Source organism: Dendronephthya gigantea, unplaced genomic scaffold (assembly GCF_004324835.1).
Source record: "Dendronephthya gigantea isolate DGI-Jeju-01 unplaced genomic scaffold, DenGig_1.0 000029F, whole genome shotgun sequence".
Taxonomy (NCBI): Eukaryota; Metazoa; Cnidaria; class Anthozoa; order Malacalcyonacea; family Nephtheidae; genus Dendronephthya; species Dendronephthya gigantea.
Window position 1 is genome coordinate 1,011,313 of NW_021163039.1, and position 55,401 is coordinate 1,066,713.

The window sequence follows — 55,401 nt, forward strand, 5'->3', positions numbered from 1 at the left end:
ACCATCAACTCAGCACGTTGCAGCTAATCACGCAGGAGATATCTGAAAAATATTCTCTCATTTGAAATATTTGTGGCCCATCGAACCGCATGGGAAATTTTGCTTGCGGTTATCCACACAATTCTATTATCTTTGACTGTACTTCACAGTTTCCCGCAATTAGTTGCGCAGACGACAGGTTATCGATTAACAGGCTTCCTCCAGAGCGCTGCAGATTTACAGGCAACTGAATTTGCTCATAAAGTAAACAGATAATTTATCCCATCATAGAGAATGAGCTATTGTGCTTTGCATTTAACGTGGTAGTATATTATTACTTGAATGATGTATATTTTTTGTTAGTTTATCCAACTTGCAAAGTCATTCCAGAAATACCCGCACGTGATGTTGTTTACACTTGGGAATAAACTAAATTCTAACTGCCTTTATTTATTCCATTTGCGCGGAAATTACACAAAAAATTTGTATCTCATTCACCCGGAGTTTGCAAAAACGGTACGAAATTTGTAAAGTTGTACGTTGGTGTTTTTATACGCTATCTACGCGAACGAAATACGAAACTGGATTGCTAATTTCTAGGAATTTGATCCGACTATAAAAACCTGAAGTTGCATTGATGCAACAAACGTCTACAAAAGGGCGAGAACGCAATAAAAATTGGCTTGCACGTCTTTTCGATGGCAGATCAACTCTATTGTGTGTTGAAATATTTTCTCAGAATTTCAACAACAATTAGTTCTCAAACGTAGACCACCGATTAAAGACTGTCTCGTGCCAAAAACCGCCGATCATGCTCTGCATCATTGAAGTGGGATTAGGTATAATCACATAGTTTTTGCACTATATATTAACAGTCAAGTATCCCTGATTACAGCCAATCATGTAGTTCGATTTTTCTCAGGTACCTGGTACCTTGCTATGCACGCGCCAGACATATAACTCGATATGAAATTTTACTCAATTTCCCGGACTTAATTTAATTCTCATTAATTCAAGTATATCTCTGAAATGTCATTTACAAAACCTCAAAATCGCGATCCGCCTATTCAGTTTTAAGAGGCTGTGGAGAACAGAGAAGATCCTTTCTACACAATGACACAGCAGAGTTGTAAATGAGACCACTTGTCTGCAGACTGATGTTATGATTTATGAGTGTTTTTGACACTTCTTCTTGTTGTCCTCAAATTAAAAAAGCCGGTGCGTGGTAAGCCTTTCATATGATAAATGAATCAGCTATCTAATTTTTCTAACACAAATCTCGACTACAGGCAGTTTACATATGCATTTAACCGGCCGTTCAGGTTACTGACTATATTGATTGAAATATAGGTGATATGAATTTGTATCATTCTGCAGTGGTGTATATAGCTATATATATCTTGACAATAGCATGTTTGATTTTGCAAACTTCACTAGCTCAAAAAAAACAGTCAAATTCATACTTAATTCAGGCAAACAGCAAGTAATATCTTGGAGTTTATACAGACGTTGATAACTTGCACGACAGACTACGTTATCGACAACCGAAATCCCTGTAGTCTGTGGAGGTTCTAATAGTGAGGATAAGCAGTTTTGAAGCCCGAAAATTCTTTGCAATTCTGGACAATTCTTAAAGGAAAACATGCATGCAAATATATTTATTTGAAATGGCCAAACGGTCCGGCATGAAGCAAAGGTTGTCTCTGCCAATAATTATTTGGAATATGTACGTAAATACTACGATGTCAGAAAACATGCGTTATAAAATAGGTCGGTGAAGCTTCGTGCAAGGTTGATTTTTGTTTGGTGAAAATCCATTGTTTTGAATTATGTCGTGCAAAAAATAAAACATCTAATATGCCCCCGAAGTAGTAAATTGCATGTTTTAAAGCTTGCTTTAATTTAATTTAGCCGGTCCGGATAACTGCACGCATTTCGTGCATGCATTGTTATTGTTAAAAACCCATTTATTTCGTCAGTTATAGTTTTTATTTTCTAATATGTGGAAAGAGGATTTTCAAAGCGGGCGGGCTGAAAACATTCCTCTGCATGGGAATTCTTTGTAAAACGTGTATACCGCCGAATTGTAATTCCCACTGACCATAAATTTTCCAAATAAGATCATACTTTGACTGTTGGCGGGTAACTTGGAGAAAGTTGTACTTTCTTTTGTGCTGCAAGGTGATAACATCAGTGGGTGATAAGGACCGCATTTAGGGCATATGAATGATCAACATTGCTACTGTATAAATGTATGATGTTTCATATACCAAGCCAGTGCCGGTGCATGTGCAAACGGTTTAACCAAAGCGTTTGTTTTCAAGCCTTTAGCAATAAAACATTATCTTGAAAGAAAAATTTTGTTTTGAAACAGATCCTTCGAAAGGGAAAAAGTGCCTGAGACTGCACATTCTTGCTTTTTATAATGCAGAATGTGATAATGTTTTACTGAATAACAAAACCGGGTCAAATTGAATTCGACAGCTCAGTAACTTCGGGAAGCTGTTGCAATGCATCTTTTAGCTTTTATAATGCATGATAATAAAAAGTTTTTGGTCCATTCTTACTCATTTCTCAAGTCGGTCGGTTGTAACCAAAAGCTTGAAAGCGCTTTCCACCGAATGATAACTTTTCAACCGTTTTAAGATTTTTTAAAATGCAATAAAACTACGAATATAATATCGTCTTAACAAATTGAGACAAACATTACTTCAAGAATACTAAACTATACATTATAGCTATTTACGGGAAAACGCTATCCAGTGGATTACGCGATCAGGCCTTCGTATTACCGCTGTCACAGGAGGATACTATACAAGTCTATAATTTTCTTTCCTCAACCGAGAGATATAACCCTTCGGTATGGACTGACATTTTGTAACACATGCATACATAACAACTCCCACGTCCCTCCTGCATTTTGAAAGTCCCTTCAAAGCTCTAAAATTTTATAGTGGGTCAAAAAATAGGGTATAAGCAGCGTGCAAATCAAGTGAAGAATGTTGGAACGTTGAAATAAAAAAGTTCGGCTAGAAGAAAGCCTCTTGGGTGAAAGAAAGCCTCTTAAATGAAAGAAATGTACATATATAGTTGAATTTTCTGTTCCATGACAACAGGACTAACCGGCAAGCTTTCATTTCATTGATACATAAGATGTATCTCTGATTATCTCGGTCGCAAACGATAAGCCAAAGACGAAACAACCAGAAGAATGAGGTGATAATAAACCGCAAACCACGTGACTCGTTAAATAATCGTGCATATACGTAGATCACCGACGATGTTCCGATGATTTCCGAAAACCACGACAGCTGGAACGAGAGACTTTCTTACGTACGCAACTCATCGAACTTTGAACACAGCCATATTCGGTAAAGATGATAGGACTGAAATGCCGACTTTGTGTGCAAATGGATGGTAAATAGCTAGGCTTGTACTAAAAACGAAATGAACCCATGTCTTGGGTGCGGGTGTAATATTAATACAATCGGAAACGAAAATTTAGCGAGGGAATCGAAGCCAGTGCTTTTAATATTCTTGTAATTTTGCATATTGCGAATAACAATATAACATTAACAGTCAATTTGTAGGTACACAACGAACATTTATTATTGCAAAGCTTGGTACCTTAACCATCAAACTGATAGTTATACAGTGTGTTTTACTTTTTCGAGATTTCAACCGGAATAATTAATATTGAAAGTTGTGTTTTGTATGAAAATTAGGCTATCGTGAAAACTCTATTTCGCGGGCTAATTATGGACTATAGTGATTTCAAAACTATTTGAAAAAGGAATTTCATTTATAAATGATACCTGTTTAATAGCGGATGTTGTTTTATTTTCAAATTATTCATCTTTTAGCTATCAAAGTCCTAAAAAAGTGACAATTTCCTATAGCTTCAGGTTGGTATAAACAGCACGACATTTAAGGTCAAGTATTTCAGCTCCAAGTCAGAAAAACTATTTGGCTCTAGGCAAATATGGGCATCGTATGTTTATCACAAGTTATCGTTCCAAGTACCTTGCTACATAATGCTGACACTTAGGTCTTTGCTGTTCGCATTTAAGTTGATAAGGATCGATTAAATACATGACAGGCTACAAAAAACCTGTCAACGTGCAATGCCTGTGATATGGTCTTTACAAATGGCAAAATTGTCAGTCTTAGAGACGTTTCTCTGCGTGTTTGAATCGATTACGTTAGTAAATTCGAAGCTTTTAATGTTTTCACAACAATATAGAGTGAGGATTGATTTAGCTTTTGACGAACATTTGTGTCCGCAAACCAACAGAAGTCTTCCGAGTTAGAAAAAGCGAGTTGTCCCCGTGCGAAAGAACTTGTTTACATTGCTTTATAAGCTTATATTTAATTACTAACTTTGCAAGGAATTCGGATTTCAAGGTCGACATGGATATGCCGCCATCTTTTTTTTATAAATTTGAAAAATTGCTTCCGGCTAAAAGTGTGAAAAGCTTTACAAGAAAGAGAACGGAAATAATTAAGTTGATCCCACTATGGAGATCCTTGTGTAAAAAATACCCTCTCAGTCCGAGATCGAATTAAAATTCATCAAAGATTAGTTGAAAAGACTAACAAGATTCATAAGTCGTCACGTCTAGAAGCTCTTCGGTGTTCTTTTCTTTATTTACCCCCCTCGGTAATAACCCCCCAAGACATTTTTTAAGCCTCACCTCTCTACAAAGTTCACTCAAAGAGGTGGGACAAGAATAACACCTCTTGTGGAGAATACGTGCTTTCAATTTTTGAAATAAAAGGAAGCTTTAGCACAGAGTAAACAATGGATACAGCGCTGGACTAGGTGGCGAATAGTAATTAAATATGGCATTTTTTGTACCCGCTTTTATTTTAGTGCGCGTGAGCATAAAGTGACCAACTGCGCATGCTCGGAAGGTGCCTGAAATGTTCAAAATGGCATGGATTTCTTGCTCAAATATTTTTGATTAATTTGAAGTGAGTTTTTGAACGTTCGAGACAGACGTATAGGGTAAGTTATCCAAAAATGTCTAGAACTATATTGCTGACAGCAGGGGTAAAATATCAAAAAACGTATGATTCAGGCAGAGATTTTTCTTAGGTGCAATGATAATTCATCTGTGCCGTGATAAGTAAGATTTGTGCAATGATAAACTAATTTATCATTTTAATTTAAACACTTTGCACACATCGTTGTACATAAAAATGGATACACAGTCTAATATCCAATTCGAAATTTTTGGAATAAAGTCGAAATTTACATTCTCAAACTTGCCTTTGCTTGTCTTGTCTTTTCGGAATTGTTTTACTTTTTTTAAAATTGTCGACTGTTCATAGTTACTGATCTTCCTACTTTAATTTTAAAAGCTTTCGAAATCACTCCTTCGTGCCCCAAAACAACTTTACTGTGCTCTTCAGTTATTTGATTGTCGAAGGAGCAAAATTATCATCAATGGCATTCTTACCAACCAAATGTTACACATATCTGCAGATGATGGGGTCAAAGACAAGCTAATAAGGGATTGATTAAAGATAAATTCATTTCACTAATTGAAGATTACTTGACAATACTGTATTTAAGCTTATATTTACAACTTGATACTTTTGTTGATTGGTGCATCCTTTAAACCTATATATAATAGAAATATTATTCGCAAAGCATTCGTTAATTGGATTCTTCTGTTATAAAAGCCTTTGGCATCTGTAAAGCCATTTGCCACGTGCAGCAATTGATATGTCGCAAGCTTAAATATGACTTGGGTAGAGTGAAATTAAGACTGAAAAAAGTGTCTAAATTTCATATTCTCATATTCTTCATGCTCAAATTTAAGCCTCAATTAGGGAAGGACCGTTTGGCGGTTAAATTTTGAAGGACGAGGGGGCATGATCCCAAGTGAGATATGTGGGAATCTCCGAAATAGAATTTTCAGTGCAGAGCCCGGATTGTCCACACTTGTTTTGTATTACAGATCCTGCCAAAAAGTGTTTTAGCTTTTTAAGCTTATAAGCTTTTATCCTTTGGGGAGTTTAGTGTGCCAACTGCCCAGGCTAGCTCAGAGCCGAGCTTTTTCCGAAAACTGGGAAACTTAATGGCCACAAACAGCATTCACTAATACGTCCCTCCTGAAATCAGTTTTCAAAAATAGTTTAAACCAGTCCTTGCAATCCCCCAGAGGTTGATTTTGGCTCAAAGTAACGTGTTAATGTAGCCTTGTTCATCTGCATAATACACCTGCTATATTTTAATATATAGACGTTTTTGTAAAATGGAATTGAGCTCACGAGAAATGCCGGGATCTTAGTCTTAGCCCATATGGAACTGATTATATTGAGATGAACGTATTGTATTATGAATTATATTGCATTACTTTAAGTCGATGTAGCTGGAAATACAGCAAAGATAAACTGATTACGCCACATGTTTCTTGTAATGCCGGCACTCATGCTAGCACTCATCAGGTAAACATCACGCACACAAATTCTCGTGTATTCCCGATGATAAGGTGACCAACAATTGTCTCGAAGTACTGATATGGCTGGAGAAGTGGCTTGCATCTCTTCTGATTACAATCAGTTCACTTTTATCAACTCACGTCAAGCGTCTCTTTATTGGTTAGGACAAGTAACCACAATTTACATCATGCGATAACGCTAAGAGACCTGACCTGGCTGACCAAATGTATTATCTGCTGTCCCATATCTTTTGGTCAGACTTTGCACCGCGATCTTCAATCGTGCACGAATTCCCGGTCACAAGAAGATGTCAAGATATGGATTGTTTAGCAGGAGTGGCGCCAGAGAGGTGGAGAGGGGGTACAACAGATATAATTTGATTTTCGATAGTTCAGCTTCCAGCCCCTGTGTCGGGGACCTTAGCCCCTGTGTCGGGGAAATCTCGGCGCCACCCCTGGACTTTAGCTTATGACTTGACCTGAGTTGTCCATCTTTTTTCTTCTCTAGTCTCGTGTTTGTCTTCTGTATCGGGTTTCCCAGTAGGAATCCGAAATTGACAGAGAACAGAGCGGATCTGTGTTCAAATATGATGTTTAATTAGCGTTTCCTAAATTTATACTCTTATTATCTGCGTATAAGAATCTTATTGTTGAGCATTTGTTAGTGAATTGTCAATTTTTGTCTCGTTGGGTAATGTCTTCATTAGTATGACGTCATTAGCATGGCTATGTCCACACTTTGTTTTTAGCCCAGGCCACATGACGTCATAAAATATCATCATCATCAATCGCCAATCGAAAAAATCAATCTACACTCTACTCTAACTTTACTTCAGGTTTTCAAGATAACAAATAGATTCAATTTACTTATTTCTTGCTAATCTCTTATTCATTTTGAATGTCTTTGGAAATTGGAAAACCAGTGTTATAAATAATCACATCGATCCTGTGGCTTCCTGTCTTATCCTATTATTTGACTATAATTTCCTTAAATATCCCTCCGTATCCCCGAAGTTCTTGTTCTCGTTTTCAAGATGGCGTACATTAGCCGGAGATTTGCTTCGCAGTTGAGTTCGGGACAACGCATGTTTAACGCATTTCGCGAGTGGTATGTGAATGCTTGTGGCTATAGACAACTAGGTGAGCGTTTAGAAAATATATTTGTGTTAAATTTGTGTTAAATACCTAAGAAAATACCCGTTTTCTAAGCAAGTTTAACCAGTAATTTGTGACCATTTTGTCAGAGTTGAAAAATCGTAAATTGTCTATGTTAAATAGCGAAAAATTTAGCTTCAATCGGATATAATCACATGCATAAACAAGATATGTAAGAACACTTTATGTTCACGAAGTCTTTTGAGAACTGTTTTCAAACATCTTTCATGTAATTTAAATAGAATTATTTTATGGAAAATATATCTGCAATTTCTTCATGACATACATGACATATAAACGTATAAACTATAGATATATTCGTATAGTTGACCAATATCATAATAATAGTCATAATTCCAATGCTATTCATAACAATATGTCATTCAATGAAGAATTTTTTATCCACCAGGTTTGCGTAAAGATGATCTCATGAACGAAGAAGACACACCAGAATTGACTGAAGCTGTCCGACGTTTGCCTGAGGAGGAACAGAACTTAAGACTGTTCCGCATAAAGAGGGCCCTAGACCTCTCTATGAAGCATCAGCTGCTTCCTAAAGAGGAATGGACCAAGCCAGAGGAGGTATATTATGTGATGCCCAACACTACCAATCTCTGCACATGACTGCCTTTATTTAAATTAGTTAGAAAATACTATAGTCTACTTTAGGTAACTCCAGTGTAAAAGCTAGACATTCACATAAAAGTATCAGTCCAACTGTGGACGAGGTGATTTACGGTCAGTGAAGAAAAGAAAAGAGAGGCTTTGTTTACATTTTTGAACTGCAATTTTTCAACATACTGAATACTGTATCTTACACAATATTGGTTTAGTATTCATCCAAATATAAACTAGCTATGTCATGTCTAGTAGGCTGTTGCGGTATATCGTAATATTTGACTAGGACAAAAAAATTGTCTAGAGAGAAATGCAATTTTGGAAATTTGATTAAAATTTAAATCTTAAAGCCTCTCATTTTTGAGTGCAGAACAATCCTTAAAAATTGCTGTAACCTTATCATTCCCTATTTAAGAATGCTATCCAACCAAACAAGTTCATGAAACATATTCTGTTTTTATTTCCTGAAGATTCATTTTACATTGGTTTGGGGAAGGTATACCCTCAAATGTGAAGACCCTGTTGGGTTTAGGGGATCTAGAGTCAGGTTTTGCACAGTATTGAGCTTACCTTTTGTGCAGAGTTGAACTACAGTTGGTGTTTTTTTAGGATGTAGAATATCTGTCGCCAATTCTCGACAGTGTCATTGAAGAAAGAAAGGAAAGAGAACGATGGAATTGGAAATAAACTTCTTATTCTTAGACAAAAATTGGTGTTAAATCCCATGGAAGAGAAAAATTTGTAGTTTGACTTTTGACATAATTGCAACAAAGTTATATTTAAACAAGTTTTAAATAGTTAAATATATGATTAGTACTTTTGTTTTCTGCTTTTTAGTGTGACTTATTCAAGTTTTAGCGGCTTTATTCTTTTTTGCGGGGTTTAAACAGATGCAATAATGTTAGTCAAACAAAATGCGTTTGTATGTGTATTTGTTAAAACGTGTTAAAAACTTAAAATGGGAATAGAAAGGCATGTTTAATTTTCTTGGGTTTTTTGAATGAGCTCATTACTTAAGGATAATAAGCAGCAAGCACCTTACAGAGTTAGTATAACTTGCATGGCTGGTGAGGCCGTGAAGGCAATTGGCTTTAGATCAAAACGTCGTATTATTTTAGTAGTTATATTTTAGTAGTTATATTTTACGTATACTTTATCATATATGACAAGTTATGAGCAAAACGGTTACAGAAATCAACGAAATGAAATAGCGATTTACATTTAAATATCAAAAAAGACTATAGTATTTCAGATTTAAAAACATCGCATGAATTAGGTTGTTTTTAACTGGGCTTTGATATGTTCAATCGGCAAAACATTCTAAAGACTAAAATCCAAACAAATGCCGACGACTAGACAAACTGGCGCCAACTAGAAAAATGGCTTCCAAAATATGTAACAAAACTACGGAGTTTGCTTTTTATTTATTCGTACATAAAATTGGTAAAAAAATTATATTATATAAGAATCTGATTTATCCTGCGATAGTCCAGGTTCGTTCAGTCACTTGCGCTTTCATACCTTCGGAATACAAAAAGTCCTCCCGCAGTTGGAATTTCTAATTTTTGTTCTAATTTTCTTTGTCGGTTTCCGATTTTTATTCTTATTGAATCTTGGGAAACTTATTTCAAGGTCTGATTTCATGGGCGAAATGTTTCAGCGAAATGCGAATTTTTTCTCCTGTTTTGAATTGTATGTGATCAATCATGTAATAATAGTCTATTCGAGCGGCGCAATTGACAGTAATTTAATAGCTCTAATTCTGAAAAGGGTTAAATAACCATCACAAGCATCACAAAAAAAACCCGATTTAACCGATTATCGCAACCTCTTTTTCTTAGAATATAATCAAAACTCTGCCTTAGACACTAACCACACACTGGGGTCAAATTTATTCTTCAAATAAAAGAAATAAACGTCGGAAACAACTGCCTTACAGGCTGTTTACACCACATTTTCTCGGACCCATTATCAACAACAGTACTGCGTGGGTTTTTAGTTGCTTTGCCGAAGAGAATTGAATCCAACAAAATTGGGTCGTGTAAATACACCTTAACAGTGTTAACACACCGTGGAATGGAAAGCAGCGTGATGTCAAAATGACAGAAAGCTATTTTTTATCATTTTGATACTGCCTCATATTGTGTTTACTGCTTGAGTGATCAAACAAAGTCCGTTCGAAGAAAGTTTGTCGTCAAGCTCAGCAGGAATTCAGCGACGAAGTTGGTTTAAAAGCCTAATTTATGTTGGAATTACTAAAGCTCATCAAAGGTAAATGTAGTGTGCATGTAATTTTGATTTTACTGTTGGGGAATTCACTGTTCTCGATTTGCACGGTTTAATCAGGCGAGGAACTTTGAACGACTTGTATCAATATCTCCTCGAATATCTCTTCTATAATTTTATCTTTCCTCCGAGTGCATTGTCAGCTATAAGTTTTATTAGCACTGACACTCGGAGCTAAGTTTTAAACTGATTTAAACTGATTTCTGAGCCTTTGGCTTTGCGATATTTTCAATCTGCCATATATCGGGCAAATACTCAGTGAAAATGTGAAATGCCAAATGGATTAATGGATATAAACTTAGTATAGACTAGTTAGTAAACGCCGATGAATAAGGGAGGCTGTCTGCAATTATATTTTGGAAAGCATTTCAAAGGCTATGATAAGCACAGATTCTACGGGTCTTTATGGCTGAGGCCTTTATGAAGGACGTGCTCCGAGCTGTGATTGGCTGGTAAAAATAGGACCAAAGCAAAATTTTATTCTACGAGAACACACGTCCCGAGCCAGACTAGTCCCTAGTCCTCTTTAGCCGCGCCTTGCATTCTTGTGACGTTACCGTGTGGGCCCCCCTAGCCTGTACGTATAATTAACAGCGCGCGCTTACGAGGCCTGGGACTAGGCTGGTCCCGAGCCAAAACGTCCACGCGAATGATCAAATGTTCAAGTATCCGCCCCCCGTCCCCTCTTCCCCCCAATTTAATGTCATGGATTAAATGAGCAACATCTAAACATGTGTTAGATCTTCGCAACAGATCCGGGGGGGCAGAATGGTGTTGTTTGCCCACCTGTCTGAAAACTTTAAAACTGATTGTACCATGTTCTATGGCCCATGTTTTCGTTGTCAAAGTTTGATAACAGTTGGAATTTGGGGTTGAAGAATTTTCTGGAAACATTAAAAGTGACTTAAAGGCTAAATTATTAATACCATGCAATCTTCCATAATTATTAGTAGTTACAAATTCTTCATGATACGTCACTGCCAAATTGTAACAAGGATTTGACATGAAAATCTGGCCGGGTATAACAGACTATCAGTTGTACGAAAATCATTGACCCAATACGATCAAATCATTTGAAAAAGACAAATATTATCAAATTAGCGGTGTCCCCAATCCACACTTGGTCCAAGCCTTGCAATGTTGAAAAAGGATTAATTCACCGAAATAAAATGGGAATGCTTTTGAAAATTTAGCGCAATTAATGCGCCCCATCACGATTGGAATTTCCGGGTGCCCCCCTGTGATGCCCGAAATATAAAATGTGCTGCTTTGCAAAAATCGTAATGCTGTTTCATGAAGTGGCGAGTGGTCTAAGTGCGTTCTGCTGCGTAGAAAGTGAATTTCTGTTGGATGCATGCATATATAACCGGGTAGCTTCATAACTGTGGTTCGACACAGTTCTATAAACGGCAGGTTTTAGTCGAGTTCCTTTCCACAGGAATAAATTTCGAATAAAGAATATCATTGGATATCAAGCGGATATCCCCGCGCAGCGGCTGAAGTTTTGTATATGAACCGCGGCAACTCTTTGTGTGTAAACAATAATAGAAATTCTTCAGAAAATGAAAACACACAAGTGCTGGCATGCCTATATAAGAAGTATCAAAACAAAAATGAAGATCACTTTCAGCTTTATTTCTTTTCCAGTTGGATGTATAACGTAGTATTTTCATACTTAACACAATTTTAATCGACATTAAATCGACTGATTCAGCATGTGTCTATTTGACAAAACAACACGAGAAAATATTCAATAGCTCCTGCAAAGAGTTAAGACTAGTCAAGACATATACTGACATGTCTGTGTCGTAATTGTGAGAACATTGGAAACCATTTTAATGAATTTCCTTGCTGAACTGATATCTATTAGGTCTATCATAAAAAAGATATATATTCGTCTTATAACTCTTCTTCCGTTGGGATTTCCATGAGCAAACTACTGTAACTTTGGATAATTTTCATTCGTTTTTTTCATCTTATCCGGCTGTGCGTTGGCTGTTTCTACTCAGTCGCGGCGAAGATTTGATTTCGTTTCTTTGCGAGTAAAGATTTACTTCTCGTCTTTGGTAAAATCATTGAGAATGTTTTCACTCAAATCTGACTCTTAAGGGTCGAGCAGTAATCCCCTTTTTACAGCGCAATGCCAAGGTCTTTATCTTCAGTGCTGGGCAATGCTATGCCTATGGCCTCATTCGGTGTGGACGAGACGAGCTTATTCTTTATCTGATGCAGAATTTTAGACAGCAGAGCGGAGACTTCGTTCGTTTCCTCTGCAAAATTTTGCGGCGTCTTTTCCACAATAGGGTCGCTTGCATCCGTCGAGGGCTTCAGGTTTGCCTCGCTAGATTGCTCGTCCACGCCGTCTGATTGACTTTTGTTCGGCGTACGGAACACGCGAACGTACTTCCTACCATTACAACGTCTCACTTCGATGTTCACAACACGATCGTCTTTCTTTCCCTGTGATAACGTCAACGGCTCGCTCTTGTCCAAAAGCCTCTTAATTCCACGAGTCATTCGTTCGTACGAGACTGGGAAATCACTGCTCGCCATTTTCATGGGCATATGTAAATAGACGCAGAACACAAAGAAAAAATGTTACCGGCAATGTAGGTTTATTATATAGCCTTTGTGGTCTTTCGTATGTTTCTGAATGACTTCAAAGCAAAAACCATCGAATGTCGACTACCCTTCACGCAAATCTTCTCAACTCCGTGCAATGCTTTTCATCGTGAGAAGAAGGTGGATTAAAGAGTCGTATCAGAGTTAAAGACCCTCAATATTTATATTGCATGCTGGCTCGTGTATGTTGTGACATGCCCGTGGTTGCCGTGAAGGCTTATCTATAATGAGCAAAATTTGCATTTGAAAAGCAAGGGTGTTTGTACTTGCGTACGAAGGAAACGCGTGAACGAATGGGCCAGAATTTTCCTCTGTTCATAGAAACCCTCATGTTGGCCAAAGCATTACGTCTTCAATGTCTAAAAGTAATATTTTCTAAACGTTTTGAAACGAACAGTGGTTCAGAAACACATAAACTGAAACACTTTTATAATAACTTTCTAAATCATTAATTTAAATAATTATAACCATGCATGGTTAACGCTAACCTAGCATTGAACAACTGGCCTCTGGTATGACAATTCAACATTTTAAAAACCGTGTAAAAAGAACGATGACAAAAATTTGATTGTCGCTGACTCAACATATGGTGGTTTTCTACTGTTATGTAGATGAGACCACTGACCTATATTAGATACAGGTCAGTGGATGAGACTCCCATGTGCAATGTGCGTGTACAGATTCGTCAGCCAGATGACGTCAGGGCATTTAACATACGGGAAAAAATGACGCAAAGAACGAATTCTAGTAACAAGTCGCGTAAAATTGTGAAAAAGCGTCATGTCCTGCCTGTTTTTGATGGAATTTAAGCACTTTTATGCGAATGTGTGTGTTCGTGCGTTTGGACTTTGGAAGAAATCGCTGTGATTTTCTGCATTGTCCGAACTTTATGACTTGTTACGCATTAGCGATGCACGCATATTGTTGGTGGTCATTGATGAATGAAATGTTTCATTGTCTCTTTGACAGAATGATTCAAATCTTTGACGAAATATTATTCAGACACGAAGAACGAAATGCATCACGACTCTGCTTGAAAGAGAAACTTAATAAAACGGGTACGATTGCAAATTCTTTCACTGAATTTTGTACTGAACTAGAAAAATGGACGCTGTAAAGTTTGCAAGAATTTGTTGCACGGTTTAAAGTTTGGCCTGTTTACAATTGCGATTTTTGCTGCGATTTTCTTCCTTTGATAGACGTTGACGATCATCCCTATTCGGATAAATTTAAAACTAAAAAGAAGTTTATCAGTACAGCCGGAAAGGGCGTACCAAAATTAGTCAAATCGGAAAGGTGGAAGGGGTCGGTCATAGGAATAAACTTTCTAAAACTTCTCTCGTCGTCGAAGTTGACGCCGTAGATCTTAAGGTGTTATTCGTGTCGGAAAACCTTTTCCATCAAGCTTCTAGTGGCATAATGACGTGCGGTGGAACACAATGATGTCTTTATTTTCACATTATAATTATTCACAAACTCGCAATCAATCATTACAAAGGGTTGTATAAAATTTCAACTCGTACTGTTCTTCATAAAATCATTACAACTTTACAAGTAACCTTGCATCCATGTTCAATGAATGATGTATCGCATTAATCCAGTTGGCATACTGCGTTTTTTTAAAGAAAGAAAGGCTCTAATTTAGGTAATGAGACAGAATCCACAAAAGCCAATATTGACTCTGATATTTAAAGTTAGTAGAGCTACAGTGGAGGTATGATGGACTAGAAACATCCGCCTGATGACCATATCTACCCATTTCTTTGATAACGAGTGTCACTTATTATTGAGGCATCGTTCCCCTTCTAAACGTTTAAGACCACGCCCTTCCCGCAATCTCTATTACATGGGGGGGGGGGGTATAACCCCAGATGCAAAAATATTAATTCTTTTATACTTCTGAAGTTAATAGGACTATTAAGACTTGCATTTGAGACACCTTATTAGGACTTTGCTGGTTGAAACACAATATCCCACAACCCTTGCAGGAGTATTTACACATTGCATAGTCATAGTTTAACTTTCCGTTACATTTCTCTAATAACCATCGACCATTCATGCATAAATGTCCAATATCTAGTCTTCTAATATATCAGCTTCGTAGCAACGTGCAAGCATTCTCTACCAATTCGATGGCGTCTTGTGCTCTCGCTGGCTGGCTGTACGTGGTAACCAAAATGCCGTAGGGAAGGTTACACACTATCAAACCATTCTGACGGTTCTCACTCATGCAGTACATGCTATAAATAATAAATTCGAATATAACTTATTGAAATGTAAATGCTTATTGATAAGTCTTTGGCCCACCTTATTAAAAAAACGTGGCCCACCAAAAAACAAAATGTTTTTATTAAACATACCTACACAATGACTTTTTATAAACGCTGTAATGCACTTTTGTATTCTCATCTTTTTTAAGAGTAAATCCTTCTTGACAAATGGCTAGGTCTACATAAGATATAAATAGTGCATTGACTACAAGATAGAGTTACCAAAGGATGCATCATGTACATGTGGGATATTGTCTTTGCTTTGAACAGAGCAGCCATAATTTAATTGACAAACACTGAAGCTTACCTTGTTTCTCAGTTACTGAATTAAAAATGCCTTTAAACTGCACACACTCATCCTTAAATAAATTAGGAAAACCTTAACTGTTGATTTCTAATGACATGCCCTGGCTACATTTAAGGATTGGCTAACTACACAAAATAAATCTCCAGGCATTCAGACATATCCATATTCAAACAAATAAATTTTCAGCAGGAAGGTATTTTGAATATTGGAGCATACATCATGTATTTTTGGTCCCCAGGAATAGACCTGCTCTCCAAATGAAGTTAGTAACAAAATGCCATCAAGAATATTCGCATACAGAAGATTATCTGAAGGAAATGAAATAGAAATTTTGGGCAAAAATCTTTGTGCAAAGTTTAGCAGCTCTAGGTTCTTGGACTGAGGGGCGGGGGAAGCCTCTCCTTTTACTAAGAGGTAAAGGTTCCCTATATTTTTTTGCAAGGACCAATAGTTTTGATCTATATTAGTGAATTGGTCAGCAATTGCATTGCATTAAAGAATTTATACCTTTATGGCACTGACAATGTTATTAACATATAATTAGGTGAAGTTCATCTTCTAATGTTTTAAAATCAAGGCACACTCTAATCTTAATTATCTAATAGTTATGAGGGATGCCAGGGCGACCTATGGTTCAACATCCAGGTCTTCTTCTATATAGACCACAGAAAAATAAAATACACCGATATATAACTGCCATATAACTATCTAGAAGTAAACGTATAACTACCGTGAACAAATTTCTCCCAAGAAGAGCTTGAATTTGCGCTCATTTCAATCTTTAATGTACATTTATCCAGCGTTTAATGAGTGTTTAGTATTTGCTATTTGCTAATATACATCTTATCAGCCAACCTGTACGCGGGATGCGCGCCCTACAATTTGCTGGAGGAGTCGACAAAACAAATTATAAAAGCTACCAAAAAGGAGAAGTTCTAAACATTGTTTTATTTAAATACTAAATTTAGAGCTTCCAAAAATTAAGATATTCCATTCGAATAAGTCGCCTGACTCACATTTCGATAAAATTTAGCGAGAAAGGGAAGGTAAAAATATTTTAAAATTACAGCCTTCGGAGAGATTTGAACTCTCGACCCCTGGTTTACTAGACCAGTGCTCTAACCCCTGAGCTACGAAGGCTCACGTTTGCAGAGTTGAAGAAAACCTATTTAAACAAACTCGTCAATGGGCCTGTTAATTATTAAAATAATTAGAATCGTGGAGATCAACGTGGAAAACGATGAAGAAGTGAGGTGTGTAAAAAACACTCGAATAATTGCTTTTACGTACTTTGTAAATATTTTATTTAGCAATGCAGCACGAAGGCCTTGATGCCTTATTTAATAAACCGGACGAAGTTGATATCGAACTGAAGCAAAGCGGGGAAGAAATATACGTCGCTAAAGGGGGAAAACATGAGATACCGGGTGAGTAAATTATTAAATGCTGAAGGTCAAATATTGTTACATATTTATTAAATTATTTTGGGCAAGGTTAAGGTTCGGCTCAGTAGTTCACTGCATATGAGTTTTTAGCTTGATATTAGTACAAGTGTTAAGTTTTAAGTAAAAGGACAGCATGTTCATGCTACAAATTGACTATAGCGATCTTGATTTTTTGATCTTTTATAGTGTATTAGATTGAACTAGTATATGAACTAGTATTTGTAGTTGAATTTCCTGCCCTGTCGTTGAATTCAAATAGGCTATGATCTACATTACTATATTAAAACTACGGCTACGATAAGAGGCAATATAATTAGAAAGAACTGGACTAAATCTGAAAGAACTTGTGAGGTCATTAGATCAAGATGATATATGATGGCCCGTTTTGAACATTTGGACAGTGCATGTTGTTTACGTTTTTGTAAAGCATTCTCGACTCTGAAAGGTACCCTGTTGAGCTGTTTTGAACCCATAAATGCATGGCAATACTACTTCACAGCTGATAAAATGGTCTGGTATTAGATGGAACAAATTATAGCTGGTTGCCATTTAACTTATGATTAACATGAATTCACTAACCTGTCATTAACAACATTAATCAAGTGACATTGTCACAGAATTGCCACTGAATTATGAACCTAGATATTTCTGATATAAATAAATAACAAGTTTAAATAACAATAAATAACGACTCATCCATATAATTTGACACAACTCAAAATGGTTTATTCCCAGAAAGATATGTTCTCGAAGGTATAAATGGCCAAGCATTTCATGGCTCAGGTCTCACCAGTGTTGCTGATGTTAAAAAGCACGTATTTAAGTCTGAAGAGTCATACCCACTGACGTTAAAGTTTAAAAAGCGAAGTGCTGAAGCTAAGTGTATTTCACAACACAGCATGAAGGTAATTTTAAAACAGTTTAAAACTTACCTTTGATATCTTAATGGGAAAATGAACAAACTGAAATCTGGATTGTCGCATTGTCACCATCTGCTCTGCGCCACACGACTGGAACAACAGGAAGGCTTTAAAAATGGTGTAAGCCTAGGAATTTTTTGCACCAATTTGCTTTAAGATGAACTGTTTCCTCTGTCGCAGATGCTGAGGTTGTTTTGCGACCCTATTCACTCTGTCATAACATCACCTCTAAACATTTGGAACCTGCCCCAAGTGCTCTGCCCCCACAGGACAAGGACTGATGCACTCTTGATGGCAATGGGGTGGTCATATTTTGATACATTATGTTAACCATATAGCATCCTGTGGCTGAGGATTTTTTTGGAGAGTATCCAGAATTGACACCAGAGGAAGTAGACGAGTATGCGAATTTGGCTCATTCCTGGGTCGACAGCCTTTTAAATGCTGAAAATTCCAATGAGGTAACAAGTTCTGATAATTCTTGAAATCTCAATGTAATTGTTGTGATTAGCCCTATCACTACCAGAAAATAATTACATACAATGTATTTGATTTTGTTATGAGCACATTGCTTCAGGATTGCAGAATAATAGGTTTGCCGGAATGCATTATTTTGAAAAATTTCCCGGATATATTTTTGTTTTTAAATTACTAGCAAATTTGATCTGCGCGATTTTCGCGACATTCCTGGTTTTTCCCGCGTAGTATTTGATTTTTAATCTTTCATTCCCCAAAAATTTTAAGTAAGTGTTCAATTTTATTCACTTAAAAACGAGGAAAATGCATGAGTCCATATTTCACCATCTTAATTTTGTCTAAACAGGGCTTTAACTTTGTTTGTAACAAAGACGGTGTTGACGTTTATCAGGGGAAAGTTCCTGGAAGCAAAGTATGTTAACTTACCCCGTTAAAGTTTTTAAAACCTTTTTGATGTAACTGCAGTGTAATAAACGTGAGAATACTGAATCCCAAGCAGTGTATGTACATGTGATTTCAGATCCATTTGATTCGCGGAAAGTCCAAGATTAAGGCAACAAAAGAGGAGATGAAAGCTATGATGATAACGCCGTCTTCTGATTCTTTTCGACGATTGTTTCACATGATTGGTTAGTCAGGGTTTCACGTCCTTACATTTTATAGCTATTGCTGGGAAACGGCAAGGCCGAACTTTCTCGGCGGAACTTTTGTTCATCTTCACGTGAAGTTTAAACTTTCTATTATTATTCATACACTGCAAAGGATAAACGAAGAAAAGATGTTGTCTGCTTGAGGCTCGAGCGGGATTTAATTCATTTAATCTCTGATTTCATTTAATCCGAGGCGCGCAGAGTTTTAACGCTACATTTCATAACCAACTGCATTATCGCGTTCCTAGATTCCCTGAATATTTTTCGCTTCGACTCAAAATAACAAATCTGCCTTTTTTAATAATAACTCTCGGATTTTGTCTACAAACAAAAAACTTAACCACAATAACTCTGTCGACATCGTAAACAAGTCTTTTTGACCTTTTTGTTTTGTTTGCAATATTTTATAGACGCCCTTTTTACAGACGGTCTGATGTTACATCGATTTCCGAAGAACTACAAGCATCCTGATATGCCGTTCTACGCTATCAAATGGGCAATATTTGACGCCCCTGGTCCAGTGAGCGCTCGAGATGTTTGCTGGCTGGAGTATGGAGATATCAGACAAGACGAACGTGGTAGAGAGTTTGGATTTGGTGTGGTGAGTTTGCCAGACGTTCTTCTCTTCTACAGTAGGTTGCACGAGGAATCAAAAATTTTCCACAGTGTCAGTGTGGTGTTAGAAGACTTTAAACACTTCCACAGAATTCTTCCACAGTGGGATGTGAGAGGTCTTCAAACACTTCCACAGTGGGATCTGAGAGGACTTCAAACACTTCCACAGTGGGATGTGAGAGGACTTCAAACACTTCCACAGTGGGATGTGAGAGGACTTCAAACACTTCCACAGTGGGATGTGAGAGGACTTCAAACACTTCCACAGTGGGATGTGAGAGGTCTTCAAACACTTCCACAGTGGGATGTGAGAGGACTTCAAACACTTCCACAGTGGGATGTGAGAGGACTTCAAACACTTCCACAGTGGGATGTGAGGACTTCAAACACTTCCACAGTGGGATGTGAGAGGACTTCAAACACTTCCACAGTGGGATGTGAGAGGTCTTCAAACACTTCCACAGTGGGATGTGAGAGGACTTCAAACACTTCCACAGTGTGAGAGGACAGTGAGAACTGGGCAGTGAATACCCCACAGTTGAGTGTAAGGAGAGGACTCTAAGCTCCTCAAACCCGGTCGAGGGGACGCCTGAAGGGGACTTCGCTCTAAAGTTGTGTAAACATTTAACATCATCCGTTCTCTATCCTCCACAGGCTTCGTCAATACTCCGTCCAGAGTGTCCTGAACTTAGTCATCTACGTCTGATCCGATCCGAGATGATCAGTTCTGGTTACGTGTTCAGACGTAGTGAAGACCCTGATGTGTTAGATGTAAGTTGTACCCTTTCGAATTTTTTTTATACAAAAGCATTATTTATACTCGCATCCAGGGACTTAAATTTTAACTTCTGACCTCGCTCAAGTCTGGACCAAAAGGAATCTCGTTCTCCGGGCTAATGAAGATCAAACCGAACCAAAGGAAACCTTTTCTTTACTGTTGACGTCTGAGCCGACATTTACTTCATACACACACGAGTGATTGTATGCTATATTTTCGGGTGATAGTCATTGGGCTGGAATAAAACCTGAAACGCTAATTCCTATAGTTCAGCGTAATAGTTGATTGTAGCCAAAAATTGAAGCAAAAATTACCCTCTATAATTACCCTTTACCTCTGTCTCAAACGTTCAAAAACTCAGAAAAACTACCTTAAAATTTGGCTTATAAAAGTCGACGTTGGCCATGTTGACGTTGACCAGGTTTTATTTCAGTTCACTGGATGGAGTCGGATCATTTCAGTATAAAACCACACTATCTATGTATGTATACAATATAACTTTAATTTCAGGTAACTTACGTCATACAAGCTGATCCTAAAGGATGGCTGCCTGTGTGGGCGATCAATATGTTCGCTTGGCAACAAGCTTTGAATTTAGCAAGAATAAGATCCTGTTGCGAGGTACGTATTTGGGAAACACTTTTCGCAGCACAATCCCACCAAAAGCAAAGTGTGCGCATGATGCTCGTATGATTCCAATTTAAACACTGGGCTTACCAGCCATTTCAAGCGCGTTTAATTTCTTAAAGGGTATAGTGAAAGCTATGAAAAAGATAGACGAGCAACACGATAGAAGAGAAGGTACGTTTTTTTAAGTATATGACTTGTTTTCGAAATTTTATCACTTTCCCAGATCATTTTTCCCATATACCATCATTTTTTTTCAGCCCCAGTCCAAGGAGTGTTGATATCTCACGGCCACTCTTATGATGTTCACATAAACGTGGAAACAAGCAGCACACTAATATTTGGCTTTTGTTCGGAAAGTCATGATCTAGGGTACGTGCTTTTGTACGAATGTTGACATTATCCATAGATTAGTGGTAAGAGCCTATATGTAGCCCAGAACTACAAGTATTTGTATCGCGACAGACCTTGATATGAAACCGGACACTAATACTTCTGGACTACCTATATTAATAGCTCTTCCAAAACCAATTAGAGGGTAGATTCGATTCTTCCAATGTTATTTGAAATAATCTGTTAATCTCTATAACTCGTATATGAAAAATTGATAGTCGTCTGATTTTCATAGTTTTCAGTTACTCGGAGCTGATGAAAGCGCTCCTTGGGCAATAACTAAGCGCTACGACAGTCATATAAATCCCATCTATGGAAAGGTAAATCGAAAGATTGTTGTAACTCAAATTACGTTGGATATAAATGTGTGCTTAGCCTTTTAAACGATGGTTTCAATTAATGTGCAATTTACTAGCCCTAATGTGTTTGGATACCAGTCAACCAGCAGATGACAACTATTCCTTGTTTCCAGGTCTCCGTGGAAAAGGGGCAGTACGCCCTTCATTTGGACAATACATACAGTTGGCTTCGATCCAAACACGTGTACTATTGGTACAAAGTATTTTAACAGGGAATAATTGTCTAAATCCATCTGTATAATAATTTCTGCAATTCCATCTCAACAATTTCAACTCCATTTTTTTTGTCAAATTTGACTAAATTTTTCGAACAAAACCGTCGTGAAACTGATTCGTTTGCTGCCAAATTTCCGCTTAATTGATGTATTTTCCAATTACTGAACAATAGTTACAAAGTTGTAACTTAACAGCATTACAGCCAATGACATGAGCAATAAACCCGAGGATTGCACGGGAGTGAAATTAGATTGGGTGGAATTGAAAAATAAAATATAGTTCACATTGCCCGTTGATGCAACTGATAAAGTATTGGAACAAATCTTATTTGTGAAATCAAGAATAACTGAATAACAGTTTAATTTACATCCGTGTTTCAAGAATGGCTTCATTCTGTATTGAACGTTTATATGGTTTCCAAAATGTTTAAGTAATTAGGTGCTCTTTAACCACGTTGCAATATAACCACGCAAAGATCAACAACCTCGCATTGATTGCGGTTTAACAACTGCCTAAAATAGACCAACACGATGTTTCGACCCAAGAGCCGTTGTCACGGGATTTAGTACTTTGTCTATTTTAGGCAGTTGTTACACCACATTTAATGCGTCCTCTAAACACATTTTTAAAAACAAAAGAATATTAATAGTATAACAAGCTCAGATGTCCGTAGAATATACTGAAGTTCGTCTTCAAATTGATTTATAACATGATAAATCGTACAACATAAAAATTTCAATTTCAAACTCAATTTTTGTGGAATTTTGACATGGTCACGGTTAGAGAAGTTATTTCCTAGGGCAATTGTTTCTTCTGTGTCCAGGTTGGCGACAGATACCACAACATCGACGTTTTGGAGCTGCTCTTTGATTTTGGGCATTCCTCGCACCAGGTTGTTGGTAAGTTTGTCTTCTTTGATTTTGCACGTTTCTTGCAGGTTGTTGGAAAGATTGCCCACCACCGTCACCATCAAGCCACTCGAAGAATCGGCATTGTTGTCCAGAAGGCTTTGAACAGCAATAGAATTGGCGATTCTGATTTGGTCCGTCCTTTCGAACTGTTCTCAAGACGGCTGGCTGCCTGCATTGGCATAGCATTTCATTTTGCGTTTCATTAACAGCTTGGAAAGGTCTCTTTCTGCTGTTTGGCATTCGATCAGTTGCTTGGCTGAACCCGTTCTCGTTTTGGTCGGGAGCATCGTCAGCCCACAAGAAGAAACTACACTCCCTTTTTTCGCACGTGTAAAATTCCCGACCCTTGTTTACGCCTTCCTTTCGCACAGTACGTAAGCCAGCCCTTTCATTACAACTGCAGACAACACATACATCAGGCTTTGGAATAGGGAGCTGCTGGTTGTTTGAGCCTGGGTCAAATGATGATCGTTGGGGAGCGCGGGGCGGTCGTTGCGGGCCAGAAGGAGGTCGTTTTTGGCCAGGAGGAGGTCGTTTCTGGCCAGGAGCTGGACGTTGCCGGCCACGAGGTTGACGCTGTTGAGGTTGTCTGCTCGTCATCTGACTACCTCGATTATTTCTTGTTGCATTCCGTTGATTCCCAGATGATGCTGTGTGTTGTTTGATTCTAAAGCTTAGTATTTCTCTAAGGTTCTCATCGCATAGTATACATGCGCAGTATTCTAGCTCCATCATTGGTGGAACTGAACCTCGCTTGAATTGGAACTTGATGATGTAAACTGGTCTCGGTTCGCAGCGAGGACAAATACGCTCTGTTACTTGTGCATGGAGCACAAAATTGGGGAAGAATGCTCTTGATGTACAATCGGGATAACGCATACATCCAATCATGAATCCTTTGTCTTGTGTTTGTTTTAGGCACATTTGGGTCTGACAAGAAGGGCAGGCGAAGACTGGTTCAGCATGAACAACCTGGGATGCAACAGGATCTTCAGAAAGTTCTTCTGGATCCCCAAAGTACACCGCTAATGCTTCGTCTAACTGGTTTACATGTTCGCATGTCTGCACAAACACCTCTTTGTATTTCTCAATCTGTTCTCTTAAAACAACATCTTTATTCTTCTGACCAAGACAAATCCTCTTCAGATCTGACTCCAGCTCTGCTCTAAGATGCGGTTTTGACATCTCGAAACCCATTGCATCGTAGCCTTCTACCAGACCCATGCCAAGCTCACCAGGAACAAATTTGCCATCAGGCTGGACCCCAACATATCTCCTTGCTTTGATCTTCTCAATGTGTTCGGCATGCGTAGCATCCGTACCAATACCATGCTTTTCCATTAGAGCAATCAGATCTGCCTCGGTCAACAGAGATGGTGGTTCAGTCGCTCCTTCTACCATATCGATTGAAGTAGGCATGAACCTGTCTCCTGTTTGGTAAATGGGTAATGTTTTATCACACCATTTATCGTAAGGATAAACATTGAGGTAGTTCTTGGCAATGATGGTTAAACCTTTTGCTGTAAATTTCTCCCCAGCGATATCAATCTCAACAACAGTCTCAACACCTTGAGCATCTTTTGAGCAACATGCTAGGAAGTGTCGAACAATGAACTCGTATAATCTTTTCTCGTTTCCGTTTAAGGTTCCAGTGTACTTGGTTGGATGGATAGGAGGATGGGCATTGTCCGTTTTGGTACCTCTACGGGGATTCGCCCCTTCCTCCAGCAAATTAGCTGCAAATTGTCCCCAATTCTGATCAACCGTTTGTTGCTGGATGAGGTTATTAAGATCCAAAGAAGACGGAAAAATGTTCGTTTCCGTTCGAGGATAGCTAATAAACCCTTGATTATACAACTTCTCCGCAATTTTCATGGTCTCCTTTGCATTAATCCTCAGCTTCCGAGAAGCCAGTTTCTCCAACTCAACAGTATCGAGGGGTAACGGGCGCCACTTGGACTTGGGTTTGGTGATCTGGTTAACAACGGTTGCCATTGGGTTCTCAACGCATTCTTCGTGCAAGACTGCACATGCAAGCCTATCGAATAGTCGAACTCTCTTCCAATTGAACTCAGCTTCTCCATCTGGTGTGTTGTGCTTCACTTTAATCTTGAAAAAGGTTTCAGCAACAAATGCCACGATATCTTTGTATCTTTGCACAACAAAGCCAAGTGTTGGGAATTGACAACTACCATAGCTGATCAACTGCTTGCTGAGAACTTCAGGAAAAAGCTTTTGCAATCGTAGCGTTTGAAATCGAGTGAACGCAGCTCCAATTCTCAAGTCAAGTTCCTGCCTAACATCAACGGCGAAAGAGGTGTTCTCATCTGGTCTCGCTAAGTTTGCGCATGCTCTCGTGATGGAAGTGGCTGTGATCTCGGAAAATCTGGCTCGGTAGATATCGATACGCGGTTTAATTTTTCGACAAACTTCAATCACTTCGAACCCAATGTTCTCACCCTCTCGATCACAATCGGTCCAGACGATCAAAGCATGGCATTTGCGGACCTCTTTTTCAAGTGTCTTCCTAATATTGTCCATGTCTGGATTCACCCTCTTTTGAACTGGAGCTGAAAATAAGGCCAATGGCTGACAGTTGTGCCATGCTTGATAGCCTGGAAAAAACTCTATTTCCATCATATGCCCTGATAAGGATGTCATTGTCATCTCACATTGTCTTCCAAAAAGATTATAATGGTATTCATAAATCTTGTTAAAGCGTGACACTCCTTCTCTCCGGCTATTTGCACCCCGGGACATAACTCGGGCAATCTCTTTGGCTGCATCATTTTTCTCAGCCACATTTAGTACTCTAAATGCCATATCACCGCATTCTGCAGATCACAAAATTACTACAATTATTTCATGAAAACTAGTTGTTTTTTCATAATCATTATAGCATCTATTGAATATTACACCTGATTTACATCCCAAATTGAATATTACTGCCAACAACAAAAACTATGTTGATATTGAAATTTTAGGTGGGGCAAAACTTCTCATCTCAAAATTTATGGACAATGTCAATGCTGGCAAGACTATGCACACTAAACTCCCAGTTGCATTTTTTTTCGATTGATTGTGAATACACTTCACAAATTTGAATTCTTTATAATTCCACTCGAAATTAAGAACCTTTGAACCTCAAGAATTTACCTGCATCGAGTCAAGTGCCAAAAATCATAATTGATTTTCATCTCACAAATATATTTTAACCCAGGTAATTGGCTTGTGATTCATTAAGACAGGGTACCTCCCCCACCACACCTGGTGGTGGTGTGCCCCCTGCCTGTAAAGTTTAGGTAACCAAAATAAGAAACTTTTTCCTGATAATTTCTTAGCCCCTGATTATTTTTTAATTTTATTACACAATTGATCAGTATAATATGTGAGCTATGTTTCAGTCAAGCTTCAGGCTAATGTAAAGTGATTAGTTGAATGGGCATAACCATGCAGCCAAACAATTTAAACCAAAACATTAAATTTTGGTGTTCAGTGGCTGGTGAAAACAGCCAATTTCTAAAGAAATGAATAATTATAAAAATATTTGCATAGCGGGACTACATCGTCAGGCTGGCTTCGCCACCGATAAGTTGTAAGGGGATAAAAATTGTAGCGCATTCTAGATTAAAACCATCCATGAATTTTAATATATTTCATATGTCACAATGAATAAAATTACGTACATATATGTGACTTAACAATCCTCGAAAAACTGTCAGACTGCGTTTTTCTATCGAAGCATTATAGAAAAAACAATAATTTTACAAATAACGCGCAAATTACCTCAATATTAAACTTGATTCTTTGTGAAAGTTTCAAAATTTTGACTTGCAATTTTCCCGCTCATTTTTTTCTAAAATGACACCTAATTTCGGGCTGGTACGGGTGTTGTGCGGGTCTCCTGAGAAACTGGTCTCCACGTGACTGACTTCACAGTGGAAATTCGCCAAAAATAAAGCATCTTAACAACTTGAGCGTGCAAATATCAGTTTAAGAGACTCCTACTATTGACAAAATTTGAATTTTAAGAGGAAATATACTAGCAAACATAGTTTATTTGCGGAGAATTCCGGTGAAAATTGGTTGTAAAATCCAGGAATCTGTCTCCCCCAGACCTCTTCACCTTGCTCGACAGACGAAGACAAAATGGCAGCCAATTCAGCTAAAAGAAAACAGGGTGAAAATTTTGCCATAGTTCCTTCCAAGAGACAGAAACAAAATGAGTTGGCTATCAGAAACCAACAACAAAGTATTATTCAAGGGGTGAGCATTTGATTTGTAAGAAAAGTGAATGTTTTAAAGTAAAAATATGATATATAATGTTAAATTTTTGAGAAGAGTTTTAGCATCTTCGCGTCTCAAATGCTTCCAAGGGTCTGCAGGATTCACAGAACCTTATATTTAAGCTGCAGCCTTTAGAAATAGCTGAAAAATATACATTTAAATAAGCAGTTTTCTTGCAAGCAAGACTTTAATTCATATTTTGCCCCAACCATGTGCAACCTGATTTGCAACCAGAGTGAGAAAAACCTCCAATTAAACTTCAGACACAAATTTGCCAGCCGTAAGACTGGCCCCTTTAAGTTAAAGAATTTCCAATCCAGGATCATATTTACAAAAGATTTAGTTGCCATCTTTTTCCCCTCATAGCCAATCAAAGGCATGTTTACAAAATTGGCAGCAAATTTCTAAAGTTTACTGGAAATATAGATTTTTCAGTGTATTTGATGAATGGAGTCAGTTGACTAATTGAATTGTAGAGATGCCAAATTTCATTTTATATTCAAGATTATCATGTTAAAATGTTTGTCTTCACCATTTTTACATTTCAGGGTCCACCCAGATCCAGCTCATTATTTGCACCTGTCATGTTATTGTCTGGCCATGAGGTGAATACTGCATTTCTTTGTAATGACTGGTTTCTATACAATTGAACAAATTTCATTATTTTTTTATTCTGATTAGAGTGAGATCTTCACAACAGCATTTCATCCTGACGGGGAGACTCTAGCATCAGCAGGATTTGATCGATTAATTTGTAAGATTCAACATATCATTTTGCTTAACCTTTTTAATTATGCATGGTCCAGTGTGGTTTTGTGATGGGGGGAGGGGGCAGGCCAACTGTGGTCACTTGGGAGGGGGACAAACACCATGGTACCATAAGGGAAGAGTACATTAGAGTGTATTTTCTTCAAAAAATCATCAAAAACTGATGATGACATTCCACTTAGATTGTCAGAGCCTTAGATAAGACTTTGAACTCTAAAGTGCAAAAAGTGTATATAATTGAGTGGTAATACTAAAATCTTATTTTCAAGATTTATGGAATGTTTATGATGAGTGTGAAAATTTTGCTGTGTTGAAAGGACATACTGGAGCAATTATGGAACTTCAATTTAATATTGATGGAAGGTTTGTGCCATGTACAGGATGTGATATATTTGTTAATTTTGTTCCCTTGGGTCATCTACAACTGAAATCTACTCCCACAATTTTTTAGTACAATGTTCACAGCATCAACAGACAAGACAGTTTGTTGCTGGGATTATGAAACAGGGTGCAGAATCAAGAAACTGAAAGGACATCAATCATTTGTGAACTCTTGCTGTCCATCAAGACGGGGCAATCAGATGATTGTCAGTGGTTCAGATGACAGCACCATAAAAGTATGTTTGGAAATTCTTCTGACTTATGTATAAGTATAAATAAATATGAGGTTGATGTCCTGCAGTATTTTTAGCGCTTTAGTTTCGCACCTTTTAAGGTATCACACCTTATCAATCATAGTAGGCATTTCCACAACAACTTATGTACCATAGACTATGTAAACGGTAGTTTACAAATACAATCAAAACAATTGTGGGTACCATGAGTGACCAACAGTGAGTACCACCACAACAGTGAGTACCATGAATATAGTATGTAAAAATGTTGGTCATTTTCCTTTAGTCTTTCTCCAGGTCTTGCTTAAATTTGATTTTGTTAGGCCTGTCCAGTGTCATTACATGAATGATCTTGTAAGCTCACTGGATAGGTATCTCAAAATCCAAATGAGACTTTGAGCATAGTTTTTCATAATCTTGAACATTTGATATCATTGTTTTATCAGCTGTGGGACATACGAAAGAGAGGAGCTGTTCAGACCTTCCAAGATATTTATCAAGTAAGATGCATCTTGCAAGCTTTTTGTATTTGCATCTTTGTAAATTTCTGTTCAAGGCAGTTTCATAAAAATACTGGTGTTCTTTCAGGTGACAGCAGTGTGCTTCAATGATACTGCAGATCAAATTTTGTCAGGTGGAATTGACAATGAAGTGAAGGTACAGTAAATGGCTAAATTTCATCACTTGGGGTATTCCAGGGCTGTGTATAATGAATAATTTTGAATAAGGTTACTTTGATCATTATAAGCATGATGAAATTACTGGATGCTGATTGGCTGAGAGGAGTACAGTCATTTCATGTAACTTAATTTGAAAATTTTCCCGAGTTGAACTTGCCTCAGCAGCTGTCAAATTGAACTTTCTACTGCATGATTACCAATACTAACTCAGAAAACCAGAGAAGTTGTCCACCTGGTTAAGACAACCTGTTCAGAATAATACAGAATATACACTTGGGGCATTCAGAGACTGTTTTCCTATTTCGAGGATATTCATGATTTTGTTACCCTCTATTCACTAAAGTACTTACACAAAAATTTGATTTCATTATTTTATTTACAGTACAGTGTATAATTTTTTGTCCATTCAAGGTTTGGGATTTACGTAAAAATGATATTCTCTACACAATGCCCGGACATACAGACACAGTCTCTGGTTTCAAACTCAGTCCAGATGGTTCATTCCTACTGTCGAATGCCATGGATAACACAGGTATTTGTGGACACAATCTGTTTATATAATATGACATTGAATAAGCATCAGATTACTATAATATTACTCTATCTTTTATCTAATCACTACAATAGTGATGTCTCCATCAGTACAATATTGAAATCTCCGTCTCAAAATGTATAGAAATCTTTTCTAAACACTTGATAATAATATTATCTATCTTATAGTTCGTATATGGGATGTGCGACCGTATGCCCCGGTAGAAAGATGTGTAAAGGTGTTCATGGGAGCTCAACATAATTTCGAAAAGGTTTGTACCAGACGCATCGTTTTTTAATCTTTAGACTTCTTTAGACTTTAGTCTTTAGTCTGCTAGTCATAGCAACAATTTTTAGTTGTATGTGTGAAAAACAATTTTGACACATTGCAAATCGCGCCTTGGCCGTATAAATATCGATATTTTTTATATGATTGACCAATTGGGGAGCATAGCTGTATTTTTTATCGGAGTGTTTTTATATGTTCTATATGTATTATAAGTTCTCAGTGTGTAATCAAGGTCTCAGCAATCTCAACAAAGAGTTCATGTTTAAAGCTACGGTCTAAGAACAACGTTCTTGAATGTTCTTTGAGTTCAATGGTTTGGTTTCACAACAGCAGTGGCGTATGCTCTTGGCTCAATCATGTCAGGCAGATCTTCCCAAACTCGTCGCTCCAAATCAAAACATTCCACTGACTTCAGATCTTTGCCTTCTGCATTCCGCCCTCCCATAACCACTACAACTTTGTCAGTTAAGACCGCTGAACAACCACATCGCACCATCCTCATATTGGGCAACATTTCAGAACGTCCTGTAATGACGTCATACATTATCACTTTATTCAATTTCTGATAACTTGCATCTTCCCCACCAATCACAAGCACGTGATTCCGCCATAAAACTGTCACCATGTTTTGCACAGGGTATGGCAATCGAGGCATTTCTTTACATTCATTCTTGATGAGATCATACTGGATTACACTGGCTGTGATCATTCTGCCATCGTACCCTCCAAGAATGAACAATTTCTGATCAAACATTTCCATGCCATGATAAGACCTTGGTTGGGGTAGTCTTGTCAAGATCTTACTAGAATATGGCCGAACTAATTGCACTTCATAAACAATATCAAAATGATTGGACCTTTTCTCAAGTTTGCGATGTTTCCTGCCAATAGATTTCATCTGCTCGGTCTTTCCTCCAGACATATAGAGACAATCGTCATTGTTAACAACTTTATGACCACGGCACTTGACAGGAAGATTGACAGCGAAATCTTTCCATGTGGCTTCTGGATCTTCGAAATTTAAACATGTCACAGTATTTGTTTGATGACCACTATCATCAGTTCCTCCTGCAACAAACATTTGTCCTCGATACAGGAATGAACAAGCAGATGTGCGACCTTCGAATTTTGCAAAATTCAGCAATCTCCAGGTTTGATCAGCCCAATTGAAACACTCACCCGATTTATTCTTTATCCATATCCCAGTCTCGTCCCTGTGTTGTCCTCCAACAAGGAAGATACTTTCTCGTGCATCTGAAGAACATGCCCCTTTTAAACTCTCCCCTGGGTCTTGCATTTCAACTTTCAGATCTTTCATTTTTTTTATCTTATTCATTTCTCCCTCTCTACCAAGAAGGATGTTTTCCCTTGCATCTGAAGAACATGCCCCTTGTAAACTTTTCCCTGGGTCTTGCATTTCGACTGTGAGATCTTTCATCCCAGCCATTGCATCTCTTATTGCTGTCATGACTGTTTCTTTTACTTCATTTTGCATTTCCACTTTCATTTCCTTCATTTCCTTTTTTATTTCTTCCTTGATTTTATTTACTTCTCCTTTTATTTCACGCTTCACTTCCTCTTTCATTGCCTCAATTTTATTTTCCACTATTCCTTTCACTTCATTTCTACTCTGATTGTTACAAGCCGACATATCATCTTTTATTCCTTTCATTTCATCTTTCATTCCTTTCATTTCATCTTTCATTCCTTTCATTTCAATTTTCATTACATTCTGAGCAAGCAACATTTTATCTTTTATTTCTCTCATTTCGTTCTTTAGTTGACCACAATCATGACATTTTAATTTCCTAAAACCACATACCTCAGCCTCATGATGAAGCCTGTCCCTCGCATTCACGACAACATTACATCCGTCATTAGAACATTGCACGGGAGAGAATCCACAACTTTCAACGTGACGTTTGAGTTCACCAACTTGAACCATTTCCGGGCAACCTCTAGAGTGGAAATCACACCGTATATTCAGCTCGGATATATAATTCATGACAATTCTCGGAGCTGGCTTTAGTGTCTCGACGCTGAGATATTCCAGACAGGAGGGACAATTCGCTGAGTTTTCCAAATATTTCTTTATACATGAAGAACAATAGTAATGTTCGTTCTTGCACATGACAGGATCTTTAAGAACCAGCAAACAAATTGGGCAGTGAAATCTTTGACTAACAACAATCGCAAAGCGATCGTCATCGTATCCAAGCTCGTATTTACTGCAAGCCATTACTTTGTCATCGTATCCAAGCTCGTATTTACTGCAAGCCATTACTTTGTTAAGGGTTTTATTCACCAAAAGATCATCTCATCACCACCAATGTCAAAAGAAACATTACTATAAGACTATCGTTTCACATTATTGATAGCTTGGAGCTTTTAAGAACAGATTAATCTTTTGTAAGATGCCAGAACTGTTATGCGATATATATTTGCACAACAAAATTTCGTGACTGCAGGGTTGTCATTGTATCCCTGTGTATATGATGCCTTATAAGGTGATACATGCCTTATATGGTAATCGTCCGCCATCTTGAAATTTATAAGTATTATAAGTATTATTTTGTAGAGTTATTTACACGGCCAAAAATTGATCAGGTTGTGGCATCAGGAGTGAACAATGTTGTGCTGCACCCTGGGAACAGTATTGTTAACAATGTTGTTGAAGGCTTGTTGAATCATCAATGTTGATGTAATGTTGTTGTAACAAATTGCAACAACATTGATGATTCAACAAGCTCCAACAACATTGTTAACAATACTGTTCACAGGGTGCAGCACAACATTGTTCACTCCTGTTTTTAACAACTTGCATCAACATGATGATTTTTACGCGTGTAGTTAGTAATAAAACGTTATTCAAAACTACAACAGTCGTGACCCGGAATAGCAACATAAGACTTCCGTCTATTTATGGTCAGCATGCATGTAAATTGTCGCGCTTACTTTTGAGATAGAAAATCATACATTATTTTAAACGATTCTTGAAATGGTTTTCATTTGTGATGGCAATGCAAGGTGCAATTTACAGGTCAAATTTTGTACATTTAAAACTTTGGATATCTAAAATTGAATTTGCATAAATGTGTGTTAGTTTGAAATAGATAAGCATGCGTTATTTTAAATCAGTCAATAAGAGTTTCCGGTTGAAATATTAAATAAATTTTACGCCTTCCTTCCCAAGCATCTTAAATATGAAAGCAATTTTAGAACGTTTAAAATCCCGCATTGCACAACCAGTGTGTACAGCTAGCGGATGAAGACAATTTGAAGACAATTTAGATTCTGTAAATTTTCTCCCTAAATTTTTCTGACGAAGTCGTATAAAAATAATACCATATCCTTCCTCTCTCCTGATCTCAATACGGCAAGCAATATCGCTACCCAAGACGGGGGGTCAATGATTAAATTGTTTTTTTTGTTTTGAATAGAATTTGATAAAGTGCTCTTGGTCTCCCGATGGAAAAATGATTGCCGCCGGGTCGGCTGACAGGTAAATTCTTTTATATATCTATACATTTAGATATGTTGAGAACAAATTTCAATTCGTTTATACGTATTTGACATGTGTCCTGGCAAAAATGTGTTCGAGATTTTCATATATAAAAAGTGTTGATGATGGGTTCAAACTAAAGTTGTCTTCGTGTTAAGGTTTGTGTATGTTTGGGACACTCAATCTCGACGGATTTTGTACAAGCTGCCAGGTCACGATGGTTCTGTCAATGATGTCGATTTTCATCCAAAAGAACCAATATGTAAGTATACTGCAGACTCTCACCCTGAAACCACAGAAGTACCCAGAAAGACAACTGCATTTTGTTTTGCGTAAGTGTGATTCGTCCTGATTCGTCACTCAGCAAGTACGGTATAAATAGAAGCAATCACCCCCCCCCTGCCGATATTCAAATAGTGCGCCATATTTAACATTGGCAGTGGGGTGATTGCTTCTATTTACAGTACTTGCTGAGTGACGAACCATGACGAATCACACTTACGCAAAAAACAATGCAGTTTTTTTCTGATGGGTATTCTGTGCTGAAACTGTCCATTTGTGAATTTCTTGTTCTTTGTTAACTAGTTGCCCTAACGTAACTTTATCTATTTATTTCACTGCCTGAAATTACTGTCGAACCAATTGACCAAACGTTTTTTTTAAACTATTCTACAGTATTGTCAGTGGGTAGTGACAGGAAAGTCTATCTCGGAGAACTGCACTTGAGATAACGGATGGGAGGATTGGAATAAAGACTAAAGAGTTTTCATTAAGGTCAGAAACGGGAGGGAGAAATCTTTCTCAAACACGTAAAACACCACGGCAAAGATCAGTAACATGCATGGTTTTTCTCGAGGATTTGTAATGCAAAATCAATCGTGGTTGACGATAATATAGAAACCAGATCTCAAGTTTTGAGATTAGGTGATTATCTGCTTCGCTTCATTTGTGATATCACGTGGAAATAGCTGACTTAAAATGCAAGGCTAGTTATGCATCATTAACATCGCTTTGAGAGTTTCAACCGCGATGTTTATTGTAAATAGGTGTCATTAGCTTACTATTTTCTACAGCACTGGTCAAACTTTTAACAAGAAAAACACACATTTTATGATTCTGATCGGACAACCTCGAATTCTTTGGAATATGTTGCGTTTTCATTTTCCCAATTTATTTCATAAAACATTGTCGAAAACCTTGCAATTTTCATTGCAAAGTAATACTGCAATGGCGCCCAGTACTAGGTCGGTCCAGATATTTTCTGTTCGCATTATTTTCAGGTGCAAATTCTTGGTGTTTGTGTCAGGAAAGTTCAGCCATCTCAGGTTAAAATAGCCCCAGATCATATCGAACACAGTTTTTCTTTGCCAATGTCAACATTTATTACACCTCGGATTAATATACGTTAGTATAGTGTGTTAGTATAGTGAAGTATTATTTTATGGATGTATTGTGTACATCTCCTATATACATATACGTGCAGTTATAAGACATGCCTTAATACATTGCAAAGACTTAAGTCAGTAGTGTTTCAGCAGAATTTTAGACCAAGGTGAGCTCCAAGTGCATGAAATATGATATATCCTGCTCACAATTAGGTACATCACTGAATTTAACCCTTGTTGATCACACCTAGAGAGGGACACACTTCTTTGTGTCCCCTGGTATGAATCCACCACTGACTAAAGTACCATGCAGTTAGTACCTCAAACGTGCCTTTGAGAGATTTTATAATATGCAGTATCTTTGATTAGTTTCAACTAGAATCTGAATTTACATACAATACCAGCAGTTTATCGCTTTATACTTGCTTGTTTTTAAATACATATGAAACCTTATATAGCATACAGCCATTATGTGTCTATTAGTGTCAATTCGTTCAATGTCCTTGTGTTTTATGAGAAATCCCGGCCAGGGATGACTATTGGTGCGATTAGGGACCATAAGTACAACCCAAGACAACACCAACTTGAAATAATCTTCACCCACACCGACGCCATGTTGCTGTTCAATGTGTCGAAGTTTGAATGCTCTGGGCTAAATTAAAGATATGATATGGAATTGTGAGTCTCGATTTATTGAAATACTGTTCCTTATTCTCGTCGTTTTTTATCAATAACGGAAAACAAATCATCCTGCATGAGCAAAGAAGGAAAGCTTTAGGATGCTCTTAAGAAGAAAAGCTCTAAGACTCCAGAGAAGGACTAGAATCAGATGAAATGGAGTTCTTAGAATCTCCAACGTTTTGCGATGGTATTTTTCAACCAACGGACCTAGACAAGATCTCAAAACTTTGCACTTCACAAAATAATCGAATATACGAACCTGTACCAGTTGGTGAGGACCATCATGATGTATAGAGAAGCCAAGAGAAACGTGAAATGAAAGAAAGAATAGTTATAAGCCACACCAAGTGTTTCATCGTCATGAACGTTCTGATGTTTTGGTTTGCCTTCTTCAGCATCGTCGTCGTTTTTCGCCTCAACACCCTCTGAAGAGGAAGTAAATATTGTGTTTAAGGTCGCTATCCATCGTTCTTGTTGAACCTCCAGAACTTTTAGGTAAATTTCATTTTAAACCTTGCACTGATACTTTGTATAGAGCTTGTATTAGTCAGACAGTGGTGCATTGTATAGAAAGGCGTCCTTTCTGGAGAGATGTCTGTATTTGAGAGGTGCCATTATAGCCCAGATAGGAGTTCGTATTACGTGTACGTGAGATGTCCAATCAATATATGATAGATATGTTACAGGGGTATCCGAATTGTAGAGATGTGGAAGAATGAGTTTGATAATCTGTCTTCATTAGAGGGTCAGTCTTGTTATGGAGGTGCCGAGTAAGATAAATATGCATCCTAGAGAGGTGTTCGTTTTAGAATGGTGTCCTTATGGGGGACGTGTTCTCATCAAAGAGATTCACTGACTTACAATCTACAACATTACAATTTCATGTTATATACAATCAGCGGTTTAAAAACTCTTCACCAACTCACCTTCTCCATAATCTGGCAAGAGTACTTCCTGGAAAGTAAGAGACATGGAAATTATACAGTTTTTCACAAGCTTGGTGGCAAGGCATGGTCAAAATTTCCACAAACCTCCATTTGAGCGCTTTTGGTCATGCCGATTCCACCAAGACGAGACGAGCTGCTCGTGCGCAGACTATGAAGAAGAAGTTGGAATTGTGAAAGGCTATAATCGACTCAGAAAACATCTGGGGGGAGTATGATGTCCTGATCCTGCAGAAAACATGAAAAATTTCTGGTCTCCCCCCTCCGGCTTTCATCTGCCTTTTGATGGTAATAGTCTTACCAAGAATATACGACCATGATAAACATGAGGATGGCTGCAATCACAGAATGGCTCTGAAAACCAGACGATATGCCCGTGTTACATTCTTCATCTAAGGTGACAAAAAAACGCGTTATACATTACACTGTATACAGCTATTCAATGGATGTTTCCAGTGGAAATAGTCAAATAAACATTAACAATGTCAATTTAAACGGTAAAAGAGAGTTTAGATTGATCATTGACATTGTCTGTTTATACGAGCCAATTTTGACGCACGCAACTCCTTTTTGACGTATGGAATCTAGTGTGTTATCTCAGTTTTCCCGCTCAAATTTTACATTTGACCACAAGCCAAGATACAAGAAGTCACTTGTCGCTGGCATTTTTGTGCAAAAAAGTAGTGCTACACTTTGTGTTGAATGGAAAAAACTTTCAAGACGAATCTTACAGCAGTTTGGCTACTTTTACAAATTTAAACTTACCGGGATTATTGGAAATAGCGGACCAAGTTAGGTATGTTGTGTAGAGAGTAATGATTGCGGCTTGTAGAAGTCCTGAATTTGGTTGACCTATAAAGTAGATTGTAGTTAAATACTTAGAGTGAATTAATGGTTGGAGTCAACTGCAATTTAGCTACCAAACTGGTGGCTAAAATGTAGAAACGGGGAGATTTATAGGACTGCGATGCGATGCGCGGACAACAATGAAAGTTTGTTTTAAAGAATCACCTTCCTGAACCTTGGGTAGAATTGCTGTCACAGAAACAGCTACTGACAAACACAAGTTAAAACTTAGGAAAAACTTGTTTAGTTGGCAACCAGAAGACTAGAAATAAAAGAAAGTTATTAAAGTGTGCATATTATTTGCCATATCCCATGATTTAAAAAACAAATAGTTCCTCTTGAGAGTTTTCTCCCTTTACTATGATGTGGTTTCACATTATTTTAATCTTAGAAGTTCATTAATCAGGTTAAATGACCAGCTAACACCAATTGGCCAAGCCAAATGCAATTTACAAATCTGATTTTCCACCATGACTTTTCAACTTATGGTGGTACTCATATTAGCAAACAAGTAAGTAAAGTGCCAGTTTGAAGAGATTTCAAATCAAATCTAGTCTAATTTAAATACCAATGAGAAACCAGCAGAACAACATATATACCTTTGTGTAGAATATAAATAGACATATAAATCCAACAAGCGATATCAAATACATTACACCAGTAGCCACCGCAAGACCTACGGTTCAGAAAAACCATGTAGTTAAAGATATTGAAACCCATTCTCATTCAAACTGAAAGAATGTCATGTTTTTACTTTGCTTGCTAATTACTTTTAGTTTTGTAACATAGTATATTATTGTATAGTATATATTTATACCATATATATACTTCTTTTGTCCATTGACTTCCCATTTTTCCATCCTAAAGAAATTTTAAGATTTTCCTAAATATTAGTCCTTACTAATATTTGTCCCTTATGGAGAATCGCTTTGATGATCTAAAATGTGTTGCTTTTTTGTTATTAATGGGTAATCATACCAAGACTGATTCCATTTGTAAGCAAAATCAATTAACAATATCAGTTGAATTAGAATAAACAAGAAACCACCAAACATTCCAATGTACATCCAGGCTAAAAATATTAGATGAAATATCAATTTAGCATTAAGGATGACCAACAAAAGATCGATAAAACCATGAAAACAGTCACATGGGGATTAACATTGATCCAACTGTAAGGTAACAAATTTTTTGCAATTGTATGCAAGAAAAGTTTTTTATTTAGTTATTAATTACTCTGTCAATACCTTTGCCAAAATCTCCATTTGGTATGAAAAATGCAGCAGTTATTAATCCAACATAGAGAAGGATTTTCACAATCCAAAAGCTTTAAAAACATAGAAAAACAAATTCTGTGGTGACTGTTTGCATTATGTAGTCATTCAAATACAATATGGCTGTCCAGCAAGTATGTGTGGATGTGTAATTTTTGCACAGCATTAATGTCAATTGATCTAGAGATCAAATGACATATTCATCCCAAATTAGTTGAATGAACTCTCAAATACTATATCCAGTTGGTTTTTCCCACATACCCATTTTGAAATTTAGCTCTGCCATCTTTACTTGTTTGAACTTTAAACATGATCAGTGTTAGAAGGAAAAAGAAAGCCGCCATGCCAAAACACACCCGATACACTGCAAGGTAGCCAACAAAGTTGCCACAGTCATGTTTACTGTCGAATGTGGAACAGAAATATGGAATGTCTGTCAACTTTTCCTTGATACCAGACGACAACATGAGGCCGGATATAATACTTCCCAGAAAGAGGAAGAAGCTGTAGACAATTCTTGTGGAAGTTGAGTTCTTGCATGACGGACAACGAGAACAGCAGCAAAAACATGCAGAAGGACCACAGCAACATGCAGCCTGACAATCAGATGTGCAATTTTAAAAGTAAGAAAAATTTGTGTTCCATTAGGCAACCCTCCCTAGGCTTGCCCTCTCTAGCCCCATGTTTTCTTGCCATGACAAATCATGTCAACGAACTTTGAGCATGGTTCTTGGAAGCTATGCCTTACACTATTTCTTTTATTTCCATTTTAAAAGAAAGGTTGCTATGGGATTATCTTATATAAAAGTTTGCCAAAAAAATCTTGGGTCTTAAATATATACTGGCATTCAATTAACCATATAATGTGTTGGCATATCCTTGTATGTTGAGGACACATGATCGTATATAATGAAGTATTGGTATGGCAGAACAAAATTCAAATCTTAGGTTTAAGTACATATTATATACCCATATTTGCCTTTAGCTAAAATAGATTTTCCTGAGATTTGAACAGAAATAACTGACCCAAAACATCAGATATATATCAACCTATATATAATACAGTTGAAGCTCCCTTTTAGCTAAACTCTTGAAATTTCTACATGAAATAAAGAAATTCAGTGGCTTCATTTTCATAAAAAGCATAGTGTTCAGTGTTTTTTCTGCTCATGACTGAGCGTACTAAAAGGCGTCAGCCTAAATTTACCCACCCCTGAACTGAATTATTATTCCAGTTGCATTAGACTAGTACATTGGGTGATTTGGGTGTACTATTGTTCTTCATAGACGTAAATAAACAAAATCTGAATTAATATAATTTGAAAAAAATCGCGAATTGAACGTCTTCTTCGTAGTTTACGCTACGAAGCGATGAAAAACACTATCCAATATAGAAAAATTGATAACACAGATCAATGTCGTATTTTAATTAGTTTTGGTTGAATTTATTGACATAACGAACTGAAAATTGGACAATTCTCGACACTTACGGGAGCTGCACAAGACGCCAAAGAACAGCAACTGGCCGCTCCAAGTACTGCACCCATTCTATACCGATCGTTTCACAAAAAATCCCCTTTTTTGCGAGCTTTTTTGTGCTCAAAATATCTTTAATTTTCTCCTACGATCTTCCCAAAAATCATGAATAAACAATATTTTCGCACGCTTCATCTCGGGGACTGGACACAAAATGTGACGTCACTATGGTTGTCATGGAGACAACCACAGATGGTGTAATTTGCAACTTGCGGCTGGCGCTCTACTCCGGGGGAGACTTGTGGAAACAAATATGTATTTTTACCGGAAAAAATAAATGAATTTAAAGAATTTGTTGCTAACGTTATTGTGTTAATGGTATACTTTAATACAAGGAAGGCTTTTTATAGGTTTTTATTTGAAATATTAACAATTCGTTATTATATGTTGTCGACTCCATATTTTGTTCGCCCCCGGAAATTTCATTCCAATAAGACTGTTTGTTTTCATATTGTACAAAATGAACGTTCATACACAATATATATTTAATACAATCGTATAGGAAATGGCGACGAATATAAAAGAGACGTGCAGCGACAAGACAAACGAGAAGAAAGTCATAAAAAAGGACTTTGCCACGAATGTTATGTCAAGTCTTTACGAGTTAAAGAAAAGTGGAGAATTCTGTGACATTGTGTTACATGCTGGCGACAGAGACTTCAATGTACATAAAGTTGTTCTTGTGTCTTCAAGTCCGTATTTCAGTGCAATGTTCCGCAGTAATATGAATGAGAAATTTCAGAATGAGGTTTGTTTTGAAGCGGTAGTAATTTCAGTCATTTCAACTTCTTTTATAATTCAATTATTTGGCTGTTTTTTACAAGTAGCGGGTTTATATTATCAGCATTCTCTAAATAGACGGACCCTTGACCGTTATAGACGGACCAATGACCGTTAATAGTTAGCAAGATTTTAAAATCTTCAAAAGAAATGGGGTTATCTGTTAACGGGAATGGCAATCTATTTCATTGGTAATACCTCTTTCACTTTTAAGTGAAGCAAATGTAAATTGTTTCATTTAGTGTAGAGATGGATCATTGTCTTGGCCAACTCAGGATGAAAAAGATAGTTTTTCTGATAATCTTTCTGATAGTTGGGTTCTTGTGTAATCTGCCAAAAGCATTTCATTGACATATCATTTGTCACAATTATACAGATATATAGATCATCCTAACCAAGTTGTGCAAACAGATGTGTCAGATTTGTGAAATTTTTACATAAAATGTCAAATCCTTAGGTTTGGTTTTAGCTGCGAATCTAAAAGATTTATGTAGCAATTCCAAAGAAATAGGGAGGAAGATGTAGGGATGAAGATTAGTCACATCCTTTCTTACTGCTGAGAAAATAGAGCAAAAGTAAGCCCATAAAAGTTGGGCAATTTTTCACTTTCTAATAAAATGCATTTTTATGCAGGTGTGTGACTACACGTTAATACCACACAATTATGCAATATCCCACAAATTTTTTGAAGAGGCAGGTGACTTGAAATAATCAAAAAAGAAAACCAATAATAATAATCAAAAAAGAAACCCAGACTTTTTAATTCATTAAAAATTCATCACATACTAACCACCATGATAGCATAATTTGTTGCTAGTTAACTTAATTTTTAGTAAACGTTTCATGATTTGAATAAATAATCCTGGCAGGTTGATGCACATAAAGGTCCACTTGCAAAGACTTTAATTCTTAAACATTGGCTTGGTTCAGGCAAAAGCTATCTGTTTTTGTGAAAGCAATGATAAAATGTGAATATTTTTGTCTGTATTTTAGGTGGACATCAAGGGAGTAACCAGTGAATCAATGGAATTACTTCTTGACTTTTGCTATACTGGCGAGCTTACAATCACCGAGAGTAATGTGGAAGATTTACTTTTGGCATCAGACCTCTTAGGCTTCGGCCTAGCGAAAGAGGCTTGTGACAGTTTTCTGCTTGACCAACTAGAACCCGATAACTGCCTTGGAATCTTTCAACTGAGCGAGAAATACGCATGCGTTAAACTTTGTAGCAAGGCAGAGGCCTACGTCAAGGCGAACTTTAAAGCGGTTGCCAAGTGCGATGAAATTTTGAACTTGGATGCCAAGCAACTGAAGTATTTGCTGGAAAGCGACGAAATCAACGTCGATGACGAATATGAAATCTTAGAAATGATTTTCACATGGGTAAAAAATGACGCGAAGAAAAATCGCAAATTTTTGCCGTTTTTACTTCCCGCCGCAAAGCTTTCGTTCATCCCGCCAAAAAGACTTCGTGAAGCCTCCAAGGAGAGCTTGATACAGGGTGATATATTTCTGCAAAATATGATCGAGGAAGCAATGATATGCCATTGCGAGTGTGCCGGTATACCTATGAGAGGATCCTGTGCCACCTGGTTGTACATCCTTGGAGGGGAGAGGTCGTTCATGAAGGAAACCAGATCCATTGAGTATTTTGATTGCGAGCGTATGGAGTGGGACACTGCCATGAAACTCCCGGGTAGCCGGGTAGCGTGTGCTGTCACGGTGCTGGGGAATAAGCTGTACGTGATTGGTGGAAGCAGGCAAGGGACAAAGTTGAATACGGTGCAGTCGTATGATCCACAGAGTGCCGGGTGGAAGAACGTTGCTTACTTGACCAAGTGTCAAGGCGAAGTAAAGGCCGCCGTGATGAACGGGAATATTTATGTAGCTGGAGGATCTTGCATTGGCCAAGCAACCTGTAGGTAAGGAACGTCATTCGTATCCACATTGGTTCTGTTGTGTTCCCCCCCCCTGGCCAAACACGAGTCTCTTTGGTTAACCATTGGTTTTTATATTTATTTAACCACGAGCTTTTAATATTTACCTAACTTAACCATCAACAAATAGGTCAGATTGCATTTTTCCTTAGTCAGGTCAACTCTCATCTCTAGTAGAGTATTATATTGTATTTCCTCTATATTTCCTGCTAAGTGTTGTATTTCCTGTGCATGCTTCGTATACTTCATGTTGCATTCTGACAACTGATTCCTTTGTTGTTCACTGATTCTCGACCTTTTCTTACTGTAGCTATGTGGAGAAGTATTGTCCAGTCAGCAATAAGTGGACATTGGTGTCAAACATGAATCACAAGCGACGGAGACTTGCTCTTGTGCCTGTAAACAACTCGCTGTATGCCGTTGGCGGTTTTGACGACCAGAAAGGATATTTATCTTCTGTGGAACATTTCAGGCCCGATACCAACCAGTGGCAGGAGGATGCCGCCATGTTGCACCAAAGATGTGATTTTGGTGCCGTGGAACTTTCCGGTTATATTTTTGCCGTTGGCGGCGTGAACGAGCGACATGGCTCGTTGTCCTTGGTCGAGAGGTACAACCAATCGACGAACAGCTGGGTGAAAATGTCGCCCATGAACAGGCCACGTGGTGGCCTAGCTGTCGCTGTGTATTGTGGGAAGATTTTTGCCATGAATGGAATGAGCGAGTACATGTCAGTCGAAGACAGCGTGGAGTGCTACGATGAAGTGTCGAACTCCTGGAGACACGTGGCTGGTACAACTTTGGGAAGATTTGGAGCGGCTGCTTTTGTCTTCAAATTTTTAATTTAAAAAATGCTATACCATATAGTTAATATAGTTCTATTAAACAAAGCAACAAGAACGAAGACGGAAAATTACTTGCGCGAATTTAAAGCTGCGCGAATAAGTCTCATCAAGGTGCGCGAAATTAAATCGCGCGAATTTAAAGCTGAGCGAAAATGAGTACCGCGCGAATTTTAATACAAGTAAGGTATACGCGAAAAGTCGTTTTCCAAGCTCCTCGTGGAGTAATCCAGTAAATCCACCCGCACATCTTCGCAGTTAGACATGCAAACACGTGCCCTTCAATAAACAATAGGCACAACATCAAGCAATTTGGTAATACTTAAAAAAGAATTTCGTGTGAACTGTGTAAACATTTTACAGTTTCATGGTAAAGTCCTTTCAAACAGCTTTTTTTTAAAGCTTGGGGCTGTTATACTTTGAGCTATTTAAAGAGTTTAAACTCACATGCACAGCAGTAAATTGATTTGCTTCAAAGATGTGAGTATAATCGAAAACAGTGATCCAGCAAATCAAGGAACACCCAGCATACTGTATATGATCGAAGACAGTGGTATGTTATATATGATTACAGAATAAAATTTTAGTCGTGAAGAGTAATGAATGATAGTAAATCTATTATAAACCAATGATTTATAATAATTTATAATAAATATATAATATGTATATTATACACATGAATGTAAAAATAAAACACAGATGCAAAGCTTTTTATATTATATTATTAGGTATTGAAAAAATATCTAGATTACATGTCATCTAAACTATAATTATTTCGTTCTGCGTTGTTCAATTATTTTCTTAACCAACCCGTCCATGAAATATCGAGGTTGGAATCTTAGAAACAAACTCCAAAAATTGAAAAATTCGACAAAAAGGAACTTGAACTAAAAGAATAGAAAATTATTTTTTTTTCAATATCATTTTTTTTTTGACTTTGTAAATTTGGTCCGGCTTCGGTCAAGCGATCCGAAGCTGCGAGTCCAAATCCTGCCTAAAACAAAGATTTTTTAATTGTTCTCTCTACCGCGTCATTGGTTAATATGAATTTCATACTAATCAGGATGGTCGGATTTCTATGTTTTTATATCGTTGTTGCATTCATCCGCATCCGCTAAACAACAACATTTGTTCCAATAAGTACATGGTCAGTGTCTTGTTTTAATATTTCTGGATCGCTAAACTCTTTACCAAGTTCTAAATTAACGAAAATAAGCGAACCATAAAATACCATGCAATGTTTAAGTTGTAATAGAGTGGTTATTAGAGGGAGAGAGAGAGTGAGTATTATTTCAAGCGTATTTTTCCAGATAAGATCTTTTGCGTATTCATAAAACTAGTTAGTTGACCTACCGAAATATTGCGAAAGAAACGTTGCGATGATCTTCCTGTTGATATCTATGATGTCACCGACATCTAATGATTGTGAATTCACGCCCAAAAATCTCCAGGCAGCGGGTGGGACCACCGAGGGAAGATCAGACTGAGTTAGATGACTTGTACCTCTAAAATACAGTAACTCATTGATCTAAAAGTAAACTGCACTATCATTTGGCCCCCTTTTAAAACAATAGATACGGAATTAAAGTACTGAGTAGATCTATAGTGATAATCCCAAACAGTAACATGTTCTGTACAATTACTTACCTAACAGTCACCATTTTCCTTTCAACTACATTGCAAAAAAATGAAGAAAATAATGATTCAAACAAGAAAAAGTGTCGCAGATAAGGCATTATCATACCACAAACTATTTTTAAAACTACTTCTGTTAAATGTGTTTCTATGCTGATTATTGACCTCAATCATCTCATAACAACTATTGATAATGGGAATCTCAAATGATTATTGCTTCAAGGCTTGGCGAGTTGTTTTTTTTTCCAGTTTCTCTCTCTTTTCAGTTTTTCTCAGCTTACCGGTTTCGTGGTTTAAAAGCTCGTTTATCTGTTTAATGTTCTTTTTCCAATGAAACGTTTCGGTGTTAATGAACAACAAAGGTTGACTGACTGTGTGGTGATACAGTTCATCTCCAAGTGGAAACATCCACGCGTCCATTGCCACGCCACACCTGTGAGTTATTGGAAATGTGGATAATGGTATCGTTGGATAATGATATCATGATTTTGAATATATTTCAAGAAGCCGACCCTGAATACGGCTGAAGTTCTGGGCTGAACACTCAACCTTCGACTAGAGACAGGAACTTACTTGAATCGTTTATCCTTTGCGAGGGCTGCGATTGTTGTTGCGGCTCCAAATGAATGCCCCATTATGGACACCTGGTCGAGATTTAGCCTGTCCTGGAAAAACAGAAAGGAAAACTTTGAAGCAAACTCAATCAGGCTTTTCCAGGACATTGATATCGTCTCTGTTTGTCGTCAGGTGAAATGGGAATAACTCCGCTAATTCAGTCCTCTAATCTTTCGTCAGCGACTTAATTCTATTGGATTAACGCTAATCCGTGTAATCCAATCTTTTCTCGCGTACCTTAAATTGAGGTCCATCAAATTCCGCTCCTAATAAATTCTTGGGCGGACGCCCTTCGTTCAACTGCTCAAGAAAATTTAATGTTTGCATGCATTCTTTAGCTCGCTGGTGGACCTGGAATGACAGTAAAAAAGAATCCTTTGGTAAACTTTTGGGCAATTCAAATTCTCCAATATACGAAAGCCTCGTTATAATAACTCTTCGGCAATGTTCCACAATCAGTAGGGAATGAATTTGAACTGATCTCATAATGACCACTGGATAGGCCTATCAAAATCAAGTATAACTAAACCTCTTGGAGAGTTTCAAAATTAGAAAAATACAAAGCTATATCTTTGTTGTACACAACCTGATTGTTCCGCAATTGAAATTCATCTTCATTCTCTTTTAATCTATGATACTCAACCCATTGTGGATCATTAAGACTTGCAGCACTCTCCTTCAGATAGTATGTTGCAGATGCTGATTTATCTCTAGAAAATACAATTCATTCTCTAACAGAGCAACAAATCCTGGCATCCGGACAGCAAGACAGTTTTTAAAACTGACTTTTCTATATCTGTAAGGCTCAAGCAGCATTCTGGCTAGCCAAGGACCACGGTCTGAGAGAGGCATGCTACCATGCAATGATGCAAAGGGGGACAGGACAAAATGGTAAACCCAGGCTGGTTAATTGAGCTTCATTTAGTGATTTATTGTATGGTTTCAGCTAGGCTCCTAGCCCACGTTTGTAAATGAAAAAATTTATATCATCTTTATACCATGTAAATATTGGGTGCACTTGTTAAAAAAAAACAAAAAAAACACAGGGTGAATTTTGCCAATTGGAGTTCGATTGCTGGGTGCATTTGACAACTGACCTGTGTTCTACAGCAGCTACAATATAACCATATGAAGCCAGCTCGAGACAGAAACTGCTGTACACACATCGACTACCACCCAGGCCATGTGAGAAGACAACACATGGGAATTTTTCAAACTCCTTTTTAGGCCTTTCGCTTTCATTTGATTCAACAGCCAAATGAAGAGAGCTGTTCCAATAACAATCCAACTGAACATTGCCTTAAAAGGGTCAATATAATCATATATAATCATATATAATATATTATATATATATATATATATATATATATATATATATATTATATATATATTATATATATTATATTATATATAATTATATTATATATAATCATATCTTTTTCTTGCAAATGATTTCTTTATAAAGCAAAATAGGGTCTGTGATGGAACTGCAGTAATAGTCATAAACATGCAATGTGAAAGTTTACCAACCCCCCTGTGAAATGTTACTCTTTCGCCCATCAGCAATCTGGAAAAAAAACCTGAGCAATCCCCCTCCTAGAAATTTGTAGTCATAGACAGGGGGGGTGCTTATCAAATATGGCAATAGGCAGCATAAACTAACCTAGCATCCAATAAAAAACGTTTCCCAGAAGCCACGAAGGTAGTTTGGCATATTTTATCATTCCAACGGCATACTCCTTGTGCGGAAGCCAAAATGGCTTTCGCCTGTCACAATTATGAACAAATGAACTGTGTTCGGGATCGTCACTGGGGTAAAATATTCTGACAAAACCACCTTTCACATCACTCCCCCACATATAATCTGCACAGCCGACAGTAAATCTGCCATTCGTCTTGCGAATACAGCCAGCTTGTAAACTTGACAACATAATTGCCTAAAGTTCAGCTTGGTCACTGAGATTGTACTTCTTTATCACCTTTAAATTTGTTTACCTTTGTGCCTTTGCCGGTGGTATGCTTGTACTTCATGTTACGAACGATTAAAGGAGAATGAAAATTAACCTCGCAGCCAGGGTATGTATATGAGGTCCTCGAAAGCAGAACTACAATCACGTGCAAGAGCACGTACTTGAGACGAGGGGGTCATTCTGTAAAGTAAAATTACAGTCGTAAAAGCGTCTTTTGGCGGCACGTAGTGGTGGAGGCAGATGGAGTCGGACCCACACTTTTCGTTCAGACCAAATTAAACCCGGGGAGCCCTAGTAACGGATCCCCAGTTCAAACACGCAGATTGTTTTAGAAACGAGGTTGACCTCAAGAAAGATTGCAACGATAAATCCGCCGCCAGCTTGAAGGCAAATGCAAATTCTCTGTTGCAACGTTTGTGGCATCGGCGCGTTTCAACTGTGCAGGCCAATATTTATGATATGGCGCTGTTGCCTCGAAAGTTTTATATGAAAAAAATTCTGAAAGAATTTAGAGCACTTTTTTCCGACTTACGTAGTCTTATCGACCGCAAAAGAAATAATGCATCATTGCCATTAGCATTGCTCGGAATTTCACCTCCAAGAATCAGAAACGTTTTTAATTTTAAAATGACCGGAACTGTCCACTCTTACAAGTGAAAGTTACGATATTTGACAATACTTATAATACTTTCCATTTTCGTTTGACCATCGCACAAGAGTTTGGAAAACTCTCTTGCAAACTCCCAACTTCCATTCTCGTTTGACCATCGCACAAGAGCTTGGAAAACTCTCATGCAAACTTTCAACTCCCATTCTCGTTTGACCGGGGTTTTAGACTATGCCATCCCATAATCTCATGTTACTCATATCCTGTATTCGTCTACTTCCGTGCTTGGTGAAAGTGAAAGGGTAATATACGTATGTCTTAGTCTATACCCTCGTCTCGTATTCACTTATATCCTTTACTTTCGTGCGCAAAAGCTTAAAGTGAATGGGCAGTATGTTCTCACTTTTATACTGTTTTATTGGGTCGTTTTTCATATTCACATGTGCTCTTGCGAGCAATGAAACAAGGAATGGAAACAGGAGTTCTATCAACGACTGCATTCATCTGACAGACATGGCTCAAATTTCACGACTGGGTGAAATCTTTGAAAGCAAGCTCGTAAACATCGTGGATCTTCATTTCTCTGTTGACAGTGATTTTAATGAAACAATGTTTCATCGTATGCAATTAACACTGGTTAACATGGTAGGGTTAAAAATTACATTGTTGCTGGACTCGTATCTTTTCAGTTATAGTAAAGATTTCACTTCGACATTAAACGCTGGCCGTCGAAGCTTTGAATTACATGCCAATATAAGTCATGAAGGATGTGTTGGTCGAAATCTCAGTAGCCTGGATTTTGTGGACAGTTTATTGCAACAGCTTCAAGGTAACAGCAAACTAACAACTCACGAAATTTGTTATAGACCCAATGTTAACTCAACTCAAAGATGCTGCAAGTCTATAAACTATCTCAGTAAAACTAAATGTCATGAAAAGAGAGAAATCGGTTCGAAATCTTCAAATTTAAATTTCATATTGCTTGGGATCATACTTTCTATGATATTCTCTTATTTGCTGGCCAGAGTCATATATTCATCTTCTGCGCAAAGGGAGCGCCAGAAGTATTTTGAGTTTTACAAGCTGACAGAAAGCACTATGTCTCTATCTTCTATTATTAGCATTGTTATTTGGGAAGAATTTGGTGGGTACATCGGATCTTTCGCACGTAAATGTACCTTACTTAGCATTCTCGCATTGTTTTTCTATTGGATGTTCAGTAACATTATAAGTTATACCCCTAAAACAAGTGAGAATCAAGTGGCATTTATGTTTTTTGTTTTTAGTCTTGTGTTTGCTCCCACAATATATCTTTTCTTCCCCAATTTTCTAAACATTAGAGCACCAATAGAAATTGTAGAGATGAGAGAAATATCTTCTAAAACGTCTAACCTTCAAATTAATTTCCTAAACAAACTTGCCAATCACTTGGAATACGATATTCGTGACATGAATTTGGAAAGCGGAACAACATTTGACAACACAATAAAAATTATTTCTTTGGCATTGAATATCAAACGATGGAAGGTTTCTAGTGTAAAGTTCTATTTTAGAAATTGCAGATATTGCAATAATTTGTATAAGAAATTTCCATTTCATTTCTTTATCGCTTTCATTTATTTTTTCTATATTTGTATTGTCTTAATCTCGTTGTTAATTCTTCTTCTTCTAATCATTTTCTCTGGAGTGAAAGGCAATCGTGTAGCAGCAGCAGCAGCAATATGCTTCACTCCTTATACTTTTTCATCATTTTTTTTCTTATACTTTGTCGTGCAACCACTCTACATGGGGATACTTTTCAACATTGCTTACTTCATGCCTTACATTGCACTTTTCGCTGTGATGGCCTTTTATTCCTTTAACTTCTGGAAACGCTATGAAGAAAAATATTTTGCATTGAAAAAGATGATTTACGAAGAGTGTCGAGATAATGCTTACAAGGAGAAACACTTAGAGACAATTCGCCGTCAAAAAGGCCGTAACACAAAACTTGTGCCTGTAGTTTCCCGGAAACTCTATCATAAAATCAGAGAAAGGCTCCTTCCGTACTACAAAAGCTTCTTCTATTACAGTTTCACAGTCGTTACTCTGATCATTCCGCTTTCGACAATTCTTTACGGAGAACTTGAAACCGTCAGAGAAATCGATGTTACACCCACAAATAGTCTTCTGATATCGTTGATGATTGGCGTTCTCCCATATGCGTACAATTCAATAATACAAGCAAGAAATGGTGAAGACTGGAGGGCAGCGTGGAAAGAGGAAATCAAAATGAATGTTAAATGTATGGTGCAAGATAATCCAGATTTAGCTAAAACTATTTTGGTAATTCGTCCTGATGGCACGGCTGATGATGATGCAGATGACGAGCAGCCTGAACAGGAAATGGTACAGGACAGAACACTTTATGAGACAAGTGTTTAGATAGTTTCAGTCAAAATGAACAATAACATTAGTTGTTTGGGACAGGCGAAACTTTAAACTGCCTTTTAAACGACTAGCCTTTTTCAAATAGGCTGTCGACAATGGCGGTCCCGGGTTAATTAAGGCTGCTTTCCACTTAACCTTTTTTCTTACGCACGTGTACCCACGGAAAATTTTGAATGCTTCTAAATTTTTATTACTTTTAAGGTCAAATGCATATAAAAACTAAAGGCCCTTTTCCACTCATCGCGAGAAGCCACTCGGAGCCTCGCTCGAGTGTTTGCATGTAATTAAAATCAATCAAAGCATTTTCATTGGATCAAAACCCTCGCAGCAAGGCTCCGAGTTCGCCATTGGGATGAGTGGAAGATACAGCCTTAAAGATACAATAAAAGTAGCCCTTGCATATAACCTACAATATTAATAAATATATTCATTTAATAATAATTAAATATATTCAGTATGTATGATTACAATTGAATATACAATATCATTACAGAAATTGTAGTTAAGAACGTATAGATTTCTTAAATATGTAATATTATAGACATAGTCGTTGTATACTCAGGATACAGTCTGGCTTAAAGATACAATAAGTAGCCCTTGCATATAACCTACAATATTCATATAAATATATTCATTTGATAATAATGAAATATATTCAGTATGTAAGATTAAATATTTAGTATACAGTATCATTATAGAAATTGAAGTTATACTGAAGAATGTATAGATAAGTGATTTCTTAAATCTGTAATATGATAATATCATAGTCGTTATACTCAGTAAATGCACGGCCTTGGATGGCCTTTTAAAAATCAGCCTTGACTATTTACTCTAGTTTCTTTCTGCTCAAAAACTACATTGTTGGAATATCTAATAAAACTGGTTGCAGAGACTAACGGTAGAGATGTAAGGACACTCTCACGGCCCGTGGGGGAAATTCCCATCACATATTACTGTAGCAATTAAGACCAATTGCTTGTCAGGAAAATAGTAGAAAATAATTACAGAATAGTATAAAATAGTCCCGGCTAGGCGCGCGTAATATCCGGTCAAATCTCGCTTCTCAACTCTCATCAACCCCCAGTCTCCTATTCTCATTTGACCATCGCACAAGAGTTTGGAAACTGTCCTGCAAACTCTCAACTCCCATTCTCGTTTGACCGGGGTTTTAAGACTATGCCATCCCATAATCTCATGTTACTCATATCCTGCATTCGTCTACTTCCGTGCTTGGTCAAAGTGAAAAAGTAATATACGTATGTCTTAGTCTATACCCTCGTCTCGTATTCACTTATATCCTTTACTTCTGTGCGCAAAAGCTTAAAGTGAATGGGCAATATGTTCTCACTTTTATACTGTTTTATTGTGTCTTTTTTCATATTCACATGTGCTCTTGCGAGCAATGAAACAAGGAATGGAAACAAGAGTTCTATCAACGACTGCATTCATCTGACAGACAAGGCTCAAATTTCACGACTGGGTGAACTCTTTGAAAGCAAGCTCGTAAACATCGTGGATCTTCATTTCTCTGTTGACAGTGATTTTAATGAAACAATGTTTCATCGTATGCAATTAACACTGGTTAACATGGTAGGGTTAAAAATTACATTGTTGCTGGACTCGTATCTTTTCAGTTATAGTAAAGATTTCACTTCGACATTAAACGCTGGCCGTCGAAGCTTTGAATTACATGCCAATATAAGTCATGAAGGATGTGTTGGTCGAAATCTCAGTAGCCTGGATTTTGTGGACAGTTTATTGCAACAGCTTCAAGGTAACAGCAAACTAACAACTCACGAAATTTGTTATAGACCCAATGTTAACTCAACTCAAAGATGCTGCAAGTCTATAAACTATCTCAGTAAAACTAAATGTCATGAAAAGAGAGAAATCGGTTCGAAATCTTCAAATTTAAATTTCATATTGCTTGGGATCATACTTTCTATGATATTCTCTTATTTGCTGGCCAGAGTCATATATTCATCTTCTGCGCAAAGGGAGCGCCAGAAGTATTTTGAGTTTTACAAGCTGACAGAAAGCACTATGTCTCTATCTTCTATTATTAGCATTGTTATTTGGGAAGAATTTGGTGGGTACATCGGATCTTTCGCACGTAAATGTACCTTACTTAGCATTCTCGCATTGTTTTTCTATTGGATGTTCAGTAACATTATAAGTTATACCCCTAAAACAAGTGAGAATCAAGTGGCATTTATGTTTTTTGTTTTTAGTCTTGTGTTTGCTCCCACAATATATCTTTCTTCCCCAATTTTCTAAACATTAGAGCACCAATAGAAATTGTAGAGATGAGAGAAATATCTTCTAAAACGTCTAACCTTCAAATTAATTTCCTAAACAAACTTGCCAATCACTTGGAATACGATATTCGTGACATGAATTTGGAAAGCGGAACAACATTTGACAACACAAAAAAATTATTTCTTTGGCATTGAATATCAAACGATGGAAGGTTTCTAGTGTAAAGTTCTATTTTAGAAATTGCAGATATTGCAATAATTTGTATAAGAAATTTCCATTTCATTTCTTTATCGCTTTCATTTATTTTTCTATATTTGTATTGTCTTAATCTCGTTGTTAATTCTTCTTCTTCTAATCATTTTCTCTGGAGTGAAAGGCAATCGTGTAGCAGCAGCAGCAGCAATATGCTTCACTCCTTATACTTTTTCATCATTTTTTTTCTTATACTTTGTCGTGCAACCACTCTACATGGGGATACTTTTCAACATTGCTTACTTCATGCCTTACATTGCACTTTTCGCTGTGATGGCCTTTTATTCCTTTAACTTCTGGAAACGCTATGAAGAAAAATATTTTGCATTGAAAAAGATGATTTACGAAGAGTGTCGAGATAATGCTTACAAGGAGAAACACTTAGAGACAATTCGCCGTCAAAAAGGCCGTAACACAAAACTTGTGCCTGTAGTTTCCCGGAAACTCTATCATAAAATCAGAGAAAGGCTCCTTCCGTACTACAAAAGCTTCTTCTATTACAGTTCACAGTCGTTACTCTGATCATTCCGCTTTCGACAATTCTTTACGGAGAACTTGAAACCGTCAGAGAAATCGATGTTACACCCACAAATAGTCTTCTGATATCGTTGATGATTGGCGTTCTCCCATATGCGTACAATTCAATAATACAAGCAAGAAATGGTGAAGACTGGAGGGCAGCGTGGAAAGAGGAAATCAAAATGAATGTTAAATGTATGGTGCAAGATAATCCAGATTTAGCTAAAACTATTTTGGTAATTCGTCCTGATGGCACGGCTGATGATGATGCAGATGACGAGCAGCCTGAACAGGAAATGGTACAGGACAGAACACTTTATGAGACAAGTGTTTAGATAGTTTCAGTCAAAATGAACAATAACATTAGTTGTTTGGGACAGGCGAAACTTTAAACTGCCTTTTAAACGACTAGCCTTTTTCAAATAGGCTGTCGACAATGGCGGTCCCGGGTTAATTAAGGCTACTTTCCACTTTCCTTTTTTCTTACGCACGTGTAGCCACGATAAATTTTAAATGCTTTTAAATTTTTATTACTTTTAAGGTCAAATGCATACAAAAAGTAAAGGCCCTTTTCGACTCATTGCGAGAAGCCACTCGGAGCCTCGCTCGAGTGTTTGCATGTAATTAAAATCAATCAAAGCATTTTCATTGGATCAAAACCCTCGCAGCAAGGCTCCGAGTTCGCCATTGGGATGAGTGGAAGATACAGCCTTAAAGATACAATAAAAGTAGCCCTTGCATATAACCTACAATATTAATAAATATATTCATTTAATAATAATTAAATATATTCAGTATGTATGATTACAATTGAATATACAATATCATTACAGAAATTGTAGTTAAGAACGTATAGATTTCTTAAATATGTAATATTATAGACATAGTCGTTGTATACTCAGGATACAGTCTGGCTTAAAGATACAATAAGTAGCCCTTGCATATAACCTACAATATTCATATAAATATATTCATTTGATAATAATGAAATATATTCAGTATGTAAGATTAAATATTTAGTATACAGTATCATTATAGAAATTGAAGTTATACTGAAGAATGTATAGATAAGTGATTTCTTAAATCTGTAATATGATAATATCATAGTCGTTATACTCAGTAAATGCACGGCCTTGGATGG

The 55,401-nt window shown here is 37.3% G+C and overlaps 10 protein-coding genes and 1 non-coding gene across 15 annotated transcripts; 5 read left to right on the forward strand and 6 right to left on the reverse strand.

Annotated features, from left to right (window-relative positions):
* The first annotated feature begins 7,456 nt into the window (after positions 1-7,456).
* Positions 7,457-9,022, forward strand: LOC114524067 (cytochrome b-c1 complex subunit 7-like). Its single transcript, XM_028545182.1, has 3 exons — positions 7,457-7,568; positions 7,993-8,165; positions 8,811-9,022. The coding sequence occupies exons 1-3, from the start codon at positions 7,463-7,465 to the stop codon at positions 8,886-8,888; spliced, it is 357 nt and encodes a 118-aa protein (XP_028400983.1). The 5' UTR covers positions 7,457-7,462; the 3' UTR covers positions 8,889-9,022.
* Positions 9,023-10,385: 1,363 nt separating this feature from the next.
* On the forward strand, positions 10,386-22,839 carry LOC114523997. The gene is made up of 14 exons (XM_028545089.1): positions 10,386-10,472; positions 14,079-14,167; positions 16,997-17,113; positions 17,867-18,036; positions 18,390-18,512; positions 18,875-18,940; positions 19,049-19,157; positions 19,589-19,779; positions 20,448-20,564; positions 21,082-21,192; positions 21,321-21,372; positions 21,459-21,570; positions 21,827-21,911; positions 22,064-22,839. Exons 2-14 carry the CDS (start codon positions 14,080-14,082, stop codon positions 22,157-22,159), a joined length of 1,437 nt encoding a protein of 478 aa, XP_028400890.1. The 5' UTR covers positions 10,386-10,472; position 14,079; the 3' UTR covers positions 22,160-22,839.
* LOC114523998 lies at positions 14,547-16,547 on the reverse strand. 3 transcript variants are annotated; one of them, XM_028545091.1, is made up of 5 exons: positions 16,417-16,547; positions 15,903-15,994; positions 15,687-15,738; positions 15,470-15,557; positions 14,547-14,718 (listed from the first exon to the last, which is right to left on the reverse strand). In XM_028545091.1, the coding sequence occupies exons 1-5, from the start codon at positions 16,457-16,459 to the stop codon at positions 14,682-14,684; spliced, it is 312 nt and encodes a 103-aa protein (XP_028400892.1). In that variant the 5' UTR covers positions 16,460-16,547; the 3' UTR covers positions 14,547-14,681. The 3 variants fall into 3 exon arrangements, with proteins under 3 accessions (XP_028400892.1, XP_028400891.1, XP_028400894.1); XM_028545090.1 differs by having other exon boundaries at positions 14,547-15,349; XM_028545093.1 differs by lacking the exon at positions 14,547-14,718 and adding an exon at positions 15,238-15,349 and having other exon boundaries at positions 15,474-15,557.
* Trnat-agu lies at positions 16,754-16,826 on the reverse strand. Its single transcript has one exon. It is a non-coding gene; the product is annotated as a tRNA-Thr (tRNA).
* A 67-nt stretch (positions 22,840-22,906) lies between the features above and the next one.
* Positions 22,907-26,920, reverse strand: LOC114523996 (DNA topoisomerase 3-alpha-like). Its single transcript, XM_028545088.1, has 2 exons — positions 26,864-26,920; positions 22,907-25,911 (listed from the first exon to the last, which is right to left on the reverse strand). The coding sequence occupies exon 2, from the start codon at positions 25,898-25,900 to the stop codon at positions 22,955-22,957; it is 2,946 nt and encodes a 981-aa protein (XP_028400889.1). The 5' UTR covers positions 25,901-25,911; positions 26,864-26,920; the 3' UTR covers positions 22,907-22,954.
* A 276-nt stretch (positions 26,921-27,196) lies between these two features.
* Positions 27,197-35,601, forward strand: LOC114524119 (U5 small nuclear ribonucleoprotein 40 kDa protein-like). Its single transcript, XM_028545242.1, has 12 exons — positions 27,197-27,343; positions 27,913-27,969; positions 28,046-28,118; positions 28,402-28,495; positions 28,584-28,749; positions 29,193-29,246; positions 29,335-29,403; positions 29,838-29,958; positions 30,147-30,229; positions 33,687-33,748; positions 33,907-34,010; positions 34,424-35,601. The coding sequence occupies exons 1-12, from the start codon at positions 27,227-27,229 to the stop codon at positions 34,477-34,479; spliced, it is 1,056 nt and encodes a 351-aa protein (XP_028401043.1). The 5' UTR covers positions 27,197-27,226; the 3' UTR covers positions 34,480-35,601.
* On the reverse strand, positions 29,952-32,663 carry LOC114524115. Its single transcript, XM_028545237.1, has one exon. The coding sequence runs from the start codon at positions 32,525-32,527 to the stop codon at positions 30,554-30,556; it is 1,974 nt and encodes a 657-aa protein (XP_028401038.1). The 5' UTR covers positions 32,528-32,663; the 3' UTR covers positions 29,952-30,553.
* On the reverse strand, positions 34,951-40,516 carry LOC114524117 (probable serine incorporator). The gene is made up of 13 exons (XM_028545241.1): positions 40,369-40,516; positions 39,140-39,474; positions 38,852-38,931; positions 38,583-38,676; positions 38,422-38,465; positions 38,204-38,280; positions 37,770-37,866; positions 37,524-37,610; positions 37,060-37,150; positions 36,846-36,909; positions 36,741-36,768; positions 36,074-36,239; positions 34,951-35,785 (listed from the first exon to the last, which is right to left on the reverse strand). Exons 1-13 carry the CDS (start codon positions 40,423-40,425, stop codon positions 35,644-35,646), a joined length of 1,362 nt encoding a protein of 453 aa, XP_028401042.1. The 5' UTR covers positions 40,426-40,516; the 3' UTR covers positions 34,951-35,643.
* LOC114524116 (kelch-like protein 20) lies at positions 39,429-44,562 on the forward strand. 3 transcript variants are annotated; one of them, XM_028545240.1, is made up of 4 exons: positions 39,429-39,501; positions 40,917-41,162; positions 42,188-43,116; positions 43,442-44,562. In XM_028545240.1, the coding sequence occupies exons 2-4, from the start codon at positions 40,920-40,922 to the stop codon at positions 43,977-43,979; spliced, it is 1,710 nt and encodes a 569-aa protein (XP_028401041.1). In that variant the 5' UTR covers positions 39,429-39,501; positions 40,917-40,919; the 3' UTR covers positions 43,980-44,562. The 3 variants fall into 3 exon arrangements, with proteins under 3 accessions (XP_028401041.1, XP_028401040.1, XP_028401039.1); XM_028545239.1 differs by lacking the exon at positions 39,429-39,501 and having other exon boundaries at positions 40,621-41,162; positions 43,442-43,988; positions 44,162-44,562; XM_028545238.1 differs by lacking the exon at positions 39,429-39,501 and having other exon boundaries at positions 40,621-41,162.
* Positions 44,563-44,695: 133 nt separating this feature from the next.
* On the reverse strand, positions 44,696-48,318 carry LOC114524030 (platelet-activating factor acetylhydrolase-like). Its single transcript, XM_028545141.1, has 9 exons — positions 47,887-48,318; positions 47,321-47,522; positions 46,810-46,933; positions 46,461-46,574; positions 46,182-46,273; positions 45,890-46,041; positions 45,621-45,645; positions 45,327-45,478; positions 44,696-45,170 (listed from the first exon to the last, which is right to left on the reverse strand). The coding sequence occupies exons 1-9, from the start codon at positions 48,152-48,154 to the stop codon at positions 45,088-45,090; spliced, it is 1,212 nt and encodes a 403-aa protein (XP_028400942.1). The 5' UTR covers positions 48,155-48,318; the 3' UTR covers positions 44,696-45,087.
* A 779-nt stretch (positions 48,319-49,097) lies between these two features.
* LOC114524053 lies at positions 49,098-51,898 on the forward strand. Its single transcript, XM_028545164.1, has 2 exons — positions 49,098-49,629; positions 50,683-51,898. The coding sequence occupies exons 1-2, from the start codon at positions 49,185-49,187 to the stop codon at positions 51,222-51,224; spliced, it is 987 nt and encodes a 328-aa protein (XP_028400965.1). The 5' UTR covers positions 49,098-49,184; the 3' UTR covers positions 51,225-51,898.
* Positions 51,899-55,401: the final 3,503 nt, after the last annotated feature.

Bases quoted from the DNA above. Each gene is read 5' to 3' on its own strand.
- LOC114523998 (XM_028545090.1), bottom strand. From the start codon at position 16,459: ATGAGCGCAAATTCAAGCTCTTCTTGGGAGAAATTTGTTCACG. The intron at 15,995-16,416 runs GTAGTTATACGT...CATTTCCTTCAG, and splicing joins TTGGGAGAAATTTGTTCACG to ATAATCTTCTGTATGCGAAT. The intron at 15,739-15,902 runs GTATGCTCCAAT...AATTTATTTAAG, and splicing joins GGGGACCAAAAATACATGAT to GATGAGTGTGTGCAGTTTAA.
- LOC114524116 (XM_028545240.1), top strand. From the start codon at position 40,920: ATGGCGACGAATATAAAAGAGACGTGCAGCGACAAGACAAACGAGAAG. The intron at 41,163-42,187 runs GTTTGTTTTGAA...TCTGTATTTTAG, and splicing joins ATGAGAAATTTCAGAATGAG to GTGGACATCAAGGGAGTAAC. The intron at 43,117-43,441 runs GTAAGGAACGTC...TTCTTACTGTAG, and splicing joins ATTGGCCAAGCAACCTGTAG to CTATGTGGAGAAGTATTGTC.
- LOC114524067 (XM_028545182.1), top strand. From the start codon at position 7,463: ATGGCGTACATTAGCCGGAGATTTGCTTCGCAGTTGAGTTCGGGACAA. The intron at 7,569-7,992 runs GTGAGCGTTTAG...TTTATCCACCAG, and splicing joins TTGTGGCTATAGACAACTAG to GTTTGCGTAAAGATGATCTC. The intron at 8,166-8,810 runs GTATATTATGTG...GTGTTTTTTTAG, and splicing joins AATGGACCAAGCCAGAGGAG to GATGTAGAATATCTGTCGCC.
- LOC114523996 (XM_028545088.1), bottom strand. From the start codon at position 25,900: ATGGCATTTAGAGTACTAAATGTGGCTGAGAAAAATGATGCAGCCAAA.
- LOC114524030 (XM_028545141.1), bottom strand. From the start codon at position 48,154: ATGTTGTCAAGTTTACAAGCTGGCTGTATTCGCAAGACGAATGGCAGA. The intron at 46,575-46,809 runs GTTGTGTACAAC...CTGTCATTCCAG, and splicing joins TTCAATTGCGGAACAATCAG to GTCCACCAGCGAGCTAAAGA. The intron at 46,042-46,181 runs GTAAGTTCCTGT...AATAACTCACAG, and splicing joins GCAAAGGATAAACGATTCAA to GTGTGGCGTGGCAATGGACG.
- LOC114524119 (XM_028545242.1), top strand. From the start codon at position 27,227: ATGGCAGCCAATTCAGCTAAAAGAAAACAGGGTGAAAATTTTGCCATA. The intron at 27,344-27,912 runs GTGAGCATTTGA...TTTACATTTCAG, and splicing joins AACAAAGTATTATTCAAGGG to GGTCCACCCAGATCCAGCTC. The intron at 29,247-29,334 runs GTAAGATGCATC...GTGTTCTTTCAG, and splicing joins CCTTCCAAGATATTTATCAA to GTGACAGCAGTGTGCTTCAA.
- LOC114524117 (XM_028545241.1), bottom strand. From the start codon at position 40,425: ATGGGTGCAGTACTTGGAGCGGCCAGTTGCTGTTCTTTGGCGTCTTGT. The intron at 37,151-37,523 runs GTAAGTTTAAAT...TTGTCACCTTAG, and splicing joins CGCTATTTCCAATAATCCCG to ATGAAGAATGTAACACGGGC. The intron at 35,786-36,073 runs GTTCGTATATTC...TCTTTAATTTAG, and splicing joins GTCCTCACCAACTGGTACAG to CCCAGAGCATTCAAACTTCG.
- LOC114524115 (XM_028545237.1), bottom strand. From the start codon at position 32,527: ATGGCTTGCAGTAAATACGAGCTTGGATACGATGACAAAGTAATGGCT.
- LOC114524053 (XM_028545164.1), top strand. From the start codon at position 49,185: ATGGGCAGTATGTTCTCACTTTTATACTGTTTTATTGGGTCGTTTTTC. The intron at 49,630-50,682 runs GTAACAGCAAAC...AACGCTATGAAG, and splicing joins TTTATTGCAACAGCTTCAAG to AAAAATATTTTGCATTGAAA.
- LOC114523997 (XM_028545089.1), top strand. From the start codon at position 14,080: ATGATTCAAATCTTTGACGAAATATTATTCAGACACGAAGAACGAAAT. The intron at 19,158-19,588 runs GTTAGTCAGGGT...AATATTTTATAG, and splicing joins ACGATTGTTTCACATGATTG to ACGCCCTTTTTACAGACGGT. The intron at 19,780-20,447 runs GTGAGTTTGCCA...TATCCTCCACAG, and splicing joins GAGAGTTTGGATTTGGTGTG to GCTTCGTCAATACTCCGTCC.